The following is a 72,089-nucleotide window of genomic DNA, read 5'->3' on the forward strand; positions in this document are numbered from 1 at the left end:
AAAAAGTTTGAAATCCATGAAACATGCAAATGCAAGCAGTAGTCTTATGGCTTCTAACCTTGCAACTAGAGCATAGTTTCATCATAGTCGATTCCCTCTTCTTGGTTGTAACCTTTTGCAACCAATCTTGCTTTATTCCTCACTATGATGCCAAATTCGTCAAGTTTATTTTGAAACACCTACTTGGTTCCGATTGATTTGTGAAAGGTTGGTTTAGGAACTAAGTCCCACACTTCATTTCTCTTAACTGATTTAGCTCTTCATGCATTACCATCAACCAATGTTCATCACACAAGGCTTCATCAATGTTTCCTGATTCAACCTGAGAAACAAAAACCATGTTGTTACACAAAACCCTGAATCTAGAATAAGTATAAACACCCTTTGAAATTTCTCCAATAATGTTATCCAATGAGAGATTTTTCTAAGTTCTCCATTCTCTAGGAAATTCTTTAAGCGTTGTCGTAGAGATTTCTTTGCTTTGTTCAAGCTCTTCAGCCTTGATGTCATCTTCAAGATCATAATCCTTTTCCTAAAAACTTGCATCTTCTTCTAAGGAATTATCTTGAACTATAGAGTTAGTTTCATCATAAACTACATGTATATATTTTTCAACATTTAGAGTTCTTTTGTTGAATACTCTATATGCTTTACTATGTAATTAATAACTAAGAAAAATAGCCTTATCGGCCTTTGTGTCAAATTTGCCAAGAGAGTCTTTCCAGTTGTTTAAAATAAAACATTTGCAACCAAAAACTCTCAGGTGAGAAATATTCAATTTTCTTCCTTTATACGGTTCATAAGGAGTTTTCTTCAAAATAGGTCTAATAAGTACTTTGTTCAAGGTGTAGCAAATAGTATGCACAACGTCAGTCCAAAACTACTTAGGTAACCTTGTTTCATTTAGAAGGTTAAATGAAATATACAGAATTGTAATCAATCAATTATTGCAAAGCCCTGGTATTTATTACCATTCAAAATTGGACCCTAGTAGAATTTTAGTCTATACCAGCACCTTATGCTAATTGGAGGAGGCAAGTCCATGTGCTACCAAATCCCTGCATAGGCTGCAATGACAAAACCAGAATTTGTGCTTCACTATATCTAAATTTCTTGTTCAAGCATGCTTTAATAAATGCTATTATTTCTTTTTATCAATTTGGTTCGCGTTATTTATTTTTTAGTGTATATTAAAATATAAATTGAACTATTATTTGTTTGTTGGCCGTTCTCATAGGACATAAATTTAATTATCTTTTAATTATTAGGCAGTCTTACCAATATTTCAAAGTTGTATATATGCTCACTTGATGTAGTGGTGTCTTATTAGCATGATAAGGATGAGATTGATACAATGATTTTTTTAATAATGAAGATTTTGTTTAACCAATGTCAGTGTATTGGCTACATCCTTACCTTTTCCAATTCTTAACTATATATTTTTTTTAGTATATTTTGTAATCCACACATGTCTTCCAATGCATATGTTTCCAATGTTTTCTCAAAAGATTTTCTTATACATCAATTTGTTTCATCCTCTGTTATGATTATATGTGTATGTTTCCAATGTTTTAAGGTCTCTCCTTAGTTACGCAACAATCAAGGAGATTCTAATACCCCGTGTTTATTCTCACATGGTCCATCTAAAATGCATTACACATTATATTTGTTGATCTAGGGTAAAAAGCTTTATAAAAAATACACTAAAGAATGTTATATTTCAATTTTACTTATTGTTTTCCTATACTGAAATTTAAACATGTCTATTTTTTTAATTTTAAAAATCCAAAAATTAGTTAAAACTGCACATTTTTAAAATTTTAAAAAATATACGAATTTGTTAATTAAATATGTTCATTTAAGAAAAATCTAATAGATTGAATTAGAACTTTTCATTTTTTGTTTTCAACCTACTAAATATTTTTTTTCTATTTCTTAATCAATTTTTTAAATTATTTTCCCCTGTTTAAAAAAATGAAAGGAGTTTAGTTTTAATTATTTGTCTTCATTTTTAAGAAAATAAATTTTAATTTTACTACTTTTTACTTATTGTTTTTTTTCATTGGAATTTAAAACTACCCATTTTTGGAATTTTAAAAATCATTTTATTGATTAAACAAACTCCTTTTTTATTTTTAAATATACCAATTTGTTGATTAAATTTGTTCGTTATTTAAAATTTAAAAATCTACTAAGAGTGTGTTTGTTTAGCCGTTTGGTGGAGTTGAGCACGTGTTCTAAAGTGTCAAAATGACGTTCTATCAGAAGTAAGAAGGGACCTACTTTTGGCTGAACGTATGTTACATTGAGGCGGATCACAAAACAAACGCACTATAATTTGTTAATTTGAACTACCTTTTCTAATTTTTAAAAGTCTACCAATTTGTTTTACCCAGGTGGATTTTCTCCCAATGTATATGTTTTTTTTCTCGTGAATACACTCTCTCCTTTTTTAAGTCTATCAATTTGTTTTAAAAGTCTACTTTGAGAATTTTGTGCTTTAATTCATACTACTTTACAAATGAACTAGTCAAAGAGATCTTCCAGTTGTACACTCAAATTCAAATGAAAGTAAATACACACTCTCATTTTTGTTTTTTTTTTAATTTAAAATATTATATTATATAATTTTTTTAATTGGTTTTAAAATTTCTTATTTGTTAAATTAAATTTTATAATTTTGTTTTATTTTTTTAAAAGAAAATGATATTATTAAATATAATTATTTTTGTTTTATTATTTAATTTACTTAGCATATTTTTTAGGTGAATATTTTTATTTAAAATCTGAATTTTCTAATATAATTATTTTTAATATAATTATATTGCTAAATATAATTAGTTTGTTTATGTCATTAGATTTTAATTAAAAATGATAAGACTTTTTGTTTAACAATTTATTTATAGAAGAACATTATATTGCATTATCAATAAAATACTTAAACAATTACACTTGGCTAAGGAAAAACTTAATATGGATATATGTTAGGACAATTGTTTCTGTTATGACTATGTTGTCGGCAAATTCCATATTTTTTTCTACTTTCCCGTTCATTTTCTTCTTTGTCCATCTCAGTAGGAATGCGAGTTGAAACAGAATGACTCTTTGCAGTCCTCTTTCTCCTTGGATAAGGATCCCACTGATCTCGTTCATATTTTTGCCACATTGATTTGTGTGGCAGTAAACCAAAGGAGTTCTTGTAGACGTGCAAAATGTGTTGTAAAGTGAATAGTATCGGCACATAGTTCATGTGATCAAAATTGATAGATTTACAGGCAACCATGACGTGAGAACATGGTAAGTGTTTAGCCTGATATTCACCACAATCACACTTTTGGGATTGTAACATTACTCTAAACCTTTCAGGTGGTCTGAGTGTTTGAAATGGGGATTGAGTCTCTGTTATAATAAAAGTGTGATTGTGTCTGTCGAATTCATTTACAATGTGTGTATTAGATTCTTGTTGACCGCTATTCATTGCATCAGAGACGACTTCTGGATACTGTGAGCCGAAGTTGATCATTGCCTGAGTTTGTCGACCTCTAATAGCAAAGAGTTATGCGGTCTTGAAATACGTCTTCTCAACCAACGATTACACCGACAAATGTCTTGTGTTTTTTAACATGGAATTAACAGACTCAGAAAAATTGGTAGTCATATGTCCCCAACGTTTCCCCTCATCGAAGCATTGTACCCAATTTTGTTTGGGTAATTGATCAAGTCATTCAGCTGTACTTGGCTTATTCGCACGAATATCCCCAAAATCACTGTTCAAATTGACAACACTTTGCAATTTGCACTAGTCTCTAAAAAAATTAAATGTCTCACTAGCATAATTGACATGAAATGGATAATTATAATCTTTTTTTTCACTCTGAAATTATAATGGACGTTTGCTACATCAGTTATTAGGGAAAAAGAAACATCGGATTCCAATACACACCAACGTGGCAAAATGCTCATACAACTATAAATAACACAAAACACGCTTAATAGAAACGCACAATTTCACACAACATACCTTCATAAACCAAATTCAATCTTATTACTATGTCATTTTTGGGAGAAACAAGCCGCTAGACCATTGCTAACTCCATATTAGCCTTCATTTTTCCAAATGGATCAATCACTCACAACCAAACTGGTGCTTATTTTCACAGTCCCACTCCGACACCAATGCGAGTTCCTGATGACTGTTCTTTTAATACACTCAAGCATAGAATGCAAAACACCTTTCAACTAACCAACGATCAATTAGTGGATGAAATCTACTACCGACAACCATTCATAGATGCAGGTCAACAATATTTTTTTCAATCTTTACAATTGAAAAATGATGATGATGTTTACACAATGTTAATGTGCAATGAGCAATACTTGTGTGTTGGCCCTATAAAATTATTATGTACCAGCAATAGAACACCAGATGCTATACTCAACCTGCTTCAATCAACTATCACTCCTACTCATGATGCAATTATGTATTACAACGGGAAGTGGAACATACCACGTCAAAGTGGGTTTTTGGGTTACTCCAGGTGGATCTTTGGGTTACTCCTTTACTGGAACAAATCCAATAAGATTTGGCATCCCTTCGGGATGTAACATGGACAAACTTAAGCATTTAATCAAGCAAGTTGCACCTATAGGGATTCCTCCTAATGGAATTTGAATCACAATTGGTTAGACGATTGTTCTTTCGACAATCAGGTCATGCTAAGTATTCAAAAAATTTAATTGAATATGAAATAACATAATTGAAAAATGACGAAGACGTGCTAAAAGTGTTAGCACAATCCAACTATTGGAAACGATTCTGCACAATAGAAATTTTGGCTACTTTTAACAAACCAGTAATCGAAATAGAAGAAGGCATATATCCTACACAACATATTTCAGATCATCATTAGTTTTATCATATTTGCATTGTAATTGCATTTTTTAATATGTTTCATTATTTTCTACTATCACCTCAGTTACTACACTTTGAAATTTTATGTCTATTGTATAAGATAGATGTATCAATTATTTTTTCACTGTATTTTTTAATTTGTTTTAATACTACTAACTAATTTTCTTATTTTTAAAATTAACGAACATAACAAAAAAAATATCAACAACACATAAATTTAACTACAAAATTACATACAACGTAACTAAAAAATTATACTCTAATTTTATCTATTTTTTATTTTTCTTTATCTGTATATTTTTCTTTAAAAAAAATAAAAAACAGTGATAAAATTTAATTTAATAAATAAGTAATTTTAGAACCAATTAAAAAATTATATAATATAATATTTATATTTAATAATATTTTAAATTTAAAAAAAAAACAAAAAGGAGAGAGAATGTATTCACGTTCACTTGAGTTTGCAGCTGTCGGATCTCTTTGCCCACGTTCATTTGTAAAGTGGTGTGAATCAAAGCACAAAATGCAAAGTAGTATAGATTGAGAATTAAATTGCAAAGTGGTGTACATAGGAAAAAAAAACAGGAGAGAGAGTGTATTTACGGAAAAAAAAACCCTGATTTAGGTATTGTTATTATGACTAATTAACAATAGGATATTTTGGTTATTTAGAACCTAGTTTCACCGTAAGAAAGAATATATTTTTAACATGTAGAATTTACATCGATTTCTTCGAGAACTAATGTTAATAAAAGAATTATGACATATTTATAAATAAAATGAATTTGTTAACATGATAAAAAAAATGATGTTAACTAATGGTTATTAATATCAATTTTGAGAAAAATTAATGTTGTGTTTGCGTATTTTTATTAATATTTTTCCCTCCCTTAAAGCTTATTCGGTTTTCTGATCTACTCTTGTTGAAGATATACTTTTGTAACTGCATAATATTTTATTTTTCAATTTTTAAAATAGGATTTAGTAAATAAGTTGGTTTCCTATATTTTACGAGTAAGTCAGTTTTAATGGATTAGCCTAGTCAATAAGTGATTCCTATCTTTAAGGAGCAAGTTAGTTTTAATATTCTGTTTTGTTAATATATTGTTATCTAATTAGTTTATCTTTTGTTATTTATTGTATCGCTGCTGAGAACAATTTGATTTAGAATAGAATAATTCTATTTTCTCCGCATACGTATTGTCTCTCTTCTCTCCTCTGTTTTTTTATAATTTCCTCCACAAAACCAACAATTGGTATCGAGAGCCTTATTCTTACGGGACCTGTACCATGGAAGGTGAAGCAAGTTTTTCCCACATAACTCTTCCAATCTTTGATGGAGAGAATTATGATCTTTGGGAAGTGAAAATGTAATCCTACATGGAGTCTTTGGATTTGTGGGATGTTGTGGAAGAGGATTATGAAATATATCTGCTGCCAGAAAATCCCACCATGGCCCAAATTAAAAATCACAAGGAAAGAAAAATGAAGAAGCAAAGGCGAGTTCATGTTTGTTCACTGGTGTTTCACAAATGATATTCACCAGAATCATGACTCTTAAATCACCCAAAGCAATTTGAAATTATCTAAAAGAGGAATACGCTGGAGATGATAGAATACGAAGCATGCAAGTGCTGAATTTAAGGAGGGAATTTGAGCTTCAAAGGATGGAAGAGTCAGAGACAATCAAAGAATACTCAAACAAATTGTTGGGTATTGCCAACAAGATAAAGTTGTTGGGAAGTGATTTTGCTGATTCGAGAATTGTACAGAAAATTTTGGTAACGGTGTCGGAGAGGTATGAAGCATCTATAGCTTCATTGGAGAACACAAAGGATATGTCAAAAATCACATTGGCAGAAGTGCTACATGCCCTGCAAGCTCAAGAGCAGCGAAGGTTGATGAGGCAAGATCATGTTGTCGAAGGTGCTTTGCCCGCTAAACATCATGAAGTTGATGAAAGCAAAAAAAAAAAAATTCAAGAAGAATCAGCCAGCAAGCAACAAAAATAGTGCAAACAACCAAAACAAAGGTAAGGATAAAAAGAAAAAGTATTCACCTTGTCAGCATTGCGGAAAATTGGGTCACCCACCATACAAATGTTGGAAACGGTCAGACGCAAAATGCAGCAAGTGCAATCAGCTTGGACACGAAGCTATAATTTGTAAAAACAAATTTCAACAGCAAGAAGTCGATGCCCAAGTTGTTGAGCAAGAGGAAAAAGATTATATTTTTTCTGCAACATGTTATTCGATGAGGAGTAGTTCTAAATGTTGGTTGATTGATAGTGGTTGTACGAACCACATGACATATGATAAGACTCTATTCAAGGATTTGAAGCCAACTAATGTCTCAAAGGTCAGAATTGGAAATTGTGGCTATATTTCTGTAAAAGGAAAAGGAACTGTTACAATTTCAACGTGTTCAGGTACCAAATTAATATCAGATATTCTTTATGTACCTAACATTGACCAAAACTTGCTAAGTGTAGGTCATTTGATTAAAAAGGGATTTAAAGTGTCCTTTGAACATCAATATTGCTTTATCTATGACATTGCTGGCTGAGAAGTTTTAAGGGTTAAAATGAAAAGTAAAAGCTTCTCATTTGATCTAGCAGAGGAGGAGCATACAACCTATTTCACTCAAGTCACACCCACGGAACTCTGGCACAAGAGACTTGGTCATTGCCATCTTGAAAGAATGCTAAACATGAAAAAAAGGAAATATGCAAAAGAAAATTTGAAGAAGTTTCAAATGGAGGAATGCAAATCTATTAGCACACCAATGAATCAAAATGAGAGGTTTAGCAAGGAAGAAGGTGTTGATAACATTGATGAAGGATATTATAAGAGCTTCATTGGATATCTAATGTATCTCACTACAACAAGGTCAAACATTCTATTTGCTCAAAAGAACAAAATTGGAATTTTTATTGACAATCAAGTAGTCATTGCTATTGCAAATAATTCCGTGTGTCATGGGAAGACTAAACATTTCAACATCAAGTTCTAATATTTGATAAAGATGCAACAAAGTGGAGAAGTGAACTTAATTTACTGCAAGTCTAAAGATCAACTGACTGACATGTTTACAAAGTCACTACCTATCAACAAACTTGAACTCTTAAGGTAAAAAATTGGAGTTTGCAGTTCCAAAAGTAAGGAGGAGTGTTGAAGATATACTTTTGTAATTGCATAATATTTTATTTTTCAGTTTTTAAAATAGGATTTAGTAAATAAGTTAGTTTCCTATTTTAGGAGTAAGTCAGTTTTAATGGATTAGCCTAGTCAATAAGTGATTCTTATCTTTAAGGAGCAAGTTAGTTTTAATATTCTGTTTTACTAATATATTGTTATCTAATTAGTTTATCTTTTGTTATTTATTGTATCACTGTTGAGAACAATTTGATTTAGAATAGAATAATTTTATTTGCTCCGTATACAGATTGTTTCTCTTCTCTCCTCTGTTTTTATAATTTCCTCCACAAAACCAACAACTCCCACACTCATCTCACTCTTAGTCACCACCGCAACACTTCAAGTTCTCTCACTCTCACTCTTACTTAGTCTGACTCTCCATGACGGTGCCGTCACATCTCGTCGTCAGATATGTACTCTTAAATCTTACTTCGTTACTCATTCACGAAGGCATCACTATAATGTATTGTAGAAAGACTCACTGCTTCTGTGGTGCCTTCTAGAAAGCTAAAAGTGTCGTATAAAAAAGCCCAAAAAAGGAAGAAAAAAAAGCCACAAAGATAGGGTTTTCGACGATTGTTTACTGCTGCTACTGTGTGTTTCATTATTGTGCTATTTTCGTCCGTTTTGGTCTTCATTTTCGTTCGTTGTGTAGTAACTCTGTTTGTGAATCCTGTTGTTTGTGTCTGTGAAATTTGATTTTATTTGAAAATGTCATTATAGTGGTCCAGTTGTAATTCTGCTTTGTTTTGCAGCCATTAATTAATTATAAGTTCCTGCGTGAGAATGCAATGAATTAAGAATGCTATCTTGTAGTTTTCAATTCAATCTAGTATTCTATACTGCTGCTACTGTGTATTCATTATCGTGCTATAAAAATTAAAAAAAGGGACCATAATGTTGTTTGTGCTCATTATCTTGTAGTTTTCAATTCTATTATCTTTTTTTAGAAGAGTGTCTATTATGCTAATGAATAAGGATACGTTGATTGCACATTAAAATTTCATTTATGTTAATCATTAAATATGCATTATATTTATAATGAAATTTATTCATTTTTTATTGTAACCTTCTGCAGTTACAACCTAGCTAGGATCACTAGTTTATAGATTCCTTTTTAGTTCCTTTGGCTGATTGATCAATAGGTTAATTCAGCAATATAGGGTATTATTCTTCTAAACTCGAATGAAGATGTTGTTTTCCTTGCTCTAAGAATTAATATGGTAATGTTGATCAGAATGTAGTCTGTTTGTATAGTACTGTTTTTAATTAGTTTCTTTGTTCATACTTCTTATTTAACTAAGAGTGTAATTGAGAATATAATATAAGCTTATGGAGGCCAAACGAGTAATTCAAATACTTCGGTCCATTTGAGCTTCATGGTCCACCATTCAACTTGCATATACAGCACCTTGTCCTTTTTGATAATTAATTATTCGATCATATATATACCTCCAATAATTGTTTTTGTGTGTTTCTCTCATTCTCTCCATATATCCTTAGATAATTATAGATCATAATTAAGATTAAATGTCTCTTATTAAAGTCAAACATATATGCATGATTACTTTAAATAAAAATAATCTTTTTTAATCTTATCATTCACCATAGAGTATAATAGTTAAGTTGCGTTTTGGCATTGAAATATAATAGGTAATATTTATCTAGCATTTTCACAAAGATAAAAAAATCTCTCTCATTATGTGTGAATGGAAATTATTTAATCAACTAAGGTCAAGACCATAACTCCTCAGCATCCCAACTGCATAATAGAATTGTCCTTCAAGGTCTCCACCCTTTTTATCCGATATTAAAGTATGAAATCTGCATACACGCGTAGATATCAAACTTAATTAATAGCTTTTGTGTAAGGGTTTTGAGGTTTTCAAATTTATTTATGAAGTCTATGTTGGACTCAAGCAATAAACACTAAATTCTGAATTAAGATAAAATAAACTCCGGTCTACCTAAAGTAACGAATCTTATTCTTGACATCATTCATTTTTTTTTTCCTTTTCTAACACAAAATGATTGGGGTAGCAACTGGTAATAACTAGTAACCATTAAATTGTAATGATCAGACTTAATATCAGCTTCCTTGTCATTAAAATCGTGTCTAGTATCTCCTATGGAGTGTTTTTTCTTTTCTCATCTTCTAGCATATTCACTATTGAGTGACTTTGACGTATTATAGGCACATGTTATGCTTAGAATATTGACACAACTAACTTTTAGATTGCGTTTGGATAAAAAAAATTAATTAAGTAAATTAATATATAAGAGAATTTAAATTTCTTTAATCTAAAATTTATTGTTTGAATTTTTTTATAAAGAATTTAAATTTTTGAAATTTAAAAACAAAATTTTAAATAACAAAAAATGTGAAATTTCAATTTTCTTCTAAAAGGGTAAAAATTAAAATTCTCTTTTTGATAAAAGAACTTTTCAAAATGTTCACGTATTTTTTTTATAACCTTCTCCTCTCTTCCACCTGAAAGTTCCTGAAATTCCTGTTCTCGAGCTCGCGACTCTTCCCTCACGCCGATGATCCTCTTCTTCAAGAAACATCGTCTAAGTTCGTTGAGCATCGATTGGATGTGAGCGTAGGGGGACACATAGAATTGCACCCACCAGTCAAGGGAGCAGCTGTCGCTATCCATCATGCGGCGGAGGTGCTAGTCAGCATGGAGGGCATGGGTCATGCCTTGCGTCATTGACTGAATGTTGTGATCGGGTGTGGTGGTGTACGCCGCTGTGTCTCGGTTCCCCTGTGACTCCCCATGCCCATCAATATTCTTCTCTTTGGAAGCACACCAATCATATCTTCTCTTCTCTTTGCATTCATTTTCTTTCGCCCTTACAATTTTACTTTTTTTTATCCAAATACAAAATTTTAAAAATAAAAGAATTTCAATTGAAGTATTTGAAATTCTTAAAATTTTAAATTCCCTCATTCAAATACACTCTTAATGTCTATTTACTTGTTACATACTTGTCCCAAAAAATTAAAAATGACTTTGACAATCTGAGCATCCTCTGATTTCTTGGTGTGGTTCATCAGTCATTGATTTAAAGAAATTTATATCCTGTTTATTTTTGCAGTTACTCCATTTTATACTGGTCTGTTATTGCTTTCCTTCTTGGATGGTAAACTTGAGCTTCAGACATACACTTATATTGGTCAAGTTGCTTTTGGTACTACTGAACATATTGCCATTTTAGTAAGTTCACCCTGATCTCTATTTTTATTTGATTTTAGTTGTTCTTTTTTCTAAGTGTGAATTGTATATTATGTGTGATTCGGCTGCTTTCTTGTATACTTTTCATATATCAATATGTTTTATTCCTTATATAAGCATATGGGACTGTTGTATAGTTCATTCTTCAAGCCCAAATACGTGAGATATTTTACACTTATAAACCGTTTTGATTCATTTTTGCATTTCTTAAATATGCCATATGTGACGTAATTTATGTTAGATGAATAAACTATTGTAAACATATTTGCATTCCTTAGCGCTATATATGCCATCCTTAGCGCCATATTTGCCATCTATGTATTCATTAGAGCCATTTCTATTGTAGGCTTTATTGGTTCAATTGCATTTAGATTTCCTTCCACCTTGTTGTCCACTTTATTCTTTCTCGTATTGATTGCTTCTACCTAACTCGTGGATATTTTTTAATTTAATCACCCTCTAGGAGCGTATGCTTTTTCTTCCATATGAATTTGCGTCTTGTTTCAAGTTTAGTGGTTATTTAACGTGTGAAATGATTAATGTCATGACTCATGATTAGATTCCCAACACATAAAACATTAGCATAGTAGCAAACTAAATCATTGTCAATCATACTATAAACCAAAATTAGCCTATCACCTTCTCAGATAACTTTCATCTAAGATTCAGATTTATGATGAAGATTAACTAATATGGTGTTGAACTTGTGACTCTTTCTTGCTAGTCAATAGTCATGAAGTTATTCCTTAAGAGTTGTACGTTAAAGATGCCTAATCTTTAATCTTTAATGTAATTTGCAGACACATTTTTTGTTTTCTTGTTTGCATTGTGATCACGACATTTGTTGTTAGGCATTATAGTGATCATTGTCACAACCTACCTCACGACGGGACGAGGAAGGCAAAGTAGGTAAGTCAAAGCGTTTGTCTCCTAGGGAGAAAACGAGCAGAGTTGTCACCAATATTTATTCGAGGAAAACATTAGAAAAACAAAAAAGAAGGTCTGTGAATTTTGAAGGCAAGAGTTTGGGAGTTGTTTATGCATGGGGAAGGTATTAACACCCCACGCACCCGTCACAAGGGATGATAGCCTTTAATCGAGTGTGCATAACATGACTTCAGAATTATTTACATTTCCCTTTTTATATTCTTTTTGGGTCGACAAGGGTGTTACCCTTGCTCCTACGTATCCTCAAGTGCAATGAGGAATTCAGACCTACGTGGTTCTTTAGGTCTAAAAGCTTGTGTGTTGAGTTGGTTTTATGCTTTTGAAAGATTCATTTCAGTTGCGAACAAAGAGTCGTTTAAGGCGGTGGACCTTGAAACAATGTTTTAAATTTTGAAAAGTGGAGAGAATCGTTAAGGCGTTGGGCCTTGGAACGATCTCAAGTGATATTTGATGATATGAAGTTAGTTATGAGTTGGTTTTACCTTGGTTTTGTTTATTAACTTTCAATCCTTTTTAAAGACAATTTTACTGCACTAGTGATCGGTTAAGATTGAACTTTACAAAGAAAAAGAGATTGTCGATGATAGATGGAGAAGATGAATGTGCACAAAACAACAAAGGGCCCCCCTAAGGGTACATAGATCACATTCAATCCCTAAAAATAAAACTAACTGACTGGTGCGAAGAATACCGAACAAGAAACGACGTTGGGACGATCACAGTCGCGATTCGATAGCGCCTCAACTTCATTTCCTCTTCTTTCTTCTTCTTCTTCTTTCCCTCTTCTCTCAATTCTCTCTACTTCTGAACCTTGGAACCTTTAAAACACCCCTAGGATGCCTATTTATAGGAAAAAGGCCACCTTGGGACGGTTGCAGCTCACCTAGGCGAGCTGAAACTTAACCCTCAGGTAATAAGCTCGCCCAGGCGAGCTAGTCCCTTAGCCTTGAAGTTATTTGGTGGCCCAAGTGTTAATTGCCATTCATGAGTTATTAGTGTATTGAAAATTTGCAAGAAAATAGCAATGTGCCTCTAATTTATGATTCTTTTGTGGAAATTGTATATATTTTCTTTCTTGTGTGATTTTATAGAGTAGAAACTTCATTTTTGTGACCTAATGTTGAATTCAACTCAGTTTATAGACCAAAGAAGATAAGGTGCAAAAAGCTGGTAATGTACTCGCTTAGCGAGGTAGAATAGGTAAGTGAGCCCCATCCGCTTAGCGAGGCATCCAGCTCGCTTGACAGATGGGAAACCCTAGAAGAGGATAAATCATATATCTGCGCGCTCAGCGCGCAGCCAGCCCGCCTAGCGAGGTCGTTGTCTCTTCTTGCACTAAGCGCGCCCAAGCTTGCTTAGCTTATTTTCACTTACTCTCGCTCAGCGAGCCTTTCTGTGCTGAGAAGTCCAAGAGCCTTTAAAACACCGAGTTGGCGGAAAACCAAAGGAGACCACCACAACCACAGTCTAGCTAACCATTCTACTACGTGAAAAACAGATAGAAGAAGGACAGAGAGGCTGGAGAAGACAGTCTCCCTCATCTTTTTCCATTTTTCTTTCACCAAAAACATTCCTTTCCTTGTTTGTATGAAGCTTTGCTTGTAATGGAAGGCTAGAACTTCTTTGTTGGGGAGTAAACTACTGAAAACTCTTGATGTAATGTTATAACTATCTATTTAATGTTATTATATGGTGTTCTTTGCTTCTATCTACATTTATTTTACATGCTTGTGGTTTGATCACCCATTTGTATGTTTAGTTAGGCTTTTTAGTGTTAGAACATGGTTTAAAACCTTAGAACTTGATAGAGCAAACTAGAGGCCTATGTATCTAGGAATAGAATACAATAATCTAGTATGTTTTACACTGTATGTTTATTACAACTCTTTTAGAATAAGTTTGTTGAGAAATCAAGAACAAAAGCTAAGAGAGTTAGGCTCATTAACGTGAGGAATCATGGTTTGAGTATTTTCTCGGTGTAAGAGCACTAGAATAATGTTAAATAGAGAAAAACTTTTTTATACGACAAGAGAAATTTCAGTAGGGAACTCCTCAACGTTTTTATCTTGATATTTATTGTATTTTTACAGCTTTGAGTATTTTACCATTGTCTAAGTAGTTTAATATTGCATAAAACTTATTCACCATTCAATCTTTACTTTCTTTCAAAGTCAAAAAGTGTTTACATACTGAATATACATAGTCTAGGTGAAACAAATTCCCTGTGGATACGATACTCGGTCTTACCATTTTATATACTACTTGTGCGAATCGGTACGCTTGTCGAGATGACAAACAAGTTTTGGGCGCCGTTGCCGGGGAATTTTCTTTCCACTTAGATCGTATAAGTCAGTTTGGAAACATTTATTCTTTATTCTTTTTATTGTTTCTTGTGAATATTTTCAATTCAAATTTTATCTCTTGACTTGGTTAACTGCTGCTCTGTTTAGTTTGCTTCTTGTATACGAGGTAAAACTCTAGCAGGGGATTTAGCTCCATTAGATTTGGAGATATAAGCTACTTGCAGGAGAAACAACACAGAAAAGAGGAGGAAGGCTTTACAAGAGATGACATTGAATCCAAGTAGCAAGAGAACTCTTTCGTTTGAATCTTCATCATCATTTCTAGCAAATTAGAGGGAATCCAAAGTTGGTGCATCTGAAGCTAATATGGCAGACGATCAACCGCAAATGGTGACTCTTGAGGATTACTCCAGCTCCATGCCACAGTTTTTCACAAGTATTGTGAGGCCAGAAGTCTAAGCAAACAATATTTCCTATCCACACTCCTTGATTCAACTGATTCAAGGAAATCTTTTCCATGGCCTGCCCAATGAAGACCCTTATGCACACCTAGTAACTTATATAGAGATTTGCAACACAGTGAAGATAGCAGGGGTGCCGGAAGATGCAATTAGACTAAGCAGAAATTTCCTCATTTCATCAATTCCAGGATGATTCTTTGAGTAAAGCTTTAGAATGATTCTGTGGCTTGCTGTGGAAGACACCAATTCATGGATTCACTAAACCCATTCAGCTGAATATATTCATTGATGGTTGAGGCCGCAGTCCAAACAGTTGTTAGATGCTTCAGTTAGAGGGAAGATTAAGTTGAAGACTCCAGAGGAAGCAATGGAGCTCATTGAGAATATGACCGCTAGTGATCACGCTATTTTGTGTGATAGGACACACATACCCACCAAAAGAAGTCTGTTGGAGCTTTCTTCACAAGACGCATTGTTGGCACAGAACAACCTGTTAGCTAAACAACTTGAATCACTCACGGAGACACTTAGCAAATTGCCAACACAGCTGCAAGTGGCTCAACAATCTCATTCAGCGGTTATACATGTTGGAGGCTGCAATATTTGTGGAGGGGCTCATGAATCCGGTTGTTGTATAGCCCAAGATGAGGCAACTAAAGAGGTAAATTACATGGGGAACCAAAACAGACAAAGATTTCATTCAGGAGGTTTTTCAAGCTACTAGCAAGGAGGAAATTTCAATCAAAATCAAGGATAAGGGTGGAGATCACATCCAGTCAATCAATTCAACAAGGATCAAGGAGGACCTTCCAACAGACCTCCTAATTAAGGGCCTAACCTGTATGAGAGAACCACCAAGCTGGAAGACACTTTGGCTCAGTTTATGCAGGTCTCAATGTTTAATCACAAGAGCACTGAGTCGGCCATCAAGAACTTGGAAATCCAAGTGGGGTAGCTGGCCAAACAAATAGCTGGAAGTTCTTCTAAAGGTTTTGGAGCAAATACAGAGCAGAATCCCAAAGAAGAGTATAAAGTTGTTATCACAAGAAGCAAAGGGGGATTAGTTGTGGAGAATGAGAGTGGCACCAATGAAGGAGAATTAGGAGTTGAAGAAGAGAAAGAAAAAGAGGGAAATCAAATGGGAGAGAGAGAAAAATGAGGTTAATAAGGAAGAAAATGAAAAAAAATAATAAAAAAGAGAGACAATGAAGGGGATTAGAGAAAAAAGAATGTGGAGAAAAAGACTAAGAGTGAGCTGGTGAGGGAGAAGAAGAGAGAGGTAGTCTCCAACTCGGGAAGGGAAGCACCATATCCTTTGGTGCCGTCTAAAAAGGACAAGGAGTGATATTTTGCTCGTTTCCTTGATATTTTCAAGAAATTGGAAATTACTATTCCTTTCGGCGAAGCCTTACAACAGATGTCACTCTACACAAAATTTCTCAAAGATCTGCTGACCAAGAAGGGCAAGTATATCCACAGTGAAAACATTATGGTGGAAGGAAATTGTAGTGCAGTTATTCAGAGGATCCTTCCACCAAAATACAAGGATCCAAGGAGTGTCACTATCCTATGATCAATTGGTGTTGTGTCAGTTGGGAAGGCACTTTTTGATTTAGGGGCTAGCATAAATTTAATGCCTCTATCCATGTGCAGAAGGATAGGAAGTTTGGAGATCCTACCAACTAGAATGACACTGCAATTAGCGGATCATTCAATCACAATGCCCTATGATGTAGTGGAAGATGTATTGGTTAAAGTGCATCACTTCACATTCCCTGCTAATTTTGTCATCATGGACATAGAAGAAGATGTTGAGATTCCATTGATCTTAGGCCGTCCATTCATGTTGACGGCCAAAGTGGTTGATATGGGAAAAGGTACCTAGAAATGAGCGTTGATGATCAAAAGGTTATCTTCAATTTATTTGATGCAATGAAGCATCCAAGTGACCATAATGCCTGTTTCAAGGTGGAGAAGGTTAACCATGAGGTAGCTATGGTGGCTAGGGCTATGGTATTACAGGACCCCTAGAGGTATCAAACGTCAAACTAGTGACGTTAAAGAAGCGCTTACTGGGAGGCAACCCAATTTTTCTTACTTTTCTCAATCCTTTTTTTATGTTGTTTAATGCATGTAGTTAGGTTTTGTTCACTTGAGATTGCTAGAGTAGAGTGTAAAGCATGTTTTTAAAGGAAAAAAGGGTTGGCCACAAGTTTCTATGAAGCTAAGGATGAGAAAGACTTAGAAAAAATTTTAGGCATTCATCTCACTCAGTGTGACATCCGTGCTAAGCGAGCCTTAGCCTATGCGCTGAGCGAGTAACACTCTTGCTAAGTATGCCAACCCCAATCTATTTGTTGTTGGGGTCTCGCTAAGCCCAAAACCTTCTTGGGTTGTGCATTTATTGAAATTGGGCTAATTGAGTCAGCTCGCTAAGAGCGACATGGTCTCTCACTAAGCACATCTGTGCGCTAACAAAACCTCTTTGTCTAGGCTTTCATGGTAATTGGGCTGAGCGAACCATCTCGCTAAGCCCAAAAGTCTCTCTGGAATAGTAATTGCGCTAAGCGAGACCATCTCGCTAAGCGCCACCCCATTACTGCATCCTCATTCATCTAATCCACTAGCGAGTCTTGGCCCGCTCAGCGGAAGTTACAGACGAATCAGAGCAGCAGAACTCACTAAGCGCTTATTTGCGCACTAAGTCCAAAACCTCTTGGGTTCACATTTTACAGAATTGGGCTAAGCAAGTCAGTCTCGCTAAGCGCATGAATTTAAATTCTGAAAAATTAAAATGTCACAGAGTGCTCACTTAGCGAGTCACTCACGCTTAGCGGGCATATCGAAACTGAAAAAAAAAGACATAACTGCCTTAAGGAAATTACATTTTCACTTACTCTATAACTGCACCTCTCTTGTTTGCAATCATTTGCATTTGTTTACCATTGCTTTCTACTACCTTGCTTTTTCACTTCATCTTTGCAATCCAAGTAAGTTTCCTTTTTACTTCTCTTGTTAAGTTTTATTTTTGAACTCTAGGGTAGATGACTTAGAAAACTTCATTTGATTGTGTGCAATTGTTGTTGTTGATGATTTATGTTCTTCGTTTAGTTCGTATGATGCTAGGACTTTAATGTAGGTTATAATGTGGCTTGATTTAAGGGCTAATCCTTAAGCTTCCTAGCTTGAACAATGGCTTAGGGAGTTGAGGCTGAGAAGCCCCAATTTCTGGATTTTTCGATGAACTCGCTAAGCGAGCCTCACCTGCTAAACGAGTTCATCCATTTTGATGAATTTTTGGGTTTTCTGATGAACACGCTAAGCGAGCCCTGTCCTGCTAAGAAAGTTCATCATATTTGTTTAAATTTCTGCATTCTCATATTAACTCGCTAAGCCACTGCACTACAGCTTAGCGAGCCTTTGAATTTCTGCTTTAAGTTTCTGGGTTTGCATGAACTCACTAAGCCGACCATCTGCGCTTAGCGAGTATAATTACTTAGTTCTGATACTTAGAGGCTTTCTGCATTCCTGTCGCGGCTAAGTGAGCCATGCTCGCTAAGCCCAAAAATGCCTCTGGAATAAAATTGGGCTAAGCGAGTCTATCTCACTAAGCCCAAGGTAAGTTAGTTTCTGTAGGTTTTGTTCACGTGCTAAGCGAGCCATGCTCGCTAAGCGTAAATACCTCTCTATCTTAGAATAAGGCTTAGCGAGCCTGTCTTGCTAAGCCATTAGTGTTAGCAGTAGTCAATCCCGCTAAGCCTAGACAGTATGTTGCGCTAAGCGCAATTAGCTCTCTGTCTATGAATAAGGCTTAGCGAGTCACGGTTGTATTCCAACTAAGCGAGAGTGTCTCGCTTAGCCAATGTTAGTGTTTTTCAGTTGTCGTGCTAAGTGCGCCCAACCTATTTTACTTTTTGTTTTTCTTAAGTCTTTTTTTCAATAAAACCTGTCTAACTTCATTATTTTGCTTTGTTTTGGTGTAGATGGCCTCGAAGAAGAGACACGCTTCCACATCTAGACCTCAGAAGCCTTATGACACATCCAAGTTTGTGTCTGAGGTTGCCTAAGAGAGATATGAGCAGAATATGCATAGCAGGAACATCCTCTGAGAGAGGAATGTGGAGTTGGCATACTCGCATTAAGACGAGTTCCTCTAGGAGCTCGAGAGGCGTCAGTGGCACAGGGCCTTGACCAGGCAGCCAGATAATCACATAGACTTAGCCTTGGTAAAGGAATTCTATGCCAACCTCTATGATCCAGAGGATCGCTCCCCTAGCCAATGCAAGGTGCGGGGGAAGCTGATCAAGTTTGATGCTATGACGCTTAATGCGTTTTTGGAGACCCTGGTGGTCCTAGAGCCTGGGGAGAGGTACTGATGTAATCCTATCCTGCAAAGGCATTGGGTAGAAGACTCCAAGTAGATTGGACTAGAGATCCAAGGGAAGGCCCTAGGGTTCTCATGAGCCTTAGGGTAGATTTCGAGCCCATGGGCTAAGTATGAGCCCGCTTATCTTTGTAAATATTAGAATATGTTTTTCCTTCGTTTGGGCCTTGTATGTTGGTCATTCTAGTAGAATAGGGTTTTAACCTTGTATTTTGGGGCATTTTGAGTAGTCTTTGTAGTAAGGACTTTTTTTTGTATTTTCATGTTTTTTGTGATGGGGGTGAGCTTAGCTATTGTAGGGGTGTGTAGCTAAGTTCTAGTTTCTCATCTCAAGGAGGTGAGCTTAGCTATTAGAGAGGTATGTGTAGCTAAGCTCTAGCTTCTTTAGGAATCTTCTTAAGGAAGCTTCTCAAGGAGGTGAGCTTAGTTATGAGAGGGGTGTGTGTAGCTAAGCTCTAGCTTCTCAAAGAAGCTTCTCAAGGAAGTTTTCTCAAGAAAGCTTCTCAAGGAAGCTACCTAGTCTATGAATAGAAGCATGTGTAACACTTGTTGTAACTTTGATGAATGAGAGTCTTGTGAGACACAACTCAAAGTTCAACTTCTCTCCCTTTTTCTTCCTTCAATTTCGTGCTCCCCCCTCTCTCTTTCTCTCCCTCTTTCTTTTCCTCCATTGAAGCATTCTCTCCAAGCTTCTTATCCAAGGCTCATCTTGGTGGTGAAGCTCCTTCTTCCATGGCTTATTCCCTAGTAGATGGCGTCGCCTCTTACCTCTTCTCCTTTGTCTTCCGCTGCATCTCCATGGTGGAAAATCACCATTAAAGGACCTCATTGAAGCTCAAAGATCCAGCCTCCATAGAAGCTCCACAAGCAAGCTTCCATCAGGTACTCAGCTTACTCACAATTCTATCAGACCTATCTAGACCCTCAGGAGTTAGCGGCAAAATTATGCATACTAGGGCGAGGATTTGTGTTAAATGATAAGGGGGCGCCATGGAAGCTCCTTAGGAAGGACTAGACCACATTAGTGCAAACATGGAATGTCCTTTCCTACTCCAACCTCGCTCCTACTTCTCACACCTCTGACCTTAATATGGACAGAGCGAGGTTGGTGTACGGACTTATTATGAAGATGGACATGGATGTGGGCTCCATCATCTCAGGCCAGATCTCTCAGATGGCCCAGCCCAACTCCTCTAGGTTGGGCTTTCCTGCTCTTATCACAGCCCTGTGCATCGCCAGAGGAGTAGTATCTGACTCACTCACCTTCGAGTCCCTCAGCCCGACCATTAACTTGGCCTATATTAGGAAGAATTGTTGGAACCCAGATGATCCCACTATTACATTCCCTGGGTCCCGCAAGGCCAAGGCTAGGGCTCCCTCATATGCTTCAACTTCAGTTCCCACTTCGACACCAGCCCCTCCAACACCAGTCTCAGCTCCAGCTGGCCTTTCCATGCAGAGCACAAATGCATTCGTGTCGATGCTGCAGAGCCTTCACCCCGGCCTTTTCCTGGTGATGCAGAGCATTCATCACTTAGCTTAGCAGTGACCAATTATCAGCATGGAGGACTTCATGGCTCAGGTGGCTTGGCCTAGAGTCCAACCTTCCTTTTTGGGGGGAGGTGAGACTCCTGCAGCCCAGGAACCGCAGGCACAGGACATGCCAAAGGCTGGGGAGGCTGAGGAGACTGATCGAGGCCGTACCCGAATCAAATAAACATGAAAATGCAGTAACTAGGAAGTGATCCTAGGTCGTTTCCCAACGAGCAGTGACAAGCCAAATGTTCATAATATACTTGCAGTAACAGTAACGATGGGGGGGGGGGTTTGGTTGTTTGGTAATTAAAGAGCAGAACAAATAAAATGGAATACGAAACTACTAATATTAAAAACGGGTTGTTTCCTCTGATTCAGAAGCCACTCTCTTATCCTGGGTTATGGAGAATTCGTCCCTAACAGTCAATCACTTAATCCAACCCTATTTCAATTTATTAAGCGAAAATCAACTTAGGGTTTTCAATACGTGATTAGGCACCACATACACCAGTTAGCCCTTCGTCCATTAAGCATGAACGCAAGTTAGGCTCAGAGGCAATTAATCGAACACGAAGCGTGCACTGATTAATATTCACGAAATTGGGATAACTGGTGAAGGGAAAACTGCCAGGAAACCACATTACAAACGAAACCTCAAAGAGAGTTGGGCTTCGTTCTCAAAAGGAAACAACACCAGAAAATCTAGCCTTCCATGGATTCAAACAGAAAACGCAAATGAAACATGAAGCAGAAACGTAAATGAACAGAAACGTAAATGAAAGTAGAAGAAGAAGCAAGAATGGACTCGTAATTAGAAGCAGAAAACGGAAATTTGCATTAAGAACGAAAACTGTAACAAGGGCACAGAAAAACGTGAAAACCTAAAACCAAAGCTCTGAATAATGAAAATAGCATAGCAGAATAGAATGCCCTGCACGAATCCCAAGGCAGCTATTTAAAAAGAGTCACTCAAAGTCACTGGGCCCTATTACAATACTCTGGCCCAAAACGAAATAAACATTGAACAACATAAAATAAAATTGCGAAATTTCCTAATTAGAAATTAACTAAGGTAAGCGCTGGTTTATTTGCCCTCTTCAAGTCCACAACCAAAATCCGGATTAAGCCCAATGTTTCATTAATTCCTGAAATTAGATTAAAAACATCAAATTAGCTAAATGAGCCCAAATAATAAAACTACCTAATTAATTGACAATTAAGACCAATCAATAATTAAAATGGTGCAAAAAGGGTTTAGAAAATAGAAGAAAATGATGGCACATCAAAACCCCCCATACTTAGCCTTTTGCACTCCTGGACAAAATGAAACAAAGAACAAAATCCAAGGATATGAAAGGGAGACAAACAAAAACATTCACATATTTCTCAATGAACATCAAGGAATGAAAGGAATGGGTAACATCTAACATAAGGAGATCCAAAAAGTCAAGACATTCATGAAAATCATCCAAGCAACCCAATCATGGCAAAATAGTTAATCAGCTCAAGAATGAAAAGTGATAAAGCCTCACAAGATATACACTCTATCTCTCAAGTGTCTAGGCTACTATTTACCCTCAAAGCACCCATGAAAGCAAACACCACATAAACTTGGCAAGATTCTAAAATTGACAATCAACCCATAAACACAAGCACATGAGGATCAAAAGGTCTTTTAAGGTTGTAATGGGGCCAAGGACAAGGTATGGAGAAATATGGAATAAGTGGCTAAATCCCAAAGGAATAGAGGAGCAAAGGGGAATAAGTGCATATTAAGAAAAAAATAAAAAGAAGTAAAGATAAAAATTAAACATGAAGAGTAGAACCAAGAGTTTCATCATTCTTGTGTCATTTAAGATCTTATTCACTCAACTTTATTGCTTTTCTTTTTCTTTTTTTTCAAATTTTTTTTTTTTTTTACTCTTTAGCCTTTGAGAAACAACATTTCATTCAGCATGTCCAACATTTAACCAATATACAATGTACATCAAGTATGGCCCAAAATACATCATGAAGCATAGCCAACAAAACAAGTTGTCCAATGAAACAAAAACCCCCCACACTTATTCCCAAAACAATTCCAAAGCTCCAAAATTCCTTAAGGATATGGTAATATCATGGTTTTTCACTTAAGGCTTGTAGTGAGCTTCAAAACAAGGAAAGGGAAACAAGGCTCAAAAGGGCTATCAAAGGAATTAATTCAAGGTAAGTCCATTTGGCTAGAAGCTTTTAAGAACAAAATTGTCTTAATCATTTCCAAATATGCATGTGAATTAGGACGCATCAACAAGAATCAAGCCAAGGCTATTGTGCAAGCAATCAATGGGGCAAAACACACCAAATGATTATAATGATGGATGGCTCAAATTCTCACAAAGGTAAAATCATCACTTTCAAATTGAGCTTTCAAAACTATCATGACATGTAGAGAAGAATCAAGGATTTCAAGTCTCAAAATGTCAAGAACTTTTATTTTCAAAACAATTACCCATTTCTTGAACATATCCTATAATTCAAAGAAAAACATGCAAAGTCGTACGTGCACATGAAATTGACCCAAAATATTAAACTGAAAATCCGACGAAACTAACAACATTAACAAATTAACACAACTAACAAATTAACAAAACCAACAAAACTAGCAAAACCAAAGAACACTCCCCCCCCCCCCATACTTAAACAACACATTGTCCTCAATGTAGCACAATTAAAAGATTAAAAACAATTAAATCATCAAAGAGAATCGGACAAGTGTAATAAAAGCAAAGAAGGAGATAGGAAAAGAAAAACTCCCTAAGTCATGGTGGAGGAAGAGTAGGGTGGAGTAAGGAAGTCTCTTCCACCACTACGTCCACTAAAGAAGGGTTCGTGAGGAATGGCTTAAGTCGATGTCCATTGACCTTAAAGCTCTTGTTTGTGGAGTCGCTTTTGATCTCAACTGTACCATAAGGAAAAACATTAGTAACAACAAAAGGACCAATCCACTTAGACCTCCACTTACCACTCATGAGTCCAAGCCTAGAATTATACAATAACACTTTTTGCCCAACCACGAAGTCTTTTTTAACTATCATGCTATCATGGAACTTCTTGGTCTTTTCTTTGTAGAACTTGGCATTCTCGTAGGCTTCTAGGCGGATTTCATCTAACTCACTCAGTTGCAACTTCCTTTCCTCGCCAGCTTGATCCATAGAGAAGTTGCAAGTCTTCACTGCCCAGTATGCTTTGTGCTCAATTTCCACTGGAAGATGACATGCCTTTCCAAAGACAACCCGATAAGGAAACATTCCTATGGGTGCTTTGTAGGCAGTCCGATGTGCCCAGAGAGCATCATCAAGCCTGGTACTCCAATCTTTCCTGCTTGGCTGCACAATCTTCTCTAGAATTCTCTTGATTTCCCTGTTAGAAATTTCTACCTGTCCATTAGTCTGGGGGTGGTATGGTGTGGATACCCTGTGTACCACCCCGTACTTTTTAAGCAGGGCATGCATTGTCCTGTTGCAAAAATGGGTTCCTTGATCACTAACAATTGCTTTAGGTACTCCAAACCTGCAAAACAGATTAGACCTGACAAAGTCTGCGACAACTTTAGCATCATTAGTTCTAGTGGGCTTGGCTTCCACCCATTTTGAAACATAATCAACTGCAAGGAGAATATAAACATAACCAAAAGAGACAGGAAAAGGACCCATGAAATCTATACCCCAGACATCAAACACCTCACAGAATAGCATAGGTTGCTGAGGCATTTGTTGTCGCCATGTAAGTGTATTTCCTGCTCTCTGACACTGCTCACAAGTGCTGCAGATCTTCCACGCATCTTTAAAGATGGTGGGCCAATAAAAACCACAATCAAGCACTTTGCGAGTTGTCCTTTGAACACCCAGATGACCTCCCGGTGCGGAAGAATGACAGAACTGCAGGACTGAGTCAGTCTCATGATCTGGAATGCACCGTCTAATGACCTGATCACTGCACAATTTCCACAAGTAGGGGTCATCCCAAATAAAATGCTTAGCATCACTTTTAATCTTATCTTTTTGGGCCTTAGATGCTAAGGGAGGAAAAACAGAGGCAACTAAATAATTGACAATGTTAGCAAACCAGGGAGTAGAAAGAGAGTCAGAAATACTATACAATATATACAAATGATCATCCGGGAAATCATCCCGAATAGGTGAATCTGCATCAGAGACACATTCGATCCGACTCAAATGATCAGCAACTAGATTTTGTGCTCCGCTCCTATCACGGATCTCCAAGTCAAACTCTTGGAGCCAGAGCATCCATCGGATCAACCTAGGCTTAGAATCAGCCTTCTTCAACAAGTACTTTAGAGCTGCATGGTCAGTATAAACAATAATGCGAGTACCAAGCAAATAAGATCGAAATTTTTCAAGAGCAAAAACTATGGCTAGAAGCTCTTTCTCAGTAGTAGTATAATTTGCTTGGGCAGCATCTAAAGTCCTAGAAGCATAATATATCACCCTGGGCAATTTATCAATTTTCTGAGCAAGGACAGCCCCCAATGCATAATTTGATGCATCACACATAAGCTCAAAAGGGGCTGTCCAATCGGGTGCTTGGATGATGGGGGTGGTAGTCAACGCTCTTTTGAGGCAATCAAAAGCCTCTTTGCATCTGTCATTAAAGTCAAACTCCACCTCCTTTTGCAACAAGTTGGACAGTGGAAGGGCTACTTTGTTAAAATCCCTTATAAAGCGCCTATAGAATCCTGCATGACCAAGAAAAGATTGCACCTCTCGCACACAAGAGGGGTAAGGCAATTGTGAAATAACACAAATTTTTGCAGGATCTACTTCAATGCCCTTATTGGAAATAATGTGGCCTAAAACTATACCTTGCTCAACCATAAAATGACATTTTTCAAAATTTAGAACAAGGTTAGTTTCAATGCATCTATTCAAAACTTTTTCCAAACTATTCAAACAACCATCAAAAGAGGATCCATATACAGTGAAATCATCCATAAACACCTCTATGCAATTTTCTAAAAAATCACTGAAAATACTAATCATGCACCGCTGGAAGGTACCAGGGGCATTGCACAGGCCGAAAGGCATCCTCCTATAAGCAAAAGTGCCGAAGGGGTAGGTGAATGTGGTCTTTTCCTGATCCTCAGGAGCAATAGTAATTTGCATATAACCAGAAAAACCATCAAGAAAACAGTAGTGGGATTTACCTGCCAGGCGTTCAAGCATCTGGTCAATGAATGGCAGGGGAAAATGGTCCTTTTTGGTAACCTGGTTCAGCCTCCTATAGTCAATGCAGACTCTCCAACTGTTCTGCACCCGAGTAGGAATCAGCTCCTCCTTCTCATTTTTGATCACTGTGAGGCCAGTCTTTTTCGGGACTACCTGGACGGGACTCACCCATTGGCTGTCAGAGATAGGATAAATGATTCCAGCTTGCAAAAGCTTGGTTATCTCCTTCTTCACTACATCAAGAATCACCGGGTTGAGTCTTCTCTATGGCTGTCTTACTGGTTTAGCTCCATCCTCTAAATTTATTCGATGCATACATGTGGATGGGCTAATACCAGGAATGTCCGCCAGGGTCCAGCCTATAGCCTTCTTATGCTTCTTGAGAACTGACAACAACTTCTCCTCTTGCTCATCAGCAAGGGAGGCAGATATAATCACTGGAAAACTCTTGCTATCATCCAAGTAAGCGTATTTTAAATTTGATGGCAGAGGCTTCAATTCTGGTGTGGTCGGCTAGACAGTGGTAGAAGGAGATGGTTTCTCAGCCTTTACCTCATAAAGAAAGTCAGAGGTATGTGTACTTCCTGAAACATGGTTAGTCCTATCTGACTCTATAAAATCAATCTCAAGAGGTAAAACACCACCACCAGGCATGCAATCAATATCACTCTCAGATTCACTCTCAGCATCAAATTCAGACATATGATCAAGTACAATTTCAGACTCAATGCATGAAGAGTGAGAGGCATGCAGATTAGAATAAAGATCAGTCATGTATTCATCAACAACATGGTCAATTATTTCAGCACGAAATACAGAAAGATCTTCAGATGGGTATTTCATAGCATCCAGAATATTAAAATGAACAGTTATATCACCAAACTCCATGGACAGTGTGCCTGCATAAACATCTATCTTAGTTCTAGCAGTTTTCATAAAGGGTCTGCCTAGAATGATGGGAACTGATCCTTGAGAAAATCCATCTTCCATATTCAAGATATAAAAATCAACAGGGAAAATCAGTTTACCAACTCTAACTAAGACATCTTCTATGAAACCAACCGGATAGGCAGCACTTCTATTAGCTAAATGAATTACCACATCAGTTGACTGCAAGGGACCTAGAGATAGAGAATTAAAAATCGACAGAGGCATAACACTAACAGAGGCTCCTAAATCTAGCATGGCATTGTCAAACTTACTATTCCCTATAATACAAGGTATGCTGAATGTACCTAGATCTTTGCATTTTTCAGGAATTTGAGGAACAGATTTACCAATCAATGCGGAGACATTTCTGCCCATGCTAATTCGTTCAATTCCTTTAAGCTTCCGCTTATTAGTGCACAGCTCCTTCAAGAATTTGGCATATCTTGGAATTTGCTTTATTGCATCCAACAGAGGTATGTTTACCTCTACTTTTCTAAACGTTTCCAAGATCTCTTTCTCTTGCCTCTTCCATTTTTTTGTTGGAAACTGCTCTTGGAGGGAATGGAAGAGGGGGAATGTGCTGCTTCTGCAAATCAGAATTACCTGTGGAAGAAGATTCACCTGCACAGAAATTGTTAGGTAGATTTTTGTCATCACCTTTTTCTGGAATAGAGTGAAGTTTGGCAGGTTCATTTGCAGATGAGGAAGGTGCTACGGGTTGAGGTCCTTGACACTGCTTTCCCGACCTCAATGAAATGGCACTGGCATTTTTGGGGTTTTGGACAGCTTGAGAAGGCAGCTTGTCAGAATTCTGGGACTGTTCTTGATTCAATTGAGTAGCTAATTGTCCCATCTGATTGGTTAAGCTCTGAATGGAGGCTCTGGTCTCTTGCTGAAACTGCATGTTCTGCATAGTCATTTGCCTCACAAGTTCTTCGAGGGAAGGTTGTGGAGGGGCCTCAACTGTTGGCTATTTCTGGGGTTGTTGCTGTTGTTGGATTGGTGGTGGAATGTATGGTCTGCTTGGGCCAGCAGCATTTTGGAAGGAAGGAGCAGGCTGCTGTTGTTGTTGCTGAGGGCTGGACCATCTGAGTTTAGGGTGATTCCTCCATCCAGGGTTGTATCTGTTGCTGGAAAGGTCATAATTGCTCTGCTGTGGTTGATTTTGCTGCTGAGGTTGAGGAGGTCTATTGTAAATATTTGCAGCATAAGCTTCAGGCTGCTCAATTGCTCCAGGTTGCTGCATGGAAGGGCAAAGGTCTGTATGGTGGTCAGCAGGGGAGCACAAACCACAAACCCTTGCGACAGGTACAGATTTCTGATTCAAGGCCAGCTGGGTTACCAAGTTGACCAACGCATCCAGTTTGCCTTCAAGCTTCTTAGTTTCAGATGATGCAGATGGGTTTGTAGCTACCTCATGCACTCCTCTAATGACTATGGCATCATTTCTGGCGCTAAACTGCTGGGAGTTGAAGGCCATCTTCTCAATTAAATTTTTGGCTTCAGCAGGAGTCATGTCTCCAAGGGCTCCACCACTGGCAGCATCTATTATACTTCTCTCCATATTACTGAGTCCTTCATAAAAATATTGGAGAAGAAGTTGTTCTGAAATCTGATGGTGGGGGCAACTGGCACATAGTTTCTTAAATCTCTCCCAGTACTCATACAGGCTCTCTCCACTGAGTTGTCTAATACCTGAGATATCCTTCCTGATGGCTGTGGTCCTGGAAGCAGGGAAAAATTTTTCTAAGAATACTCTCTTAAGGTCATCCCAGCTCGTGATGGACCTTGGAGCAAGGTAATACAGCCAGTCCTTTGCCACTCCCTCTAATGAATGAGGAAAAGCCTTCAGAAATATGTGATCCTCTTGGACATCTGGGGGTTTCATGGTGGAGCAGACAATGTGAAATTCTTTCAAATGTTTGTGCGGGTCTTCACCTGCAAGGCCATGAAACTTTGGAAGCAAATGAATCAGTCCAGTCTTAAGAACATATGGGACATCCTCATCAGGGTATTGGATGCACAAGCTTTCATAGGTGAAATCAGGTGCAGCCATTTCCCTTAGAGTCCTCTCACGAGGTGGAGGTTGTGTCATGTTCTCAGAATGTGCAAAATCAGAATGCTCAGAATCAGAATGCTCAAAATTATAATGCTCAAGATCAGGATGTTCAAAATCACCAATAACAGAATGCACAGATTCACCAGTTATGGAATGCTCAGAATGATCAAAAGGTATAAAATGATGCCTAACTAATCTATGAAATGTCCTATCTATCTCAGGATCAAAGGGTTGTAAGTCAGATGGATTGCCTCTAGTCATACACTACATTCAGCATGCACACAACTAGTTGCCTTGTCATGTAAATAAAGGTGTAGGTTTGAACTACAGCTACCCTCAAATGATATCCAAATGACTTGAAATTTTGTGAGCAACCTTATAAAATGATGAGAAGATAGCACAAAAAATTTCAGACAAAAATTCAAAGTCTAACTATGAAAGCTAAAATTGGTAGGTTAAGAAAAATAAGTGAATAAAACTTGAAAAATAAAAAACTTTTGACAAAATCGCTTTTTTTGGACGATGGAGACCTCAAATGCATATATAATAATTGCGATTCTGATAACCGGAGCAAAAGTTATGGCCGTTTGAAGTTTTGACAAACACAAAATTTGCTACTTTTTTGGAACTTTCAAATCTGACCAAACTAAAGGCTCTAGCTATTTTTCCCACAAAATATGGATTAAAAGAAGTTACCACAAAAAAATTCAGCCAAAAATAACAACCCTAGCTACTAAAACAAAAAAAATCCCAATTAATTCAACATGGGTGGTCGCTAAAATCCGTCTCTAATTGATTTCGACTACTACTCTGTTTTTCCGCAAGCTGATTTCTACTACTACTCTGTTTTTCCGCAAGCTGATTTCTACTACTACTCTGTTTTCAAGCACAATCTTCACAGCAAAACACCCAAGACTGAAACAGGGGAAACGCTTAATGGTAAAACTGAAACAGAACACACATTAAACAAAATACCAGGACACTAATCAACACTAACACACATACTAACACAATGCTAACAATTAAACATAAAACACGAAAGGATTAAACACACAACACTAGCTAACTATTATGAACCTTTGGACACTGCTCCCCGGCAACGGCGCCAAATTTGATCGAGGCCGTACCCGAATCAAATAAACATGAAAATGTAGTGACTAGGAAGTGATCCTAGGTCGTTTCCCAACGAGCAGTGACAAGCCAAATATTCATAATATACTTGCAGTAACAGTAACGATGGGGGGGGGGGGGGTTTGGTTGTTTGGTAATTAAAGAGCAGAACAAATAAAATGGAATACGAAACTACTAATATTAAAAATGGGTTGTTTCCTCTGATTCAGAAACCACTCTCTTATCCTGGGTTATGGAGAATTCGTCCCTAACAGTCAACCACTTAATCCAACCCTATTTCAATTTACTAAGCGAAAATCAACTTAGGGTTTTCAATACGTGATTAGGCACCACATACACCAGTTAGCCCTTCGTCCATTAAGCATGAACGCAAGTTAGGCTCAGAGGCAATTAATCGAACACGAAGCGTGCACTGATTAATATTCACGAAATTGGGATAATTGGTGAAGGGAAAACTGCCAGGAAACCACATTACAAACGAAACCTCAAAGAGAGTTGGGCTTCGTCCTCAAAAGGAAACAACACCAGAAAATCTAGCCTTCCATGGATTCAAACAGAAAACGCAAATGAAACATGAAGCAGAAACGTAAATGAACAGAAACGTAAATGAAAGTAGAAGAAGAAGCAAGAATGGACTCGTAATTAGAAGCAGAAAACGGAAATTTGCATTAAGAACGAAAACTGTAACAAGGGCACAGAAAAACGTGAAAACCTAAAACCAAAGCTCTGAATAATGAAAATAGCATAGCAGAATAGAATGCCATGCACGAATCCCAAGGCAGCTATTTAAAAAGAGTCACTCAAAGTCACTGGGCCCTATTACAATACTCTGGCCCAAAACGAAATAAACACTGAACAACATAAAATAAAATTGCGAAATTTCCTAATTAGAAATTAACTAAGGTAAGCGCTGCTTTATTTGCCCTCTTCAAGTCCACAACCAAAATCCGGATTAAGCCCAATGTTTCATTAATTCCTGAAATTAGATTAAAAACATCAAATTAGCTAAATGAGCCCAAATAATAAAACTGCCTAATTAATTGGCAATTAAGACCAATCAATAATTAAAATGGTGCAAAAAGGGTTTAGAAAATAGAAGAAAATGATGGCACATCAGAGACCCCTGCAAGCACACCCATGGAGGTCACTGCAGAGGAGGGCGCAGCAAAGGCATGCATCGACGAGGACTATATAGCGGATGTGACTACGACACAGGGAACTTGGGACCCATGGCCCACCTCAGCTCAGGATGACCCTACTCCACCTCAAGATGATCCAGCTCCAGCAAAGGATCATTGATGACATGATTTCATTTAATTATGCCGATTTTTGGACAGTTTTAGTTTAACTTTTATTTATTTACTTAGCTTTTTTTTTACTACTTTTAAACAGTTTACTGGTTTTGAATTTTGCACAATGGTTTTATGATACACTTTTTGAATTTATTTAGCAGTGGTGTTTGTTTGATATTGGTTTGAACTGAATTGATTGCATGATTTGAGTGACTTGCGATGCTAGATCATATACCTCGAATAAGTATGCAGTATGTAAAAGAGAAAGAGCATGAAAATTAGGAGCGAGAGTGAAAATGTTAGCTTGTTTGACAGGTAAATGGTGAAGGTAACCAATTTTTGTAACTCGGTGAGATGTGTGAATCTTAAATTATGAGAGAATGACTAGCATCAAGTACTGATTTTTGCATGAATCTCTGAATACTGAACGAATGCATGAATTGGAAATGATGAAGGCCATGATTGAATTGATTTAGCCACTTAGCCAAATAGCCTTACCATGTCATGAATGATTAAATCCTTACACCTTTTTTTTTAGCTTGAATATGATTGAATGAGTCTTTGAACCCTGAACTTAAATGCAATTGCGATCTCTGCTTACCCTATCTTAGGTTGTAGGAGAGCATTATATGGTTTAAGAAAAATTTGTCCCAAATTTGGGGGAGTGTGTTTGGGCGATTTATGTTACAGGAATGAAAGTAACAGCTACACAAAGAGCCAAAGGACTAACTAGTAAGAGAAATCATAAACTGCTACAAAAAAAGAGAATATCAAAAATAAGTGAAGCTCTGTGTGTTGTTAATTGTGTTGTAACTTCATTGTGTTTGTGGCATGTCAATAGAAGCTGGGAGGTTAAAGAGAAAGGTGATCTATGGATGAATGCTCTCCTAGAACCTAAGTTTTGCATCCTAGAAAAACCATGAATTGTTTGTAGCCCAGCCTCATTACAAGCTAAGAAAGTCCTTCAGATCTATATTGTGTGTTTATGATTGTATGGAATGAGATGAAATGCAAAAGTTGGGAATGGTGTTGGTTGTCTATTTGAAGAATTACCTTAAACACTTGTGCATATGAGAGAAACAATGGTCATGAGGACTAAGCTTGGTTGACCTTCCTTGATACTTGTCATGCTTACTAGCTTATTTCATTTGTGCTGCTTAATAGACATCCTAATATCTTTGAAAATACTGCATTTCACTTTGAAAGGTTGTTAATTGATGCATTGCTTAGTCATCTCTGGTTGTGTGATTGTATGGAATGAGATGAAATGCAAAAGTTGGGAATGGTGTTGGTTGTCTATTTGAAGAATTACCTTAAACACTTGTGCATATGAGAGAAACAATGGTCATGAGGACTAAGCTTGGTTGACCTTCCTTGATACTTGTCATGCTTACTAGCTTATTTCATTTGTGCTGCTTAATAGACATCCTAATATCTTTGAAAATACTGCATTTCACTTTGAAAGGTTGTTAATTGATGCATTGCTTAGTCATCTCTGGTTGTGTGATTGATACAATTGAAACAAACACTATTTTGGTTAACCACTGTTGATTCCTTTCACTTGAGGACAAGTAAACTGTTATTTTCTTTGCTTGAGGATAGGCAAACTGTAAATTTGGGGGAGTTTGTTAATTGTCATTCATGAGTTATTAGTGTATTGATAATTTGCAAGAAAATAGCAATATGCCTCCAATTTATGGTTCTTTTTGTGGAAATTGTATATATTTTCTTTCTTGTGTGATTTTATAGATTAGAAACTTCATTTTTGTGACCTAATGTTGAATTCAACTCAGTTTGTAGGCCAAAGAAGATAAGGTGCAAAAATCTACTAATGAACTCACTTAGCGAGACAGAATGGATAAGCGAGGCATCCAGCTTGCTTAGCGGATGAGAAACCCTAGAAGAGGATAAATCAGAGATTTGCGTGCTCAGCGCGCAGTCAACCCGCCCAGGGAGGTCATTGTCTCTTCTCGCGCTAAGCGTGCCTAAGCTCACTTAGCGGATTTTCACTTACTATCGCGCATGTGCTGAGAAGTCCAAGAGCCTTTAAAACACTGAGTTGGCGGAAAACCTAAGGAGACCACCACAACCACAATCTAGCTAACAATTCTACTACGTGAAAATAGATAGAAGAAGAGTAGAGAGGCCGAAGAAGACATTCTCCCTCATCTTTTTCCATTTTTCTTTCACTAAAAACATGTCTTTCCTTGTTTGTATGAAACTTTACTTGTAATGGAAGGCTAAAACTTCTTTGTTGGGGAGTAAACTACTGAAAACTCTTGATGTAATGTTCTAACTATCTATTTAATGTTATTATATGGTGTTCTTTGCTTCTATCTAAATTTATTTTACATGCTTATGGCTTGATCACCCATTTGTATGTTTAGTTAGGCTTTTTAGTGTTGGAAAATGCTTTAAAACCTTAGAACTTGATAGAGTAAGCTAGAGGCCTATGTATCTAGGAATAGAATGTTGTAATCTAGTATGTTTTACATTGTATGTTTATTGCAACTCTTTTAGAATGAATTTGTTGAGGAATCAAGAACAAAAGCTAAGAGAGTTAGGCTCATTCATGTGAGGAATCATGGTCTGAGTATTTTCTCGATGTAAGAGCACTAGAATAACGTTAAATAGATAAAAACCTTTTTATATGGCAAGAGAAATTTCAATAGGGAACTCCCCGATGTTTTTATCTTGATATTTATCGTATTTTTACAGCCTTGAGTAGTTTACCATTGTCTAAGTAGTTTAATATTGCAGAAAACTTATTCACCATTCAATCTTTACTTTCTTTCAAAGTCAAAAAGTGTTTACATACTAAATATACATAGTCTAGGTGAAACAAATTCCCTATGGATATGATACTCGGTCTTACCATTTTATATACTACTTGTGCGAATTAGTACACTTGCCGAGATGACAAGCACCAGGCAAGCCAAATGCTGGCCTAGGTGAGCTGGGGCCTAGGAAAAACAAGGAAAAGACCCTTTTGCTCTCTTTTCTTGGTATCTTTTGTCTTCCTAATCCAAAACATCGAATGGTTCCTTGCTTTGTACTGTAACTGACGTTCAACACCGTAAGTCGACTAGCAAGGATCAACAAACGATAATCCCCGAACGAAATTAGGGTATGACAATCATCATCACAGGTACAAATATTTTTCATAAAGTTTTAAAGCTCTTGTTTGTTAGCAATGTTTTTATTACTTGTTGATTGTGATTAATGAGTATTGATTTATATATAAGTTATGTTCATCATGAGTGAACCTTAGATTCCTGTTTGAGATTGAATACAATGATTCTTGCGGACAATTTGTATTAATCGTTGTATTGAATCTTGAATTATCTGTTTTGACAGTTTGGAAAGAGTCATATTTTTATAGTACATTCATATGTAAAGGTTAACTTTATTTTCTTAAATTTGATAAAATTTCGGTTAGTGCATTTCGCTTTGTTCTTCGGGTGCATACTTGATTATGGTGAAATTCTTTTCACTGCTTTCATGTGATGTACTTGGAGATCAATATGAAATGTTGTCAAAATTTTGTTAAATCTAAGAAAAGAAAGTTAACCTTTCTGTATGAATGTACTATAAAAATATGTCTTCCTGAATGGGATAGAACCACACCTTTAAGGAAAAAAGTGAGGTTTTCATGCATAGAATAACTTTGTGACTATCACAGAGTTATTAATTACATGGATCGAAGTTGGATGAATGCAAGTCGCATGAGCCCGCATATGAGGAAGGCGATGAATAGTTCTTGGAATTCACCTCCGAAAGAAGTCAACCAGATAATGATGGAAAATATTTTTTCCTTGTATAAAATGTTTGAATGGGAGACACCAAGTACTCGACGACATATGGGAACATCTACTGTGTGATGGGATTAAGAAGAATTACACAACATGGATATGGCATGGTGAATTGACAGACATGCAAAAGGAGTTCCAATTTGAATCGATTGATATAGAAATGGGAGATTTCTGAGAGGAAATGATTTGTGATCTTGGATAAAAGTCTTTTCAGCAATCACATGCCCCTATGTATGATACATTGCAAAGTGATTCGAAGAAGTCTTTGTATCCGAGGTGCAAGAAGTCTTTGACACTATTGTTAGTGGTGTTAAGTTTGGTTAATGTCAGGGCCAAATATGGGTGGAGTGACAAAAGTTTCACTTCACTGCTTCAGGTAGTGCATATTGTAGAGGAAAACATGTTGCCAAAAAGTAGCTATCAGGTGAAGAAGATATTGTGTCCAATGGGTATAGAGTATCGAAAGATTCATGTATGCCCTAATGATTGCATATTGTAAGAAATGCATAAGTACCCTAGGTGTGGGGTATCACGGTACGAAGTGAAGGATGATGACGACTATAACAGTGATGAAAGCACCAAGAAAGGCCCCGCCAGCAAAGGTGTTATGATATCTTCTGATCATTCCAAGGTTCAAGTGTTTGTCTGGTAATGCATATGACACAAAAGACCTTACATTACATGTAGATGGGAGAAATTGCGATGGAATGTTCCGCCATCCGGTTGATTCCTCTCAATAGAAGAAGATTAATAGTCTATATCCGGATTTTGACAAGAAGGGAAGAAATCTTAGGCTTGGACTTCCCAGTGATGGAATGAATCCCTATGGCAGTTTAGGCACTCAATAGAGTTTGTGGCCTGTTTTGCTAGTAATTTACAACTTACCTCCTTGGTTGTGCATGAAGCGAAAATACATGATGTCTATGATGATATCACGCCTAAGACAACTAGGAAATGACATCAATGTTTATCTTTATCCTTTGATTAAAGACTTGACAAAGTTGTGGGACAAGGGGGTTTCCATATTTGATGGGTATCAAAATGAGACATTCAAGTTGCGTGCAATGCTATTTTATACCATTAATGACTTCTCAGCATACAAGAATTTGAGTGGATACAGTGTTAAGGGTCATCATGCATGCCCTATTTGTGAAGAAGACACAAGCTACGTACAACTGAAACATGGAAGAAAAATAGTGTACACTCGGCATCAACATTTTTTGAAACCTTATCACCCTTACCGATGATTGCAAAAAGATTTTAATGGAAGTCAAGAGCATGATAGTGCACCAATACCGTTAACTGGTAAACAATTTCTTGAGCGGCTTGAGAGCATCAATATTGTATTTGGAAAAACCCAAAAGAAGGAAAAAAGTACAAACTTCTATATGGAAGTAGAAGTTGATATTGTTTGATCTTCCATACTGGTCTGATCTAAATGTTAGATATTGTATTGATGTTATGCATGTCGAGAAAAATGTATATGATAGTGTCATCGGCATGCTTCTTAACATTCAAGGCAAGACAAAGGATGACTTGAATACTCACCAAGATCTAGTTGAGATGAGTATATGAGACCAATTACATCTAAGGTCTGATGGTAAGAAAATATACTTGCCTTCATCTTGTCATACTTTGTTCAGAAAGGAAAAGATAAGTTTTTGTCAATCTCTATGCCGTGTCAAAGTGCCACAGGGATACTTTTCGAATATTAAGAGTCTTGTGCAGTTCAAAGATCTAAAGTTAGTTGGCTTAAAGTCTCATTATTGTCATGTGTTGATGCAACAATTGTTAGTTGTGGTGATACGAGCCATTTAGCCTAACAAAGTCAGACATCCCATAACTCACCTGTGTTTTTTCTTCAATGCCATATGTAGAAAAGCCATTGATCCTCTCAAGTTAGATGAGCTGGAAAATGAGGTTGCTATTATCTTGTATCAGTTGAAGATGTATTTTCCTCCTTTGTTTTTCGACATCATGGTTCAGTTAATTGTTCATCTGGTCAGGGAAATTAAATGATGTGGTCCTATGTATTTACGGTGAATGTATCCCGTTGAGCGATACATGAAGATCTTAAAAAGGTATACAAATAATTTACATCGTCCTAAAGCATATATTATTGAAAGGTACATTGTAGAAGAAACTATTGAGTTTTGTTTCGAGTACATAAAAAAGGCAAAACATGTTGGGGTTCCGGAGTCTCGGCATGACAAAAGAGTGGGAGGTAAGGGTTCAAGAGGACTGCATGTTATCACTCTAAGTCTAAAAGAATTGCTACAAGCTCATTTGTATATACTGAATAACAATAATGAAGTTCTACGATACATAGTTCATCACGAGGCTTTAGTCAAGAAAAGTAACCCAAAAATGACCAAGAATAGGGTGTTGAAAGAGCATAACAAGACTTTCCTAAATTGGTTTAAAGATATAATCTTTGGTGATGATAATGCATCTGAAAAGTTAAGGAAGTTAGCATATATAATCTTAGGTGATGATAATCTTTGGTTTAAAGATATACACTAATTTTTGGTTAATTTTTAATATCTAAATATCATATTCAATTTAGTGTAATAAGCAAAAAGGAAGCACTGAGTATGGGTACTACATAATGCATTAGATGTCAATAATAGTCCTAGGAGGCTCCAAGGATAACTGAGAAACGATAATTATTTACTTTAAAACTAATTCAATTTGTTATAATTGTTTTTAATTAGACTTATATATTAACTTATGTTTTATTATATCATGCAATATTTTACTGAACAAAGACCATTGGAACTAGAATGAAGGCAATTCACATTCAGTGGAAAAGATATTATCTAAAAGTTAAAAATCAAACACTAGGAGTTTAAGTAATTTTAGAATTGTAGAGTAATGTTAATTTAGATTAGGTTACAAATGATTTTATGTATTGACTTTCATTACTTCAAATATTTATTTTAATTCATAATAAATATTCAATTATATATTATGGATAAAATTTAAATTGCACTATAAAAAATGTTTGCAGAGGTTCTGCTCTTCCATTTACATGTTAATTTGGGGTAGTTAAAAAAAGACAGGATATTAAAAAAAATTAAAAAACATCGATTTTTTAGAAAAATCGATGTAGTTTCTAAAAAACAACATCGATTTTTAGTAAAACTGATGTTGTCATTCACCGACAACAATGATTTTTCTAAAAACCGATGTAGGCAAGCATAAAAAAACATTGTTGTTTTTATAGAAAAATCGATGTTATTTTTTAGAAACAACATCATTTTTCATTAAAAAAATCAATCTAATTTTCTACATATTTTACATTTTTTTGTTATTTTTTACTATTTGACATTGGTTTTATAGAAAATTGATGTTGCGTAATTTAGTAAACATCGATTTTAAAGTTAATAATCAATGTTGAAAGTCCTTAATGACTAAGGTTAAAAGCCTATTTTCTAGCGGTGTTTGTTTAGTATTAGAGAAATCTTTAAAATAAATATTTATAAATGATAATTTGAAGTTCTTTTAAATTTGAATGCACAAAATATTATTAAATTATCATATTACCATAAATAGTATATCAAATTTATTAATTGCAATAGAAATGCGGATACAAATACACAATATTGTTTATATTTTCGCTAGTAATAATAAAGATAAAGATTCAAGTTTAAATTTGAATTTTATATTTTGAAAAATATTCAACTAATATCAAAATACATGTTAATATATAATTAAATACATTTAAAATAGTATATCAAATTTATTAATTGCAATAGAAATGTGGATACACATACACAATATTGTTTATATTTTCGCTAGTAATAATAAAGATAAAGATTCAAGTTTAAATTTGAATTTTATATTTAAATTTGAATTTGAATTAGATAATTAGTTCAAATTTAATTAGATAAATATCTCATTGGACTTGTTTAGATTAATTCAAATTTTATTAAATAATTTCTTATTAAATTTGATTAGATTAATTCAAAATTGATTAAATAATGTCTTATTAGATTCAATTAGATTTGTTAAAACTTTATTTCAAATTTGATTTATTATCACTACTAAAAAAGCATATTCAATGACAATTTTCATACACATTCAAAGTTGGTTTTGAACCGTCTCTGAAGTCAACATCGTAAAAAGTCTTAACTTTCCATAATAGTTCCTAAAAAACTGTTTTAGAAAAACTATCATTCTAAGACGATTTTCAGATAAATAATCGTCTTAGAAATGTATCCTTCTAAGACGATTTTATGGTGAAAACCGTCTTAAAATGTTTATCTTTTTTAAAAAATGAGGATTCTAAGATTGTCTTAGAAGATAAACTTTCTAAGATGGTTCTTTGGAAAACCATCTTAGAATCCTCATTTTTTATCAAAAAAATTGAGGATCCAAAGACAATTTTTCAAAAAATTGTCTTAGAATGTTTTTTTAAAAAAATTAAAAAATTCTAATAAAATAATAAAAAATGAAAATTCTAATAAAATAATGGGAAAGCTTGATTACAAAATTTCTATATCCACTCTAATAAAATAATACAAAAAAATAAAAAAAATTAATAAAATAATACATGCATGTATGTGTGCTTAAATTCATAAATAATAATAAATCCCTAATGACCTCTGAATTAATTCTTACAGAAAAAAGTTATAGTATTAGACATGTTGGCCATGCAATCCACCCAACACATCTATCCCATCAGACATTGTTGGTGGCATGGACAAAAATTCAAAGAGCAAATAAGTATTATTGAACAAGAAACAAAAACCCAAAGAGCAAATACAAACCATTGACCAGAGCAACAACTTTGTAGAGAAGGAATTCCCCCTGCCCAACTAAATGATTCAGATTATTAAACCAACAAATAGATGAAGTTCAACTAACCACAAAGAACCAACAAAGCTAGTGTCAAATGTTTATACAAAAAATGTAGAAGCAAAGCTTCATGATGAATCAAGATTGATTCAAAGATGTTTTGATGATAACAAAGATGATGACAAAGGTGATGACAAAAAGCTCAAAGGTCAATCAAGGAATGAGTTCAAGATATTCAAGATAGAATCAAGAACACTTCAAGATTCAAGAGGAAAGTTGAAGAACACTTCTAGACTCAAAAGGAAAAGTTGAAGAACACTTCAAGATTCAAGAGGAAAGTTGAATTCAAGAATCAAGAATCAAGATTCAAGGATCAAGCTTCAAGAATCAAGATCAAGATTCAAGATTCAAGATTCAAGATTCAAGAATCAAGAGAAGACTTAATCAAGATAAGTATGAAAAGGTTTTTTCAAAAACTAAGTAGCACATGGATTTTTCTCAAAACATGTTTACCAAAGAGTTTTTACTCTCTAGTAATCGATTACCAGATTGTTGTAATCGATTACCAGTAGAAAAATGAATTTGAAAAAGTTTTCAAATGAATTTACAACGTTCCAATTGATTTAAAAAAAAAGTTGTAATCGATTATAATGTTTTGGTAATCGATTACCAGTGCCTTTGAACGTTGAAATTCAAATTTAAATGTGAAGAGTCACATCCTTTCACATAAAAGCTTTGTGTAATCAATTACACTGATTTGGTAATCGATTACCAGTGATTGTTTCTGAATAAATCAAAAGATGTAACTCTTCAAATGGTTTTTGACTTTTTCAAATTGGTTTTAAGTTTTTCTAAAAGTTATAACTCTTCAAAATGGTCCTCTTGACCAGACATGAAGAGTCTATAAAAGCAAGGCTTTGTTTTGCATTTTCAATCAATCCAATTAATTCATTACAATCCTTTACAAGCCTTGAATCTCTTTGAACTTCTTATTCTTCTTCTTTGTGCCAAAAGCATTCTAAAGTTTTCTGGTTTTTTAAACCTTGAAAACTTGTGCTATTCATTCTTTTCATCTCTTCTCCCTTTGCCAAAGAGAATTTGCCAAGGACTAACTGCCTGAATTCTTTTTGTGTCTCTCTTCTCCCTTTTCCAAAAGAACGAAGGACTAACCGCCTTAATTCTTTTGTGTCTCCCTTCTCCCTTGTCAAAGAATTCAAAACGACACAGTCTGAGAATTCTTTTGATTCTTCCCTTTCCCTTATACAAAAGTGTTCAAAGGACTAACCGCCTGAGAATTCTTTTGTATCCCCATTCACAAAGTATCAAAGGTTTAACCGCCTGAGATCTTTGTCTCAACACATTAGAGGGTACATCCTTTGTGGTACAAGTAGAGGGTACATCTACTTGGGTTGTTGACTGAGAACAAGAAAGGGTACATCTCTTGTGGATCAGTTCTAGTGGAGGGTACATCCACTAGGTTCAAAGAGAACAAGGGAGGGTACATCCCTTGTGGATCTTTGATTGTAAAAGGATTTTTACAAGGTTGGAAAAGAAATCTCAAGGACCACAGGTCGCTTAGGGACTGGATGTAGGCACAGGTTGTTGCCGAACTAGTATAAAAACTCTTGTGTGTTTGTCTCCTTCTTCCCTACTCTTTTACTTTCCGCTGTGCATTTAATTTCCTCTTTTACTTTCTGTTAAGTTTCCCTTCTACTCCTCATTCTCTTAACAATTTAGTAAAATCCTTAGAAGAGTAATTTTTTAATTAGTAAAGGTTTAGGAACAATTAATTCAACCCCTCTTCTTAATTATTCTGAGGTCATTTGATCCAAAAAAAATGCTAGTCAAATTTCAACAGCTAAAATAGAGAAACTATTAGATAATCCAATGAGATAGAATTCATATGATCATCTTTCATAGGGTTGTTATTAAGCATATTTGTCCTAATCTAATTTCTTATATCACAGTAGTTACATGACATGGAAGGGAAATGACATCTAATTTCCATGGAAATACCTCATTAGTCTTTGTTGATCGAGATGTAGGGATTGGAATAGGAATCTTAAGAGGCAGGTGATTACCTTTAAAGAAAAAACAATTTCATAAGTTCAATCAATGAATAATTAATTAATTTGCTCCAATCAATATCACATTTGAATGAACATTTTAGAGGTAAAAGCTTGTTACTAGAAAAGCACCAACATTGGAAATTTTCCATGTAATAAAATTGTTTGATGAAAATAACTAGAGAAAATTACCAACCATCAGCAGCAACAGGCTAATAAGGAGCTTTAGTTGGAGCATCTAATCATTGAAGAATAATTGGATTATCCTTCATAATAGAAATTGAGAAACCTAACAAAGAATGACATAATGCTAATTAGAACTGCGTAATGAAAAAAAAGGCTTATTGTTATTGGTTGTGGTAACAAACCTGCCATATCAAGAGAAGTCATAAATGACCCTGTATAAGTTATCGACACAGTTTGTTTCCTGCAAACATTACCAAACAAAGATTGTGACCCATTCACTAGAACGATAATTGCAGTACCTACATGCTTAAAGTACACTCCTATTGAGGAAAGGAAAAAGTAGATTGATAAGAATATACGATTTTAGGACTAATATATCCACATTATTCCCACTCAATCCCAAAGTCCTTTCTAATAAGATATTGTAGTCAAATTTAACTATTACAAATTTTAGCAGACAAAATAGTCCATTTGGCATTTTTATGCTACTTAGAGAGAATGTCTCTTTCATAAGTTTCTTTGTCCAATATTTGTAGGGCAATAGGGTTCTATCATTTGAATATATTTTCCAATTTTAATTTTAATAGGTCATTATTTATTTTGACTCAATTCTGATTTTTTTTATTTAGTGTATTGTCCTTGATAACTGCTAATTATTAATATATTTTGGGGTTAAATTATATAAGAATTTATAATTTGTCTCTTCTAATTTTTCCTTTTTGAGCAAATAATTGTTAAATTAACATCATTTAAGTTTTTGTGCAGAGAATATTAAAAGTGATGAATTTATAATGCTTAAAATAAAGCTCCAAAAAGTACAATAATTCAGAAAGGCAGAAATAATTAACGAAAGCGAACTAATTAAGGAAATCAGACTAATTAAAGAAAGTATGACTAATTAAGGAAAATAGGCTAATTCAGGACAGTAAAGGGAGGCTTAATGCAAGAAGCCCGCTAATTTGTACCTACAAAAGAAGAAGAGAGAAGAAGGAAAAAACACACAGAAATTTCAAGAGAATACACAATTCTTTATAGAAGGAAAATGCTAGAAGAAGGAAAAGCAAGCATTGAGAACCATTCCTTCCCTCCATTCTCTTTCTTATCTTTGTCCCCTTTACTAAATATTCCCCTCTTGTAATTGTAAAGCCTCCATGACAATGGGAGGCTAAACCCCCTTTGTTGGAAACTTGACAGCCAACTACTCCTGATGTGATGCAATCCTATCCCCCAAGGGCATTGGATAGAAGACTCCAAGAAGATTGGACCGAAAATGCAAGAGAAGGCCCTAGGGTTCTCATGAGCCTTAGGGTAGATTTTTGGCCCATGGGCTAAGTATGAGTCCACTTATCTTTGTACATATTAGATTAAGGTTTCATTAATTTTGGGTCTTGTATTTAGGGCTCCATAATGTAGGTAGGGTACCCTAGAAATATAGGATTTTTCAGCCCTTGTATTTTAGGGCACCCAGACTAGTTTTGTATTAGGGGTAGTTTTGTAATTTCACATACACTAAGTGAATATTTGATGTGTGTGGTTGGAAATAAATTTAATTGAATTGGTAAAAGCCAAATCCAATTAAATTTTAGAGGGGGAGGTGAGCATTTGCTTACTACACCTCATTGCCACATCATATAGTCACACTTTGTGCATGTCCTTCATGCTTTACATGCCTCATGACACCTAAGCACACTTAGTGGAGAATCTTTGAACTGATCTTGGATTAGTGGGTTGAACCATAACTAAAATTCACTAATCATAATTAGTGAAATTTTGGCTCCAAAGTTTGGCTCCACAAATTCAAGTGAAATTTGAATTGAAATTCAAATTTCCCTCCAAATTTGTGTGACACTTAGGCTATAAATAGAGGTCATGTGTGTGCATTTTTTTGAACTTTGATCATTTGAATATTAAACTTCAGATTTCAGAGCTCATTTAGAGCACAAAATTTCGTGCTCTTCTCTCCCTCTCCCTTCATTCATCTCCTTCTTCCTCCAAGCTCTTATCCATGGCCTCCTATGGTGGTGAGCTTCTTCTAGACTCATCTTCTCCTTGAAGTTGCGTCTCCTCTCTCTCTTCCTTTCTCCATTCCGCTACCATTCATCTTCCAAGAAGCAAATGAATCCATTGATGAAGAAGATCCTAGGCCTATAAGCTTAAATGGAGCTTACATCATGTAATCTCTTTTCTTATCTATTTATGAATATTACATTTGCATTGTCTTTTCTAGTGCTTAATATTATTGCTTGTGGCTTGATAACTCATTTGCATGGTAAGTTTTAGGGGTAGCACTGAGAAACGTTATTTTATAATAAAACTAGGAAAGGGTATCTAAATAAAGTCATCGCTAGGGATATGTTGATATTAGTTTAGCCTGTTATACATCTCTATTCTTAATGTAATTTACTATTTTAGCTCCACAAAGGGATTTGGGAGAGAAAATAGGTAAATTAGGCTCTTTCATGTGGGGGACCAAAGTTAGAGTATACTAGTAGATGCAGGTATAAATTGAAATAATTGAGAAAAATCATTAACATTACATCAAAGAGTAGCTCTGGTAGGCTAAGTTCCCAACATTCTCATCTTCTGAATTTTCTTCTACAATAAGATTGAATTTTTTCATCTTTTCTGTCTTTAATTAATTAATTTAAATTCTTGTTTAATTTCTCCTCTTGTTTGATTTAATTTTCTACCAATTTAAACTATTGTTTTTCTCATAACTTTTTCAAGTCAATTTTCTTTAACTTCTTTTATTAATAAAATATTCATCTACCTAAGTACAAACAAAGTCCTTGTGGATTGGACACTCAGACTTTCATTTTAAATTTACTACTTGGGACGAATTGGTGCACTTGCCAATTCATCAACAAGTTTTTGGCGCCGTTATCGGGGACTTTGTTCTTTGTACTTGGTATTTTGAATATTCTATTTTTAATTGTTATTTTTCCTTAATTGTTCAAATTGAATGATAAAAAAAGTATCTATTTCTTGTGAGTCTATGCTTGCAGGTTGGAACCTTGGAAGAACTTGATCCATGGAAGGTATTTTGAGTGGTATACTCAAACATCGAAGACTTCTTAGTAACCATTTAACGAGGTTGTCTGAGTATGTTGAAGTCATGCAATTAGGGGTCATTCACCCACCACCAATAAATTGTAATTTATGTGGAGGAGAGCATTTCAATGATAGTTATCATCTTTACTCCATGGTAAATTATAGGTGGGATCAAGAGTTGCATCCTTATAATCAATACAAAGAAAAAATACTTTCAAATCTTGAGAATGCGTTGATGCAATTCATGGAAACATCTGAAGCTAACTTCAAAGTCAATCCAAACACAGTTCAAAATCTAGAGATTTAGGTTGGTAAGTTAGCAAAAGAAGTGACTAAAATACCCTTTTTAGTCACAAGAGAAGAAAACTTTGAAGAGGTTAAAGCTCATGTGGAAAGTCTTGTAGAAGAGCATGATTCAAGAGAAAGAGACGAAGAAAAAGAAGAAAAAGGTGAGGAGAGAACAGAAAAACAGTGGGAGAAGTGCTCATAAGTAGAAATTCAGCAAGAAAACATTCTCCAAGTCAATACCCTTCCTCATCAACTGATTGGCAAGGAAGAAAGACATGTAGAATGTGATAAATCTTTAAGTGTCATTCTCTCCTTGAACACCATCACTTCTCTTGCAATGGTATCGAAGACATTTTTGGGATACATGAGTTTCATGGATGATGAGAATCATGAAACTGGCCTAATACAGGCTAAAGGCCCAAGTGGAGAAGGACGAAGGCCCAAGTGGAGAAGGACAAAGCCCCCGAGTGGAGAAGGATGAAGGCCCAAGTGGAGAAGGATGAAGGCCCAGAGGCAGAGACACTATTAAGACTATTAATTGTTGCTGAAGGCCCAAACTAATTTGAAGGCTCAAGTTAAATAAATTTTTAGTTATAATTTATTTTTATTCTAATTTTGGCCCAAACTGTTTAGAAGGCCCATGTCTATTTTTATCTTTTTGTTCAGCTACACTATAAGTATTGGTTTTTGTTTTGAATAAAAAAAAACTTTTGGCATTTTGATAAAATTTGGTGAGAGTTTCTCTCTGGGTTCCTTGTTGAACCAATTATCAGACTTATCAAGGTAATCCTTGTGGCGTCTACCCTGACTTATCTTCCTTCACCGGAAGTGGCGTCTACCCAGACTTATCTTCCTTAACCGGAAGTGGCGTCTACCCAGACTTATCTTCCTTCACTGGAAGTGGCGTCTACCCTGACTTATCTTCCTTCACCGGAAGTGGCGTCATCCAAATATCCGTAGCCTGTATCAAACGATCCACCTCGTAAGATTCACATCATCTGGTATCAGAGCTTTGGCTCTTGATACAGGTTCTATCTTATCCTATTATTTTTCTTTGTAATTTTTCTAGGTTCGTGTTTTGTCCTTGTTCTGTTATTTGTTTTCTTGTTTGCGTCTTGTTGCGTTCTTGTTTGTGTCTTTGTTTCGTTCTTGTTCTTGTCACGTTTGTGTTCTTGTTGTTGTTCTTGTTTCTAGTGTCTTTCAGACTGTGTCATAAAAAAAATTGTTTGGGTTTTGTTTCAAGTAAAAAACAAGTTGCAGAAATTTTGAAAAAAAAAAAGAAGAAAAGAAGAAAGAGAAAAAAGAGAAAGTGGGTGTTTGATCTTTGAACACGAAATTGAGGCAGTTAGAGGCTTTTTTTTGGCAGAAAATCGTGTACCAAATCCCCTTATCTAGATTCTCCTCTGAATTCTGAGCGTTTTGATATATAGTGGGCCTCAAACAGACAACCGTAGCAAAAGTTATGAGCATTTGAAGTTTACTTGTCATATCTGTTATCTTATCTATTATCTTATTTGTTATCATATCTGTTATCCAAATTAACTCTAATTTGTTATCCAAATCTGATCTATTATCCAAATCAAATCAAATCAAAAAAATTTATCCAAATCAGATTTGTTATCCAAATCTAATCTGTTATCCAAATCAAATCCAATCTGCTATCCAAATCAAGTCCAAGTTGTTATCCCAAATCAAATCTGTTACTCTAATAATTATATTGTCTTTCCTTTTATTTTATATTACCTTGTGTGTCTAATTCGGTCCATCCAGGAACTTAAGAGGGAGTGAGTGGTAAAAGGCAAGAGTGAAAACATCACACAAAAGCCTATATTGAGAGCATCAAACCCGAGTGAACTACCATCAAACAGAGAAACACGTGAGTAGAGTGTGGTGAGGTCCTGAATTTTTTTTAATTTACTGCAAAATTCTTTGTTCCTTAATCATGGCAAGAGCTGGTGACAATGGTGGTGTATATCATCAACTGGACGAATCTCAACGCTTATTTCTGGACGCGTGGACTACACAAATGCAACGTTTGTTGAACCGTAACAAAGAAGAGCCCTACAGACGAATAGCCAAATCTTCCTCATTTACTCTTAAACCTCTATCCCCTAGAGAAGTGTGTGATGACCAAATCAGAATGGGAGAAAAGAGAGAACAAGAGAAAGAAAATAGTGAGGCACCACAAAGGAATATGAAAAAGAAGAGTGATACACCCGAGGAAAAGAGTGATACACATAAGAGAGAGAGTGATACACATGAGAGAAAATTTAATTATTTTGCAGAGGCGAGTGAAGTGAGGAAAGTGTTACCTGCTCATGAACCACTCAATCTACAGTATTGCAAAGACAGTAAAATTTCTACTGATAATTCTAATGAGTTTACTATTTCTATTTCTCCTAGTGTTCAACCATTATTGCAGGAATTTAAAAATGTCTTTCCTAAGGAGATTCCTCATGGACTACCACCTTCAAGAGGCATAGAACATCAAGTTGATCTCCTCCCCGGAGCTTCATTGCCTAACAGGCCAACTTACAAAAGCAATCCCCAAGAGACTCAACGTAAGGATGCACATGCCAAAGTTGAGTATGTGAAAAGATTGTATGACCAAGTGAAGGTGCAAATTGCAAAGAAGAATGAAAACTATGCCAAGCAAGCCAACAAGAAAAGGAAGGAAGTGGTACTTGAACCCGGTGATGATCCTGGACATTTGAGGACAAATGTTTTCCAAGAAGGAGGGAATGATGAGAATCATGAAACTGGCCTAATACAGGCTAAAGGCCCAAGTGGAGAAGGACGAAGGCCCAAGTGGAGAAGGACAAAGCCCCCGAGTGGAGAAGGATGAAGGCCCAAGTGGAGAAGGATGAAGGCCCAGAGGCAGAGACACTATTAAGACTATTAATTGTTGCTGAAGGCCCAAACTAATTTGAAGGCTCAAGTTAAATAAATTTTTAGTTATAATTTATTTTTATTCTAATTTTGGCCCAAACTGTTTAGAAGGCCCATGTCTATTTTTATCTTTTTGTTCAGCTACACTATAAGTATTGGTTTTTGTTTTGAATAAAAAAAACTTTTGGCATTTTGATAAAATTTGGTGAGAGTTTCTCTCTGGGTTCCTTGTTGAACCAATTATCAGACTTATCAAGGTAATCCTTGTGGCGTCTACCCTGACTTATCTTCCTTCACCGGAAGTGGCGTCTACCCAGACTTATCTTCCTTAACCGGAAGTGGCGTCTACCCAGACTTATCTTCCTTCACTGGAAGTGGCGTCTACCCTGACTTATCTTCCTTCACCGGAAGTGGCGTCATCCAAATATCCGTAGCCTGTATCAAACGATCCACCTCGTAAGATTCACATCAATGGAGTTTTTAGCTAAGAAGCGAAAATGCAAGGAAGATGTGTTCTATGTGACATTTATGCCACCTTGAAGGAATCTGACCCGCCAAGTTAGTGGCGTTAAAGAAGTGCTTACTAGAAGGCAACCCATGATTTCTTACTTTATCCTTTTTTTTAGTTAATTACATTGTGTGTTTTTCTGTTATTTCTTATGATAGTTATGTTCAATTTATTTCAATAATAATGTGTGCTTACCTTATCTCTAGGAGATTAAGAAAATTGTAGGAATGCCTTGCATGAGTGAAGTGATAAGAAGCGACCAAATGCCTGTACAAGTTGCCTGGACAGGGGTCCAGCTTTCTTCTGTAGGGGGGTGATACCTTTGGTATTGGTAATGATGATGTCGCAGAGACTGAAGTTGATGATGATTATGTTGCGGACATCACTGCTGCACATGGAGCTTGGGATCTAGGGTCCACATAGGATTGAGGCCCATTTTGATTATATTTTTCTTTAATTATCTTTATTTATTTTGTTTTATTTTCATTTATTTTATTTCTTGCATTTAGGACAGTTTAATTTCAGCAGTTTAATTTCAGTAGTTTAAATTCAATATTTAATAGTTTCAATTTAGTTTGATGCATGATAGAAAAGTAGGTACTTATTGATTGGTTGCAACATATTTTGAGTGAATCAATTGCATGAGTGAGATGAACTGCGTGCTAATGGATATTTTTGTGAATTGTTGATTCTCGTGCAAGTAAGCGTCAGTGTAAGCGATGAAGTGTGAACTAACAGTACAAGAGTGAAAAGGTTAGTATTTCTGATAGAAAAGCATGAAATGAGAACCTTCATACTTCAATGAAAACCGATAAGTTGTGTAAATTTTCAACTGTGAGAGAACAACTGGTTTTAATTTCCTAATTTTGCATGATTCTTGGATTGCTTGAAATGTACGTGTGATGTGGAGATGATCAAGGCCTTGTTTGTTATTATTTAGCTACTTAGCCAAAAAGTCATCCGATGAATGAATGCATCCCTTGCACCTTTTTTGAGCCTAATGTAATTTTTTTTGTCATTGGAACCCAAACCCAAAAATTGATGTTTACTAACTACCCTTTCTTAGGTTGTAGGAGAGTAATCATTGATCCAGACAAATTTGTCCCAAATTTGGGGGAATATTTTTGGGTGATTTTCTATTGTAGGAAAATGAATAAACATCACAAGTTAAATTGAGTCACAAAACATGGTTTTACTCCAACACAACATGAATGTCTAGTTACATTTGAAAAAAAATGTAAAGAATAAAAGTTGGGGTAAACCATCATAAAAGAAAATGAATGTGTTGAAAAGAGTAGCAAAGTAATAAGGTTGGTGTTTGTGAAAAATTCTAAGTTGTGGGAATGAATGCCCTCTTAGATCCCAAGCTTTGATTCATAGAAAAACCGTGATTTCTTTGTTAGCCCAACCATGTTACAAGCCTAATAAAGTCCTTAGTGATCCACATTGGGCATGTATGATAGCATTGATTGAAATGATGTGCAAAGTTGGAAATTTTACTATTCAGTTGTTATAACTCAAACACTTTTACCGAGACACTTGTGTGATTGAGAGAAACACTAATCTTGTGAGGACTGAAGTTTGGTGATTATTTCTTGTGATCTGTCGACAAAAATATCAAATGGGGTTTCTTTTACAAATTATTTACCTAAATGAATCTGTTTTGAAAATATTTACTCCATGGGTCTATTTTTTTATTACAAAGCGTCTCCCTGAAGGGCGCGTTCCCCGTGAAAGTGACACGTGGCAGGACTTGGGACGTGCCCTGCGTACAGGCGCGATAGTTAGTGTTGTTACAGCAGGCGCATCGGGTCGTGTTGGGGACCAAGGTACGACAGGTCGCGCTGGGGACCCAGACACGACCCAATTGGGTCGCACTTTATTTAATATTTTTTATATTTTGTATATTGTTTTTATTTAATATATTTTTATATTATTTTATTTAATTTTTTTATATTTTATATAATAGTTTCTATATTAAATAAATTCTTAGCATTATGTATGATTTTAAAGTCATAAATAATTTTTTATATTGTTTTTATTTACTATATTTTTTATATTTTATTTAATATTTATATATTAAATAAATTCTTCATATTAGAAAAAATAAAGAAAATATTAAATAAAATATAAAATATAAAAAAGTAAAAAATATTAAATAAAATAATATAAAAAATATTATAAAAACAATATAAAAAATATAAAAATATTTAATAAAATAATAAAAAAAATATTATTTTAAATAAAATTATTTATGACTTTAAACTCTAAAGTTGAATTTTAAAAAAATATAATTTTTTTACGATTTTAGTAAAAAAAAAATACAAGCCGCACAATACAAGTCGCCTTCTCAAACCCTTCCTCACGACATTCTCGGACCTTATGACACCGTCACCAAAACAATGATCCACGCGATATTAGGCGCGTGCAAATCACTCTAATCCGAAACTAGTAGACATGGGAAGCACGAGCTATACGCGAGCGTTTCAATTGCCGCCACGAAAGCAGAGAAGGCCAGAAACGGAACCACGGTAAAATGGTAAGGGTATTTTCGTAAACAGAAGAAAAGAGTTGTAGCTATAAATAAACCCTCTAACCCACGGCGCACTATTTCTCTTCACTCCTTCGTTCACTCTTCTTCTCTTGCGGCTAGGGTTTTAGCGCAGCTTCTTCTAGGTTCGTTCTCTTCCGCCGCTCTATGGATTTTAAACCTTCGAATCATGTTTATTCCATTGAATTATGTTGCTTGCAGTTTATATTTTCTGAATCTGTAGTTGTTGTCTTCAATTTATCCTATGCTTTATAGATCAATCTTTTGTGTGTGTAGTACGTAATTTTTGTTCTTTTTGCTTTTCGTTCAAGTTGTTGGGAATAATCGGGGTATCATGTTTTGATATTGTTTGTTTTCTTTTTTGACTGCTTAATAATTTTTAAGTTGGTTTTGGTTTTGGGGTTTTATGTGCTTGTTATATTCAAATCTTTGGATCCAGATCTTACAAAAGTTTTGGGTTTAAGGATGTTTTTGGCTGATGATGAATAGATCTATAAACTGTTCCTTTTAATCGATTCAAGCTTAGGATTTTACTAGGCTTTTGCGAATAAATACGTGACAGTAAGCTAATTATGTCCTTTTTTTGTCTCAATCATATCTGTCTGGGTGTGCCATAATTTGTGATATGTCTATCTGGTAGAATCTTGTGTTTTATGCTTTACGATTTGGTATACCTGTTTTTGAACTTGTTGTATGATGGGTATTTAGATCACCCTATCTTTTTTATGCTTCTGGAAGTTTTATGTAAATGTCGAATATCTTAATGTTGTTGAACTTATAATGTTGTGTTGATGTATGTATGATGGTTTTGACAACTTTTTTCACTGGTTCTGAAAGTTTTATGTAAATTGCAAATATGTTAATGTTGTTGAACTTATTTTTTTTCCTTCGATGTTGTTTTGATGTATGTATGATGGTTTTCACCGTAGTTTCTATGGCTAATATCTTAATGTTGTTGAGCTTATTTTTTTCCTTATATGTTGTGTTGATGTATGTATGATGGTTTTGACAACTTTTTTAGTTTCTTTGCAGATTTAAGGAAGATGGGTAAGGAAAAGGTTCACATCAGTATTGTGGTTATTGGCCATGTTGACTCTGGGAAGTCCACTACCACTGGCCACCTGATCTACAAGCTTGGAGGCATTGACAAGCGTGTTATTGAGAGATTTGAGAAGGAAGCTGCTGAGATGAACAAGAGGTCTTTCAAGTATGCCTGGGTGCTTGATAAGCTTAAGGCTGAGCGTGAAAGAGGAATCACAATTGATATTGCCTTGTGGAAGTTTGAAACCACCAAGTACTATTGCACAGTCATTGATGCCCCTGGACACAGGGATTTCATCAAGAACATGATCACTGGGACATCCCAAGCTGACTGTGCTGTTCTTATCATTGATTCCACTACTGGTGGTTTTGAAGCTGGAATTTCAAAGGATGGACAGACTCGTGAACATGCTCTGCTTTCATTCACCCTTGGTGTGAAACAGATGATTTGTTGCTGTAACAAGGTAAATTATGTGTTGAATTTTAAGGCCCTTATGTCTCCTTTACATCACACAATATCTTCATTCCTTTTGTGTGTTCATATGAGATTAATTAGTGTTCTCTTCTCATTTTGAAACAGATGGATGCTACTACACCAAAGTACTCCAAGGCCAGGTATGATGAAATTGTGAAGGAAGTTTCTTCCTATTTGAAGAAAGTAGGATACAACCCTGACAAGATTCCTTTTGTTCCTATATCTGGTTTTGAGGGAGACAACATGATTGAGAGGTCCACAAACCTTGACTGGTACAAGGGTCCTACTCTGCTAGATGCACTTGACCAGATCTCTGAGCCCAAGAGGCCTTCTGACAAGCCCCTCAGGCTACCCCTTCAGGATGTGTACAAGATTGGAGGAATTGGAACTGTGCCTGTGGGACGGGTTGAGACTGGTGTCTTGAAGCCTGGAATGGTGGTGACTTTTGCACCAACTGGACTGACAACCGAAGTTAAGTCTGTGGAAATGCACCATGAAGCTCTCACAGAGGCTCTTCCCGGTGATAATGTTGGATTCAATGTTAAGAATGTTGCTGTTAAGGATCTCAAGCGTGGTTATGTTGCCTCGAACTCAAAGGATGATCCTGCCAAGGAGGCTGCTAACTTCACTGCCCAGGTTATCATCATGAACCATCCTGGTCAGATTGGAAATGGCTATGCCCCTGTTCTTGACTGCCACACTTCCCACATTGCTGTCAAGTTTGCTGAACTCATGACCAAGATTGACAGGCGATCTGGCAAAGAGCTTGAGAAGGAACCCAAGTTTTTGAAGAATGGTGATGCTGGTTTTGTTAAGATGATTCCGACCAAACCCATGGTGGTTGAAACTTTCTCTGAGTACCCCCCACTTGGTCGCTTTGCTGTCAGGGATATGCGTCAAACTGTTGCTGTGGGAGTCATCAAGAACGTGGAGAAGAAGGATCCTACTGGAGCCAAGGTCACCAAGGCTGCCCAGAAGAAGAAGTGAATCGTGCGGTTTGGTTCATCAGGGGATGTCGTTTCTTATGGTTACAATAAATGTTGGTTTCTTGCCCTTGTGTCTTCGTTTCTAGGTAGCTTGTTTTTCGGACATAGTTTGAAGTCTCCACCATCATCTCGCAACTTTTGTTCCCAGAATTGGGTTCTTGATCGACGGTGGCAAGACTCCTTTTATCATTCTGTTTTAATGTGTTGTGTTTGTGAGAACCCCTGATTACATTTTTGTTAAGCGCAGCGAGTTTTAGGGCTTTGCCGTTGCGTTGTTGGTTTGCTTTTTAAATGTCAACTTTATATTTGTGTTCAATTTTTGCTTGGTTTGCTTTTAAAAAATCAAATTTATGTGTCAAATTTTGGCTTTGGATATTTTAACTATCGGCTGTTGCTTTCTTTTTCCATGTTATGATTTGTCTGAATGACGATGCAAGAATTTTCTTTTAAAAAAAATATTTTAACTATCATGGTGCATAGTGGTGTGATTATAACTTTATTTTCTTGGTGGTCTTCTTAGGATGAAAACATTTTTTTTTCTTTGATGTGTTGCATTATCTTAAATGAATTTTTAACTGTGTAGTACTTCAACATGTAATAGACATAACCCGTAAACTTTAAAAAGTTTGTAGGTTTCAACAAGATATGAAGAATGAAACAAACTAGATATATAAAGGATTCTATTTTATACAATTAAAAAATTTCTCCACTGGATCTTTCGATTAGAAATTTTTAATATTCTCTCCTTTTCTGTAGAGGTGCATTTTATACACTTTTTTTTACAGTTAGGCAAAGCACATATCACCTTTTTCTTTATTTTCATTTACTTAATTGTGTAATTGTTTTAATTTAAAAATAATCTTATATTACAATCTAAGCTATTCATCATAAATTTAAATAAATCTATATGTTCAAAAACATTTTTTTAAATAAATATTTTATACTACGACATACTAAAATATGAGTTAAAACTAAAAGTTAATATATTAGTGACACAAAAATGTATGTCACATATGAGATGAAATGATTTTTAATGCATGAAAGAAAATAATAAAAATAAATTGAATAAGAAATATGATATATCTTTTTGAGATGAATTATAATCATATATTTATTAATATAAAATATAATGATTTTAATGAAATTTTATTTTTATTTATTTTATGCAACATATATTTTACATTTTAAAATAGTTATAAATAACATACTTTATTTATTATTTTGTCCTACCATTTGCTAAAACCAACTGACAATGTACAATAAAATATCATTGTTTATTGTAACTTTTAAGTAAGTGTTTTTGTTCGTGTATCTTCAAAGTTTTTCTTATGCGTAACTACTAAAAAATATGATTTTTTTTTTAACTTTTATTTCTTAATATACTCTCCAAAGGGTTCAAAGGCATCTAATCTAATCTAAATTTATAAATTATTTCACCGGTTTAGAATTCACGTAACAATTCAAGAGACAATTACAGGATTTATATTACACGTGCCAATTATACGGATCTTTGGAAGACACATATTAGATGATTCTTCATATATGTGGTTCGGTTAAGGCCATAATTATAATTATTAACATTAAGAAGTTTTAAATAACTACATTAACATTTTAAAATTTAAAATTTTATTATAATAATTATGAACATAATTATAATTATTTTTATTAGGATAAATATCCAATTTGGTCATTGGAAGTGTGACACAAAGACAAATTGATTCCTAAAAAATAAAAAATTCAAATTTAATTTTTCAATGTGCAAAAGTGTGATAAATTAGTCATGTGGATAATGTAGTGACATTCTGGTCCCTACATTTTGTAATTTAATGTTAAATTATTTCTAAAAAAATAATTTATTATCAAATTGATACTTAAACTTTATAACTTAATGATCGAATGGTCTCACAAATTTAATGGCAGACCAATCTTTCCTATTTTTTTTGCACATTTTGGGGTAAAAATTAAGTCATCACCTCATACTTTTAGGGATCAAATGAATATTTACCATTTTATTAATAGCTACCTTTATAATTTGACTAAAATATAATTTTGATTCTCTATTTTTTTACTATCCATTGTTTTAGTCCTTGGTGACACCTCAATCTCTTGCCCAAAGATATTGTTTGAAAAAATATTTATTTTATTTATTTAATATGGATGAAATTACACCTGTGTAACTTTGACAACTATTATACCATTCTATAACTTTTGACTGGACAACATTTTCTTAAAACTCACCGTTGGGTTAAAATTCTTTTGACATAGATCATATATGCAAAATTTTATATTAATCCAAAATCATTTGCTGTTTCATTTATATAGTTAAAATCAACGTAATATAAACATTTCAAAATATACTAAAATATAAATAATTTGATTCCCTTCTTGTTATTATTCAATTTTGATAAAATTTGACACAAATGATCTTGGTAATATGTAGATATAATTTTACGGTTGGATTAATAAAAATCACATTCTATATTAAGTTATAAAAATAGTGTAATAGTTGTTAAAGTTACATCGGTGTAATTTGATTCCTCCTACACACATGCTCATGCACATGGGCGAACACACACACATACATATATATAACTATAAACATGTCAATTAGAAAGCTATAAATCTTTACATTAAATCAAATAAGTACAAATATAAAATCCACTTAGCTCCATGCATAAATAATGTAACATAAGTAGTGTCACAAAAGAATAAATATGGATACAACTCATAAGTGTCTAAAAGTAAGTGAAATTAGTTACACATGATTGCTACAACAAAATACATACACTCGGAGTAACCATCACTCAAAATACATCAAAATAACCAAAAGAAACCTAAGATCAGAGCATACCACTACTCGACTCAAAGTACCGATTATACCTAGGACATGTCCTTAGGAAGATAGTCATACTCCTCGAACAAAGGCTCTAACTGGCATAATAGTTCTTTGTACTTCCCAATCTTCTCGGACGTCATATTAGAATGGTCTCCTCTATCCTTGATAACTTCAGCTATGCCGACTGGCTCCATGTGTTAGCTAAGAATGTCTCCCCATCTATTGTACCCCACCAAAGTCAACCTGAACTCCAAGTCGTGATGAGACTCCTAAAGTCCAAGGTATATGTGAATGTCTTCATGGTAGCGAAGCTCTGAAGAAGATATGAATCCCCAGAGAATGTAGCAAGTTATAATATAGTCTATAGTAGCAGGCGTTGCATCCGGATGCCCTATTGGCATAACATGCACTTGGGTGCAACATGTATTACACATAATACGTGATACCTCACAAGGTCATGCCCATTCCCTCTGTGAACTATGCTAGGCTTGCAGGGGCGTCGACATTCTCGACATCATCAATACCTGAAAGTTATTGGTTGTAAAGATGAGTCCTCTGCTCCTTAAAATGCCACACACAAGCAAACAAGGAAATAAAACCTACTTAACCACTACATGTGGTTTTTCCAGGCAAGCAACACTTTTGAGATCCTGAGCGCATAACTAGCACACTTATCACGTAGTAGGGCCCAACCTTTGCCACCAAGCCTCCTAGGTCTTAATGGTCTTATACAATTACATGGATGACAGTTGGGAGTGATCGCCATATACGAATACAATATACATTGATCCTCAAGCTCATAACTCAAAAAGCATAGTCTTGGAGTTTTTCAGGAGTAGCAAAGTGAGGCCTATGAGTTCCCCGTGCCAAATGAGTGCACTAAATGTCGGGTAGTCACCTCTCGTTAATTCCCCTAGGTTCCTCAAACCTCTTCACCCATTATACCTAGTGTAACTCTATCCATCATCCATTTTCTCAACGCAATCTCACCTTCTTGCAGATGGAATAGAACCATTGGTTCCTTACTCTCCATTTAGTCCCCTTGACTTTTGCCATCGCATCACATACATAGCCCTCATACCTTGTACATCAACAATCTTGTACATGGAAACAAATAAGAGAGAGAGAGATGAGACTCATGCCTACATACTACTCCCAGGGAACAAATCTTGGCTCCTTAAGTGGTAGAAACCACTTGCCACACAAATATATCGAACAACATAACAACTATAGTTACAACCATCTAACAATCATGACAAACAATTTGCCTAGGGTCGAACACCCTCAGACTAGACCACAATGCGTATAGATAAAATAGCAATATACATATATAAGAGAATGTAAATTCGCACAACACATATATAATTCATTGAAGTTCACGCTTTGTGGATCTTTATCATTCAACAATACTGACAATTATTTATATGCATCTCAATAACTCTATTAGAAGAGAATCAATACAATTTAAGAAATACAACATTCATTAAGTTTTACAATCTATCTCAGCAATAATCTAGGAAGTTGACCTACAACTCTAGAATAAATAATCATAAGGTCACTTCATCCAGAGGTACCAATTACAAAGCTTTCATCTTACTAGTTATTCTTCTAATTTCAACAAGTGTCAGTCTAAGACTATTAGTCTACAAATATGTATGGAACTATTTTTAGCGCTCCCTAATATTTCCTTAAGTTTTTTCTATGTTCTAAAACCATTTTTGAGCTTAAGATAACTAAGATAAATTGTCTACTGCTTGAAATTAAACTACTGTCCAGTTTTGAAAAGTTTTGCTACTAAACTTATTTTCAATTTTCTAGGTGTTTCAGAAATCAGTTTTTCATAAATTTTACATGCTACCCCATATTTTCACACCTAAAAAACTCTTTTTGAACTCAAATCTTTAATAAAAATAGTCCATACAACCATAACAACCAATTTATTTTTGTGACAGTTTAGTCCTAAAAGAAAATTCCTTAAACTTGTTTTATTCATAACTTTTATTAGGAAACTCTGATTTAGGTGAAATTTAAGGCTACCCCTAAGTTTTGATACGCAAGGAAATCATTTTTAACCTTAAAATTTTGAGAGAAACAACACATCACACAATTCCAGCCAAGACAATAACTACAAATTTTGAACATCGAAACTACATTCATTCCACAGACAACAACATTAGGGTTCAAGAATTGGAGAAACCCCCCTTACCTTGATGAAGCTACACAAAATTTCTTAGATGAGCAAGGAAATCAAATTCTTGATATCTCAAGCTTCTAAATATGAAAATGAAATTTTGGAACCATAAATGAGAAGCTTGCACGAATTTGGTAAGGAAAAGAAGATAAGGAAGATTAAGAGCCCCTTACCAAAGCTTTTATGGAAGAAACCTCAAGAGCACTTGTATGAAGCTTGTAAGAAGAAAGAAATAGACTCATCTCTCCTTTGGTTGAGCTTGTGCAAAATGGAGAAGAAAGAGCTCCAATTTGTTTTTTAAAGAGACATGATGATGAGGTTTAAGGCTTAAGTTGACAAGCTTAATTGACAACATGAATGACTAATAACCAGCCCATGGTTAACGTGCCAAGCCATGCAATTTTAGTGCATTATGCCTTTTGAAATTTTAAGCAAAAATGGCTAAAGTAGGTTTAAACCAAAAAATGGAAATTTCTGCTTTTGCTAAAACTAGTAAACCCTATCCTAATCCCCTAGATGGACGTGTTACCCTTTCTTGGATTAAGCGTAATCAAAGTGGACGTTGCACAAAGTCCACTCTCACAGAACTAAATTACATTGTCACTTAGTGCACAATGTAATTCTTTCACAAATGAAATTTTAGTTCATACAGTTTCCATATCTTTGCCAAACTATGCAAAATAAAATACATACAACTATTTATATATCTATGTATTGCACGAAATTCAAGGCTTAAAATTATACAATCAATAAATTAAATTCATATGTTCACAAAGTAAATTTACAAAGTGTGAACTTACACTGTCTAGTCTTTCATAGTGTAACTTTACACGGTATAAAAATAAATTAAGATGAAATTTCAGGGTGTTATAGTCCCTCATTTTTAAAATTGAGACATTTGATCTTTTAATTTTTAAAAATCAGTAATTCTAGTTGAAAAAGATGATGGAACTCACAAACCAAGAGAGGGAGGGGGTGAATTGGTTTCTAAAACAAATCAGACTTTGAAAACTAGAGTTAAAAGAAAAAACTTCTTTTGCTCGGATCGTATCACAAAATTTGATAAATCGATACTTAATCAATCATCCTTTACACAAAAACCTTTGTCAAAGTTCTTTCTTTCAAAAAGATACTTTCTTTGACCTTTAGTAAATTGATTAAGACCTGAATGATAAAGAAAGATAAGATCAAGAGAACAAGTACACCAATTTTTATACTAGTTCACTCTCTATCTCTAGAGAAGCTAATCCAATTATCTAATCCAAACCCTAATTAGATTTTCAATATGCATATAGAATTCTTACAAGCAATCTCAGTTCTGTTGCAATCTACCTTTCGGCGGGAGGGCGAGGCAAAATAAGGGTGCGTCTTCCAAAAAGGAGAAACGCATGTGGAGTCGCCACTAACGTTTATTGGAGGAAAACGTTGGAAAAACAAAAAAAGAGGGTATGCAGATTTTAAAAATGAGGGTTCAGGAGTTGTTTACACACGAGGAAGGTATTAGCACCCCACACGCCCGTTACAAGGGATGACAACCTTTAATCGAGTGTGCAAAACGTGAATTCAAAATTATGTATTTTCCCCTTTTATGTTTATTATTTTTTTAGGGGTCGACAAGGGTATTGCCCTCGCTTTTACGTATTCTCAGGTGCGATGAAGAATTCAGACATACGTAGTTCTTTAAGTCTGAAAGTTGTGTGTTTCACTAATTTTATGTTTTTTGAAAGATTGATTTTAATTGCGAACAAAATCCATTTAAGGTATTGGACCTTGGAACGATGTTTCAAATTTTGAAAAGTGGAGAGATTCGTTAAGGTGTTAGACCTTGAAACGATCTTCTCAAGTTTGAAAAGCGGAGAGAATCGTTTAGGCGTTGGACCTTGAAACGATCTCAAGTGATTTTAATGAAGAGAAAATCTGTTATATGTTGATTTCATCTTGGTTTTATTCATTAACTTTTAATCTCTTTAAAAAGATGATTTACGACATTAATGGTCGGTTGAAACTTACTTTACAAAAAGAAAAGTGATTACTAATGATAGCAGAAGGAGATGAAGATGCAAAAAACAAGAAAGAGGACCCCTAAGGGTGCATAGATCACATTCAAATCCTTAAAACAAAATCTAACCGGATGACAAACGAAGAACAAACGAAGAACGAGGAAGAAGTCGATTATGGTCGCAATTCGGTAGCGCCTTGACCTCATTTTTCTCTTCTTTCTTCTTCTTATCCTCTCTGATTTCTCTCAATGCTGGACCTTGGTACCCATCTCTCAGCCTCCCTCACACCTATTTATAGCAAATGAGGGGGTTAGGGGTCATGAGAGCTCATCTAGGCAAGCTGTTGCTTCATCCTGAAGTAAGCTAGCTTACTTAGGCGACCTGGTTACTTCACCATAAAGTTATTTGGTGGCCCAGGCGAGCCAGAGGCTAGCCTGGGAGAGCCAAGGTTCAAAAAAGCCTTAAAATGACCCTTTTGCCATCCCCTTTGGGTATTTTCGCATTCTTGATCAAAACATTGAATGATCATCTGTTTCGCACTGTAACTGACGTTTAACACCGTAAGTCGACTAACAAGGATCAAAAGATCAACAAAGGATAGTTCCTGGGCGAAATTAGGGTATGACAAGTTCCTACCCCAGAAAAAGAGACTAAGGTACCTAACCATAGGGTCCTCTTTGAATAAGAGCATAAGAGAAACCTATCCTTAGCCCAAAATAGAAAAAACTATTCTAGCATGCCTTCAAAAATTCATGCATAGACAAGTAATGTGTGAAACACACAAAAAAGTAGAGTCAAAGATAGACACAACCTGATCAATCATTTCATAAAAACCTTGTAGAATGAATGAGTGTCTTCTTGAACTCAAGAAAGAATCATAACTCACATCTCACAAAAAGATTTTCATAATCAAAGATTAGAAGTTGTGAGTCACTGTTTCTAAGCACTTTTCTTCTCTTCTTTCACTTATTTCAGCTCATACAATTTCCCACTGAATGAACTTGTATATAGAAGTGAGAACATAAGGTGACTATTTATAGAGAAAACAATTTTAATTGCCTGTAATATATTAAATATACAATGTAATTGATTATATTCTCATTTCAATTGATTAAAGTGTTCTTCCCAGAAACTAGAAAACTTTCAAGAATAATGTAATCGATAAAAGTGTTCTTGATCACTTCTAAAACACTTTTTTAAAAGAGAAGTAATTGATTATATCACATGGTAATCGATTAAAGCAGAGACTCTTGAATAAATCAATCATTGTCTCAAAAACAAATGTGTAATCGCTTAAATCGATATGAGACACTTCTCTACAAGCTTAAAACAACTTGTGTAATCAATTACTATAAGACTGTAATCGATTAAAACAGAAAGTTTTAAGTTTAGAAGAAATTATCTATTTTTAGAGACTTTCTCCTTACTACTACATGATGATGCATGATGCACATATGAAATGATAGAGATTAAGATGCAACACACAATACAACAATCAATACAAATGCCACTCAAGAGAGTTGGGCATGTAAAAGACAAAACTTCTTTAAGCTTCATGGCTAAGTCTTCATGTTGCTCCCCCTACCTCTAACAATCTCCCCTTTTTGGCTTTGATGATGAGAACTTGAATTTGCCATTGAGTGCATTTGGAGAGTTCGACTCTTAAGAGTAGAGACTCGATTTTCTTAGTCAACCGGAAAGTTTCTTAACACTAAGAGAAGTATCAATTCATATCATCATCATCATCATTAGGTAGATATATATTAAAATATACAGAGCAAATGCTAATGCAATGCAATATGCCAATGCTTTTTCTCTTACAAAACAAATGCTAATGCAATGCAATATGCTAATGAATGCTTTTTCTCCCCTTTTTGGCATTAGCAAGGTCAAAAAGTTATACACAAGATCAAAACAAACAAAAGAAATCTGAAGGGAAAGAGCTAGAGCATTTCATTGATATTAAACTATTACAACTTAATCATCAAATTACTAAACGATATGAGAGAGGTGTGAGTATGCTAGGCTATGGGTATGGCGAGAAGAAAGTTTCGATGTTGACACATGGGAGATGAGAGAGATACTATTTTATTTTTCAGAAAAAATCGTAAAGATTAAGTTATTGAAGTATCACTACATTAAATTTAGAGAAGTAAAAGACCTAATTGGTTTTATTATCCTATTTTTTGGTGTAGGTTACTAACATACTTCAAACTAAAAGAGGCATGAGTATGCTAGGCTATAAAAATAAAAAGTCAACTTCTTTCTCTTTCTGAAACCTCAAGCAACACCACTGATCCTCCTTCTCCTTTTTCCACTTCCAGATCTGCAATTGGGGAAATTCAAAGAAAGGGAAAGAGACAAGTGTCTAGTGGTAGATACATGCAAAGTGAGATGTGAAGGACACAATGTAACTTGGAGGGAAGACTAGGATGATATAGTTATTTATTCGTTGTGACCTTGAGGAGAGTAGATGTTGTGTGTTGAAAGAGAATAGAAGGGATCAGGAATAGTGATCGGGAGCAGTGGAGGCACCTTTATCAGTAGGGAATGCAATTCAAGTGTTGAAAGAGAATAGAAGGGAAGGAAAAGTATTATTTTTGGATTGTGAAAGTGATTAGTGTGTGAGTTAGAAATAGACATTAACATAGGGAGATTGTTAGGATATCAAAAGCAATCCTCAAAATTCAAGGACTAAGGAACCTCCATAAAAGCAAAGGTGAGGAAAAAAGCTAATAACTTTCTTATTGTTTTTCCTCAGTATATTCAAAGGCCACATATATAGCATATGTAGATGCTAAATGACAAAGAAAAAATGGAATAAACTATAGAAAGCAATAACATAATTATTCTGGCAGATTCTCTTAATTTGTGCCAACCAATCCTATAGTGCCAGCATAGCAAATCTTATAACAAAATTTGTAGGAGCTTCCTCAAACGTAATCCTCTAAGTGCTTTGGTGGATTAATTTTCCTTTTGGGCCTTTCACTGCTGACTCTAGTGTCCTGCTAGACCATAGTCCTTTGCCTATCATCCCCTAACCCATTGAACAAAATCTTGTTCTCAAGGTGATAGGTACCCTTCACACTAGGCCATTCTTCCTATGAGGTATCATCAGGATGGAGACCTGTCCATTGCAGAAGCACCATTAGTCATGATTCAATAGCAGAACGATCCCAACGGGTGTTGATAATAGCGAGGGGGGTTGTCATACCCTAATTTCATCCGGAGACAATTGTTCGTCAATGTACAGACTTTGGCTGATCAATTTAAGATGCTTAACAATCATCACCGCGTAATCCGTAAAGTTTCGCGATGTTTCGGAAGGAAATAAGCCAAAAACACAAAAATGGTGGTGCACTGATCAAACAAGGGGGTGTACTAGCATCTGGGCCCATCTTGAATGTTCTGGAGGGGGATGTTGCTTCAGGTGGAAGCAACCCAGCTCGGGCAGCAACCACCTGCCATATTTTTTCTATAAAAAAGGCTTAGGGGGTTGAGGAAAAAAGGTTCAACATCTTTAGCACTCAGAATTCACTTAAAATTAGCGAGGAGAAGAAGAAAGAAGGAGAAAATCAAGGCCAAGACGCTTCTGTAACGTTTTCGTGATCAATTCCAGGGACATTCTTTGCCGTTCTTCGTTCATTCTTCATCGTTCTTCGATCTTCAACCGGTTAGTTTTCGATTTCGAAGCTTTGAATTCATTCTATGCACCCTTAGGGGTCCATTCTTGCTTTGTATGTTTTCATCTTCATCTCGTCTACTTTCAGTATTCTTTTTTTTCGTTTTAAACGAGTTTCGACCGATCGTTTAAGCCGTAACCTCACTTAACTAATGATAAAATGAATCTCAATCGATCGTTTGTGTTGTAATGTTGTTTAATCACCTTTTAAATGAATTTCAACCAATCATTTGTGTTGTAATCTCGTTTAATCATCGTTGTGATACCTTAATTTCGTCCGGGGATCATTGTTTGTTGGCATGAGACTTTCGCTTGACCGCCTCAAAATGTTTAAACACCTATCGTTATGTAATTTGTAAAATTTCGCAACATTTCGGAAGGAAAAAACAAGCATTGTTGCGCAATCCGTGAAGTTTCACAACATTCCGGGAGTCAAAAAGAGCATCGTTGTGTCATCCGTAAAGTTTTGCAATCATTTTGGAAAGAAAATGCATGTCGTTACATGATTCGTAAAGTTTCGTAACGTTTTGGAAAGGAATCAACAAAAAAAAAAATACAAAGGGGATGTATTCAGTAAAAAGGGGTGTGCAAATAGCAACCAGGCCCACTTGGGCCTTCCAGAGGGTTCCAACAGAAGGCGGTGCCTTCTGGTGGAAGCAACCCTGCTTGCCTAGGCGAGCTCTGGGCGGCAACCACCTCCCTTTTTTCTCCTATAAATAGGGGAAATGGGGTAGAGCAAATTTTTCAGCCCTTCTGGTATTTGAGGATTCTCTTGAAATTAGTGAGGAAAATCGTTTCCGTGGAAGAAATCCAAACCGAGGTCCTTCCGTAACGCTTCCGAGATGTTTCTGTGAGCGATTTCGTGAAGATTCTTCATCGTTCTTCGTTCGTTCTTCGTTCTTCAACCGATAAGTTTTCGAATCTGAGACTTGTAATTCATTTTTTGTTTTGTTGGCTTTCATCTTTATTTCGTTCACATTTGGTATTCTTTCTTCCGTTTTTAATGAGCTTTAACCGATCGTTTAAGCCGTTATCTCGCCTAATAAATGATAAAATGAATTTCAACCGATCATTTGCGTTGTAATCTCATTTAATCACTGTTAAAGCAAAATCTAATTGATCGTTCACACTGTAACCACGGTTAAACCAAAAAAGACAAAATAATAATAAAATAATCAAAGTATCTTGAAAAATAATAATAAAATAATCAAAATATATTTGAATAAAATAATCAAAAAAATCAATCGGACGTTTTTCTTTGGAAGTTTCCTTGAATGAATTGACTAATAACCAAAGTGAAACTAAGGCTAAAATCAACTCACAAATCAAGCTTCGTCCGCAAAAGTCACTCAAAACCGTTTTAAGGTCCAACGCCTTAAACGGTCCTCTTTGCTTTTATCAGTTAACATGGACCATTCAAAAGTATAAAATCAACACATAACTTTACCGCTTTTGCAAGAACTACGTAGGTCTGATTTTCTCATTGCAATTGAGGATACGTAGGAGCAAAAACACCGCTTTTGTCGACCACCCCAAGAGATCGTTAATGGTCCAACGCCTTAACATTTCTCTACTTTCAAAACCAAGAGATTGTTAATGGTCCAACGCCTTAACGTTTCTCTCCTTTCAAAAGAATCAAAAGATCGTTTAATGGTCCAATGCCTTAAACGACTTTTGTGCGGTTAAAATCAATCTTGCGAAAAAAGATCAAAACAACTTAACCAACGTTTAGTTCTAAAAGAACTACGTAGGTCTGATTTCCTCATCGCAATTGAGGATACATAGGAGCGAGGGAAACACCCTTGTCGACCACACCAAAATTAAGAACATAAAAGCATAAAAATACAAAAAAGACATAAAAGGGAAAATAAAACATTTTGAAGTCATATTTGCACATTTGATTAAAGACTGTCGGCTCTTGTGACGGACGCGTGGGGTGCTAATACCTTCCCCGTGCGTAAAAACAACTCCCGAACCTTTCACACTTAAAGTTCGTAGACCACACCTTTTCTGGTTTTTCCGACGTTTTCCTCGAATAAACGTTGGTGACGACTCTGCGCATTTTCCTTCCATGGAAGACGCACTCGCGAGCCCCGCGTCGCCCTCCCGCCGAAGGGTAGGTTGCGACAGTTGGCGACTCCACTGGGGACTGTTTTTAGAGAGTTAGGCCTTTTAATCTCATGACTTCCTCTTTTTTCGGTTTCCTTTTATTTCTCTTACGTTCTTGTATATAAACTCTTTGATGCTTTTAGTGTGTTTTTGAAATGTATGCATGAGATAGATATTTATTCATTTGATGCACACAAACACCAACACTATTTGTACACATGGTGAGTTGAAAAGGGGCCTTATACCCGGGTGCATGGGAACATAAGGAGTGGAGGTGAATCTGTGGTCATGTTGGGTCTCCGACTTGCTTGATAACAGTGAACCCTCATCTAGAGTTTTTCTCTTTGATAACATATTGTTGCTGGTAGTCCCTATTGCCGCAATATGTTTTTTTCGAAGGGAATGATACCTCTAGAAACCATCAAGAGAGATATGACCACCTTGAGAATTATCACTAAAAGCCTTTTAGTTCCTCCTGTTTAGGTTCCTAGAATAGGGGCACGAAGCGAACACGCTATGTGCGTTTTAAACACTGCCATGCATATAACCTAAATGTCATGTATGCCTTTGCTGTATGATTATCTGAGGATATTGTCATGCTATACATCCCCTTGTTGCGCTGTTGCGCATCTGCATCATGCCGTCACACATGCATTGTATGTTGGTCTCGTCTTTTGTCACGGGAAACCGGAAAGTCCGTATCACCTTCTTAACTGCACACATTAGGCATTGTGCCCCTGAATGCGCAAGTAAAAAGAGATGATTTTCTGGGCTCTTGTGTCCGTAAATGCATTCATATCATGCATCGCATAAGCATCTCTTCATGGCATCGTAATAGATATATCATTCCTGCATTTGTCACTTATCATTTCATGCATTGCATTTTGCATAAGTCATTTCATCACCATGCATCTCATCTAACATGCTTTTAGCATACCTTTTATTTTCACGTTTACTTATGCATGATCCTTGCATTTTCCTCTGCAAAACAAAAACAAAAAAAGGAAGCGTGAAAATTCACACTACATTCTTAGGTACCATGAGCCAACCATGTTGGGATCATAAACCGATTTCCAAAAAAAATAAATAAAAAAAAACAAAATAAAATGATTGAGCATGGTACCTAATGCATGGTTAACTAGGAAATGATGTTTCTTCGGGCATCTCAATCTCATAATTACATTTTCCATGCATAACATATGTATTCCCGAGTCTTTCATCTCTATGAAATGTTGTCGAAGTATTGACGATCAAAATTGCCATTCCTTGGCTTATGGGGTTGAACCCAGCTCATGCTTTTACGAAAAGGTTCATCAAGTCAAGTTAAAGTAAGGAAGGAACCATCTTACAAAAAATTGGGGCAAAATATGGATTGAGTTACATCACTGCTCCGTCTACTGCCAAACACATTTAGGATTGTTGATGTCCCTGTTACTTCCAGTTTCACTTTGACCAAGATGTCATGGACCATGTTGAAAATCTAAATTGATTCAACCCCATGTCCTGCGTAAAAATTCACAATACTTCAACTGTGCATCATTCGCATACATCCATGCTTTTCATTGGTTGCATTGCTCATTGCATTCTTTCCTTGAAAAAAATGAACTTAATCATTGTTATAAAAAAGAAAAGAACACATTTTACGGCGCCCTTACCGAACCCGTGCTAGAGCTAGAGTAATGGGTGAAGTAGAAGAGGTGCAAAAGCAGATGAAGGCCGACATGGAGGCCATGAAAGAGCAAATGGCCACAATGATGAAGGCCATGATGAGCATGAAGAAGATAATGAAAGCCAATGCGGTTGCAGTTACCGCTACCAGTGCTGTTGCTAAGGTGAACCCGAAGCCCCCATCTGGCCTTAACCAAATGAATCATCCAACCTCAGATATGGTAGGCGAAGATTTGGGAAGTATGGACGACCCTTATTATGTGCAAATTCAAAACAAGCACGCCTTCCCGCCATATGGCTTGCCTCCCAACTATACACCACCCAATGTGGCGTACACTTCCAGTGAGAATGTCAATAACTCCACTCCCATACTCATTGAGAGCCGACAACCCCAAACTGATCATGCACATGTCTCTCAAACCATGAGGGAGACACATGAAATTCCCCACCACAATCTAGCCGACTTCGAGCCTTGCCTCGGATATGCCACTGAAGGGCAAGCAGTTGGTGGTATACCCCTCCAAAAACACTTTGGAGGGCCCTCAGTATCACCTACAACCACACCCCTTGCATTCTACATCGGGTAAAAACCCTCATGCTATGGCAGAAATGGGAGTGTTGGATCATCTAGAGGAAAGGCTCAGGGACATTGAAGGAGGCGAAGATTATGCCTTTGCTAACCTAGAAGAGTTGTTCCTTGTACCCAATATCATCACCCCTCCCAAGTTCAAGGTGTTGGACTTTGACAAGTACAAGGGGACTACTTGCCCCAAGAACCATCTAAAGATGTACTGTCGGAAGATGGGGGCATACGTAAAAGATAAGAAACTGCTGATACATTTCTTCCAAGAAAGTCTTACTGGGGTAGCTGTTACCTGGTACACTAACTTGGAACCTTCCTGAGTCCATTCTTGGAAGGACCTAATGGTTGCCTTTTTTAGGCAATATCGGTACAATTCTGATATGGCTCCGGATAGGATGCAACTATAGAGCATATGCAAGAGGGGGCACAGATCTTTCAAAGAATACGCCCAAAGGTGGAGGGATCTGGCAGTCCAAGTGGTTCCCTCAATGACGGAGAAAGAAATGATAACAATGATAGTAAACACATTGCCAGTGTTCTATTATGAAAAATGGTGGGTTACACAGCTTCAAGCTTTGTGGATTTGGTCTTCGCTGGCGAAATGATCGAAGTGGGTCTGAAAAGGGCCCTATACCTGGGTCCGTGGGAACATAGGAAGTGGAGGTGAATCTGTGACCATGCTAAGTCTCCGACTTTCTTGATGACAGTGAAACCTCCTTTAGAGTTTTTCTCTTTGATAATATGTTGTCGTTGGTAGCCCCTACCACCAAAAAATTGATGTCAAAGGGAATGATATCTCTAGAAACCATTGAGAGAGATATAACCGCCTTGGGAGTTATCACTAAAAGCCTTTTAGTTCCTCCCATTTAGGTTCCTAAAATAAGGGCACGCAACAAACTTACTCTGGCATTTTCCTTGATTGAATCATTCATCTCTTCATGGCATTGCAATGGACATATCATTCCCACATTTGTCATTTGTCATATTCGTGCATTGCATTTTGCATGAATCACTGCATTACCACACATCTGCATTTAAGATGCTCTTTTGTTCTGACAACTGCATACATTCTATTTTCATTGTTTGCATGTCATGTTCACTCATGCATGACCCTTGCATTTTCTTCTAAAAAAAAGAGAGGGGGAAAACAAACAAAAAATAAAAATAAAAAAGGAAGAACGAAAGAAAGTTACAATAAAGCGTGAAAGTTCACACAACATTCTTAGTTGCATGTGTTGGGTACCATGATGACAGCTATGAACCTACTTCAACATTGCATCATTTGCATACATCCATGCTTTTCATTTGTTGCATTAGTCATTGCCTTCTTTCCTTGAAATCCAAACTGTGATCATTATTATCAAAAGGAAAGAATGCACTTTATGACACCCTTACCGAATGTGTGTTAGAGCTAGAGTAATAGGTGAAGTAGAGGAGGTGCAAGAGTAGATAAAGGCTGACTTGGAGGCCATGAAAGAGAAAATGGCCACAATGATGGAGGCCATGATGAGCATGAAGAAGATAATGGAGGTCAATGCGGTTGCAGTTGCTGCTACCAGTGCCGTTGCTGAGGTGGACCCGACTCCCCCATCTGGCCTCAACCAAATAAATCACGCCGTCTTGGATATGGTAGGGAAGAGAGGCAAAGAATTGGGAAGTACGGGTGGCCCCCATTTTGCGTAAGTTCAAAACAAGCATTCCTTCCCACCATATGGCTTGACTCCCAACCATACACCGCCCAATGTTACACACACTCCCAATGAGAATGTAGACAGCTCTGCACCCATACCCATTGAGAGCCAACAACCCCAGGCTGATCCTGGACATGTCTCTCAACCCATGGGGGAGAAATATGAAATACCCCATCACGAATAAAGCAGTTGGTGGCGTGCCCCTGCCAAACACTTTGGAAGGCCCTCAGTTTCTCCCATAATCGCAACCCATGCATTTTGCGACCGGAAGAATCCCTCTTGCTATGGCGGAGAAGGGAAAGTTGGATCATATAGAGGAAAGGCTTGGAGCCGTTGAAGGAGGTGGAAGTTATGCTTTTGCTGATATGGTGGAATTGTGCTTAGCGACTGGCATCGCCATCCCTCCGAAGTTCAAGGTGTCAGACTTCAATAAGTCCAAGGGGACTACTTGCCCCAAGAACCACCTGAAGATGTACTGTAGGAAAATGGGGGCATACACAAAAGATGAAAAGCTGTTGATACGTTTCATCCAGGAAAGTCTTACTGAGGAAGCTATCACCTGGTACACTAATTTGGAACCTTCCCGAGTCCATTCTTGGAAAGACCTAATGGTTACCTTCATTAGGTAGTATCAGTACAATTTTGATATGGCTCTGGATAAGACTTAGCTACAGAACTTGTGCAAAAGGGAGCACGAATCTTTCAAAGAGTACGCCCAAAGGTGGAAGGATATGGCAGCTCAAGTAGTGCCCCCAATGATGGTGAGGGAGTTGATAACGATGATAGTAGACACGTTGCTAGTGTCCTACTATGAGAAGATGGTGGGTTACATGCCTTCAAGCTTTGCCAATCTAGTGTTTGCTGGAAGAAGGATCGAAGTGGGTCTGAGGAGAGGCAAATTTGATTGTCTCGCTTTGACAAGTAAAAGGCCTGGGGCAAATGGAGAGAATGAGAAGAAGGAAGGAACCCATGTTCTGGCTGCCATTCCTACATGGCCAAATTTCCCACTTGCTCAACAATGTCATTACTCAGCCGATATCAGCCCTTCTCATTACCCAC

General features: G+C 36.0%; 1 protein-coding gene and 1 non-coding gene across 2 annotated transcripts; both read left to right on the forward strand.

Annotated features, from left to right (window-relative positions):
- The first annotated feature begins 28,745 nt into the window (after nt 1–28,745).
- LOC114413943 lies at nt 28,746–28,852 on the forward strand. The gene has a single exon (XR_003667081.1). It is a non-coding gene; the product is annotated as a small nucleolar RNA R71 (small nucleolar RNA).
- Nucleotides 28,853–51,767: 22,915 nt separating this feature from the next.
- Nucleotides 51,768–54,638, forward strand: LOC114412347 (elongation factor 1-alpha-like). The gene is made up of 3 exons (XM_028376189.1): nt 51,768–51,893; nt 52,801–53,273; nt 53,390–54,638. The coding sequence occupies exons 2-3, from the start codon at nt 52,812–52,814 to the stop codon at nt 54,269–54,271; spliced, it is 1,344 nt and encodes a 447-aa protein (XP_028231990.1). The 5' UTR covers nt 51,768–51,893; nt 52,801–52,811; the 3' UTR covers nt 54,272–54,638.
- The last annotated feature ends 17,451 nt before the right edge of the window (nt 54,639–72,089 follow it).

This window comes from Glycine soja, chromosome 5, assembly GCF_004193775.1.
Source record: "Glycine soja cultivar W05 chromosome 5, ASM419377v2, whole genome shotgun sequence".
Classification (NCBI taxonomy): Eukaryota; Viridiplantae; Streptophyta; class Magnoliopsida; order Fabales; family Fabaceae; genus Glycine; species Glycine soja.

Excerpts from the sequence above, each read along its gene's own strand:
- LOC114412347 (XM_028376189.1), top strand. The coding sequence starts at position 52,812 with ATGGGTAAGGAAAAGGTTCACATCAGTATTGTGGTTATTGGCCATGTT. Across the intron at positions 53,274-53,389 it reads TGATTTGTTGCTGTAACAAG|ATGGATGCTACTACACCAAA; the intron begins GTAAATTATGTG and ends ATTTTGAAACAG.